The 72,089-nt window shown below is 33.6% G+C and overlaps 2 protein-coding genes and 1 pseudogene across 3 annotated transcripts; 2 read left to right on the forward strand and 1 right to left on the reverse strand.

The window, feature by feature from the left end:
- The first annotated feature begins 10,662 nt into the window (after nt 1-10,662).
- On the forward strand, nt 10,663-14,774 carry LOC129319296 (dirigent protein 16-like). 2 transcript variants are annotated; one of them, XM_054964315.1, is made up of 2 exons: nt 10,663-11,050; nt 14,172-14,774. In XM_054964315.1, exons 1-2 carry the CDS (start codon nt 10,714-10,716, stop codon nt 14,585-14,587), a joined length of 753 nt encoding a protein of 250 aa, XP_054820290.1. In that variant the 5' UTR covers nt 10,663-10,713; the 3' UTR covers nt 14,588-14,774. The 2 variants fall into 2 exon arrangements, with proteins under 2 accessions (XP_054820290.1, XP_054820291.1); XM_054964316.1 differs by having other exon boundaries at nt 14,283-14,774.
- Nucleotides 14,775-35,565: 20,791 nt separating this feature from the next.
- On the forward strand, nt 35,566-36,204 carry LOC129320397 (uncharacterized). The gene has a single exon (XM_054965824.1). The coding sequence runs from the start codon at nt 35,566-35,568 to the stop codon at nt 36,202-36,204; it is 639 nt and encodes a 212-aa protein (XP_054821799.1).
- A 26,640-nt stretch (nt 36,205-62,844) lies between these two features.
- LOC129320556 (dnaJ protein ERDJ2A-like) lies at nt 62,845-68,934 on the reverse strand (annotated as a pseudogene).
- Nucleotides 68,935-72,089: the final 3,155 nt, after the last annotated feature.

Consider the following 72,089-nt stretch of genomic DNA (forward strand, 5'->3'; position numbering starts at 1 on the left):
CAAAGCGTTAATCAAGGCTAGCCCAACCTTTCTACTCCGATTGTGTCTACTACTGGTGACTAGAGCATCCTTGCAACGAGAGACCAGAGCATGCCTAGTAACCAATCTGCACGAACAAGGAGACCTAGAAGTGGCACATGATTAAGAGAGGTGGCTCTGAGTTGAAGTAAAGGTGAAAAGATTCTGATTCAGTTTGATAACAATTGGAAGCCAATCGGGCCTAATGCGACCAAGTATACCAGTTTTGCAGCCCTCCAAGCCCGCAGCAAGAACAGATTTGGGAAGCCATCAATGTATAAAAAGTTCATTTTCATCTCTTGTCACTAATTATTATTACTATGTCATTAACAATTAGTAATGCACGTATTGTAGCTCACCTACGAAGTCCCTACTAGTGCAGACTTTAAGCGAAGGTTGATGATCTGGGCTTCTGAATGTTGGAGGATTTTCAAGACATCACTAGCTCATAGATATGTGCATGTTGAGGTGCCAGAAGGATAGCCTTGGCCTGATCCTTGCATGCAGTATACATTTCTGGATCCAGCTACTTTTGAAGAATTCTTTAGGCTTCGGACTACACCAGAGGCTTTGGTGAGTAGGTTTATTTTAATTTATTTTCTATTAGTTCATTTAATTTAATGTGTTTTGTTAATTTTAATTCACAGGAGAGAAGGAGAAGGGCACAAGAGATTAGGAGAATGAATAATTATCCCTAAACAATGTCTTGTGGAGGTTATGCTTTGGCCAATAAAGTCTTGATGAAGGCCAAGAGGATTAAGAGAGAAGAAGAAGCTTGATCTGATCCTTCAATTCTACTATCTCCACATCTCCAGTACATCATGATGAGAGATGGATCCACACTCATCAAAAGAAGGACGGGTCCTTTTCAAGCGAGTATGCTTGTGATATTGCTGCCAAAATTGTAAGTATTGCAATTTGCTTCTGTGTATTTTTTTAAACATAAAATATTACTAATTGTTTGTTTTTGTTATTTGTATGTTACAAAGTGAGCTTAAACAAAAACAATCTGATGGATCATTCATTCCAGAGGGAAGGAATGACATCTTGACTGTAGCTATAGGGAAACCAAAGCATCCTGGATGTGTTAGGGGAGTCAGATCAGGGGTGAGTATAAAGGATGTATTTGGACCACCTTGTCAAACACCATTCTTCAGGACTTGGGACAAGGGAAGATATGACTATGATACTAGCCCAAGCAAGAGCAGAAGCAAGGGCAGAGTGTAACACTTGCCTCGAGTGTTATCCAAAAATTACATAATTCAAATAAACTATGTGTGGTTAAGGAGTGGATCCTCTAACCAACTTACGAAATAAATCATTTAAAAACTTAAATAAAATTATAGGTTCTACCTATAGCGCACAGAAGCAAGCTAGACGAAAGTAGAATAAAAAGATGCTGTCATGATAGCATTAAATTGCTGTCATGACAACCCTCCCGGGCCAACTTCCAGGAGGCACCATTTCGCTATTTGACCTCTGATCGAAGTGATTTTAAAGCTCACACGTCACATTCAAAGGATACTATAAGTGTACTAAATTTCAATAAGATCCAATGATCAGATTAAAAATTAAACATGTTAAAAGATTGATCATTTTTGCTATCATGACAGCTAAAAAGCTGTCACGATAGCACCTCCGGACTAACTTTCGGGGTGCACCATTTCATCATCGACTCCGATCGGAGCGATTTCAAAGCTCACATGTCACTTTTAAATAGTACTATTAGTATACCAAATTTTGGAAAGATCCAATGGACGGATTGAATTTTGTGTATATTACAACATTATCAATTATTGCTGTCATGACAGCACTTTGCTGTCATGACAGCTCCTCCGGACCAAATTCCAGAGTGCATCGTTTCTCTGTCTGATAACCGATTAACGTGATTCTAAAGTCCACATGAAGCTTATAAAAGGTTTTACTTGTGACCTAAATTTTAGAGGAATCCAATGGTCGAATTAAGATTTGGACACTCGGATGCAAAAGTGTAGGTTTTTAGTAAAAACTATTTTCAAAATTGTCCAAATCTCATCCTAATGGTCACAAACTTGTGGAAACACGTTGGACACATCAAATAGGATTAAAAACACCAGATACAATATTTAAATGATAGAAAACCCCTTTATACTAAAATTTGACAACCCAGATGCCATTTCTCAAAATGGACCCTAAGCCCCCAAAATGTACAAATCATACAAGAGTGGTCAAAAACTATTCCAAATATCATATACACATATGAATACACACGCTAAACATTTTCACTTGGCTCAAAGATATCTGTGGGGCCCACGCACCCACTCTCTCTATCCAAGGTATATGTTTGCCCATAACACACCATTTGCAATACAACCACTTTACATTTGCTTGTGGAATCACATATATGCCAAAATAAATATTTGCTTATAGTGGAAACTTAGTCTACTAAATAAATCCATCAAAATCACACACTATAGACAAGTTTCCTAGCCATAAGTCTACAAGCAAACAAAAATTCATACACAAGCCATACAATCCACACATACTCACAGACATATACATAATCATATCCTATTGGCACCCTAATCTTAAATACATTACAATAGATTTGCTCAAAAAAAAGGGGTTGCAGTTCTTTATAATTCACAAACAACCCCTAGCTCTGCTCCTTTCCCCATCTTCCCCTGGTTCCTTCGCTTGGACCTAGAAATATTAAAAAGAAAGGGGTAAGATAACCATAGTCTCAGTAACAGAGAAATCTACATTGATTATTACAAAGCAAGCCATAATCGAATAAACGAATAATAAATTCAACATAGTATATAATTTAGCCATTTAAAATGCATGAATGCATGACCTAGGCCTGTATGGCCTTTCATGACCAACAGAATGCCCCCTGACACTCTTTAACTCGCAAGTAAACCTTATACCTACTTGTACCTCCATAGGCACAAAACATAATTTAAGGCATGATCTAATCCACCGAACTGCCTATGCTCTTTCGACGTGAATCCTTAGCAGTCAAAGCTAACTCCCTCCTAGAGCCAGCCCGACTTACTCTCTATGTGAGGGCTACCTTGGCCTAGGCACTCAACCTCACACTTCATATGTTGGATTCCCTCCCCCACTGAGAGGTGTCGAACACTCAATACACTAACTACTTTAGTGCACTGAGCCCACAATATGTAAGGCAACACTGAGTACTGGTAGTGTGCCATAGAATATCAAAAGTCCACACCTTCTCATTGGTGAACTCCTACTGAGATCATGCCTTTTATTTGTGTCTACCTTTTCGAGTATTGACCACTTCAACACTCTAAGGTAGTATAACATTTATAAACCTCCCTTAAATGGTTCCTTAGCCTATCTAAGGTACCTTATTTAGTTACACTTCCTTAAGTGCAACTTCTATTCTTTATGATTACAATACATGCAACAAATCTCGTTTCCATAAAAATATTGTTGTTAAACAATTAGAAAATATATTTGCACTATAATCAAAGTAGTACCCCATAACCCCTTATAAAGCACATTTAATCTTTTCAAACATGTCATGCATGATAGCTAGTAATATTTATTCAAAAATAGCTAAAACAAAGTAATAAAAAAATATAAATTCCCCTGTTACCTCAACCCTTTGGTACCAAAAGGGTTTCTCTTGTACAAAATAGGGTTCGGCTTGTTCCTTAACTTCCAAACAAATTCCACCAACAATTCTTACAACATATAAGTGATCTACATTACTTATCATGTCAAATAGCATTAATGAAGACTATAACTCATACCACACAACTTGCATCACTTATCATGTCAAATAGCATTAATGAAGACTATAACTCATACCACACAACTTGGGTCTATGAGCCACAATCCATCCCAAGGTTCATATATTAAACTAAACATTCATATTGTATCACTTAACCACCAAAACCATTTATTAGCTATCACTAGGCTAATTTTTAATTTATATAATTTTTAATCAATTAAAAACCCTAACTTAGTGTCACCAACTTTCACTATTAGCCCTTATAATGAAAACCAAACCTTAATTTAAATCTTATTGGGCTCAAATAGTAAAATTATAACTAAATCAATAGGTTTAAACCATTGAGGAGCAAAATCCAATCTCTCAGGGTTTAATTTGTGTCTAAAACACCTCTTTTCATCCAATTATTTACTCAAAATATTAGATCACTATATAAAAACTCAAAACATCCTCCTTAGGACCTAAAGAAACAAAAGCTTACAAAAATAAAGCCTTTGGGATCGAAATCTAAAAATTTCCTCTTCCAAAAATTGAAGAAAATCAAGAGGAAGAGAAGAGGATTGAAGTAGGGAGTTTACCTATCGTGTAGCCGAGCTCGCAACAGTCGCAAAGCCTCCTAGATCTAAGCCTTACTCCCTCTCTTTCTCTTCTCTTCTTCCTCTCTCACATTCGTTTCTTTCCTTTTTCTTTCTCTGCATTTCTACGTGCATTTGGCTCTTTAAATTGCTGATATTAGACTTTGGGGAAAATTACAATCAAGGGCCTAACATTTTTTATTATAACACAAAAGCCCGGGTCAACTTTGGTAATTTTTCCCATAGTTAAAAATCAAATAAAACTAAACTTTTGCTAAGAAAAATTCAAACTCTGGACCTCTATCAAATTATTCTAAATTTTAATTTAATTATAGATATTTTATGTTATTTTTTTAAAATAAATCTGAGTCTTAAAATTTTTAGGATGTTACACAGAGGCTGAGATTACCCTTAAAGCTAAATTGCAAACAATAAAGGAGGAAATGTTAATTATGATGAGCTCATAGAAGGAGTCGAGTGCCCCACATACCCACTCTCCTGGTTGTCATCCAAGCACTAAAGGAAGTAACATCGTTCCACTTCCTTCAGAGGATGACCCAGCTCCTGACATTGAGCTATGCTTCTTATATGTGAAAGATCCAAAGAAACACTTAGTAGCACGCGATCTCATCCATAAGGGGTTGAAATGCCACTTCTAAAAAGTCAAAGAAGATGTTGTCAAGGTCAATATTGAAGAGGTCCAAATCGATGATGCTCATGTCCCGTTCCCTACTAATGAGATTAAGACAGTAAAAGATGCTAAGGGCACTTTACTTTATGGCTAAAGAGACTTGTTAGGATGCCTCATGATCTGGTAATAGAATTAATTAATTGTCATGCATTCCTTAAATTTAAGCACATTTTACTAAATTTTTTTAATTTAACAGGAGACTCCATCATTTGATAAAATGGGTTGAAAGACACAGTTATGCAAGTCGAGTTCGTGGGACCAATTTATCCTATTGGCATATGGTGGATCATTTCCTTCCAGAGTTTTTAAAGCAGTTCCTGATATTTTTGGCATTAACAACTACCAAGTTTTTATTGAGAATGAGGATCTAGGCCGGATTCTCATTGATGGTGACCAAACTATGACGAACATTCAAATTAGAATGATGTAAGTATCTTATTCTAAGTGTAAATTTAAATGAAATTGAACAATTGAGCTCTTGGAATTAACTTGTTTGCACTATTATAGGTTTTTGCATCAAATGTTAGTTTCCTTGGGCAAAGACAAACAATACGGATTTCTTTGCCCATGTTGTACTAATGATAAAGAGACCACTAAAGAGACAAAACAGGAATACATGAATCAGAGGCTCAGTGAAGGCGACAAAGAGTGTTACTTTTCCTTGTTTCTCTATCTATAAGTAAACATATTTGAATTTATTTGTAATAGTATTGAATATTTGCTTTAATCACTTTTTTTTGGCAATACACATTGGCAATTGATAGTGTTTTTGACGAAGAGCAATTCTATCCTTTTTTTATGTTCTCTACATCGTAAACTCAATTCGGGAATGAAGAAGTCTTGTGAATAGTAAGTGTGTTTCCGTGATACATTATTTTATTTGATTAAGTTACTAACTATGTGATTTTGATGATAGGGCTATGAGGATTGGCCAGCAAGTTCAGTTAGGCAAGGCCCCACATGATGTCAAGGATCCTATATGGATAACACCAAAGGTAATTAATATCTATCATCATAATTTTTTTGGAGAGCTTTCTTTGAATTTAAACTTGACAATGTTGTGTTATTCTATAAAGTCGTCGTCAACCCCCTACTAATTTGTGTGGCTTTTATGTGTTGAGACACGTGTACAACATCATCACGGCCGGCTTGATAGAGTTTATTGAGGAGGTAAATTTAATTTTAGAGATCTAATATATATTTTATTCACTTGGAATTGCTAACTTAAATTCCTTCTCCTTGATTTTTTAGATGTTTAATGATTCATCTCCATTTCCACAATCAGAGATCTAAGAAATTAGAAGACATTAGGAACTATTTATGTTAGAGCTTCACAACAATAATCCACTTAATGAGTGAGTTTAGGATAGGTGTAATTGAATTAGGAAAAATTATTGCATTTATTTGGATATTGAATATTAAATGAAATTGTAAATATTTTTAAATTAATTTGATTGAATTGGGTTGTATTCTAGGTGGTTGGATTTATATATTCCTTTTAATTTGCAAGTTTGTGTCCTATCATTGGTGGGTTAAGTGAAAAAATAAAATGGTTTTTTTTAGCAAAGCAATGTTTCTAAACATATCTAAACCGGTTGTGATATCATAACCGGTTTAGAAGTGTATTTTTAAAATGTGACAAAAAAAATCTTTTTATTTACCTTTTATCTAAACCATTTTAAAACTAGTTTAGAATATCCCTTTTTCTAAACCGGTTGTATAATTGGTCTAGATATCCTTCACATATCTAAATGGGTCTTATCTAAATCGGTTGTAGAACCAGTTTAAATAAATAATTATAACCGGTTTAGTTAAGCATTTATATGCTAGTGAGATTTCAAATCAGTAAAAGAAAAAGCTTTTCACAATAATTACTCTGTAAAAGAGTAACTGTAATAAAAATAAAAGTTTATAAACCTTTATAGTAGTTTTACAAAGTTAAAAAAATGTAGGTAAGAAATCAATACACAACACTTAATTCTCAATGAATATATTACCCACTCACTTTAATGGAGTTTTATTTATAGTTTATCACTAAAAGGGAATGGATTATAGCCGTTGAAGATGTATGTAAGTGAAGTTTACTAGAAAAATCAGTTTTTTTGTGTTCAGAATCAAATGCATGTCAGAGTACAAAGCACACGTGGTTTGGAAGGGTGTCATGCTTGGATTGGGATTTTAGCACAAGGATTTGATTTACTTCAATCTAAATCAAATGTGAGGCTATAATCAATCAGGCATGTTTTAGAGAACAAAAGCACCATGTTTCTCTATAAGTTGAAATACGTGTGGGTAAGAATAGGATCAAGCATGAATTTGATAGTGTACTCACTATAAAGTAAAACATGTTTGACTCACTTTTGGATCAAGCTTGATTTGGCTTTTTAGGCTTAAGGCTCTTTAAGTTAGACTTGAACAATTTCTAAGTGTTAGAACCCATTTAAGCATGAATCTATCATGAGTCACATGTGGATTATATCTTAAACACACTTCAAGTTGATACTAAGGGACAATTCAAGCATGGACATTTAAGTTACTCAAACATGAATTAGATCAAAGAAGCATGTATAAGACACTTGCCTACACTATTAGCCAAAACATGTGAGAACCCTATTTGAATCAAGTGGGAATTGAATCATAATGTTGGGCATCACTTTTAGAGTCTAACTCAAGCAAGTTTCTATTTTGACTCAAACTTGAATTAGATCCTCTAAGTCCTAAGATGCATGAAAGGTAGCCAAAACACGTATAAGTCCATTCCAAAACTTATGAAGGTTAATAAATATGCATTCTAAGAGTTTGACACTTAAGTTCAATGGACTTGTGAGCCTAAGGTAGGTTCTAATGTGATGCTTTCTTACCAATTTCAAAAGATGTGATATAGCTCTCATTAGTTTTTACTATTGAATCTAAGAGAAGAACAAAATATATAAAACTATGGTTCCATGTCTCCTCTTAATCTTCATGCTCTTAGATATTTTGTCACTTTTGTAATATGTGTATGATATGTACAAGTAACAAACACCTTCTTCTCAGTTTTGTTGTCATCAAAACACATGATTCAACAATTTTGTTATGCATTCAATTGTTTATTGTTGGTATTAATTAAAAAAAAAAACAAAGTTTTCTACTCTCAAGATAGCTAGACTATTATTAGTTCAAAATATAAGATCTCTTATTGAGAGTTTTAATAAAAATTCTTAGTTGTTTATTTTCATAATTTGTCTAGATGCTGACAGAGAGGATTGTTACCAATATCAACTAGATAGGGATCATCATGCCAGATTATGGACTAGCTTGGGTGATAGTTGACAATAACACCTACTTTGAGACTGTTTGAGATCCACCTCTACTATCCACCCCATTACAGATAGTTCCACACTCACCCTTATCTCCATCACATCACTCATTCTCCTCCACTGTTGGTACCTTCATTGACACTAACCTTGTCCACCCTATCACTAGGTATGCCACCATTGCCACCACTCTTCATGCCATCACCACCACCATCTTTCATATGCAACCTCAGCCAACCTAATAGGCATATTTAGATATCTTAGTAAATTAGGAATGTATATTTGTACATGTGGGATGCTTTTTGATGTAGTATATTAGGGGTTATTTTGACATACATTTGGTTTAGTATCAAATCCTCTCTTCCCACACTCATGCTAACAAGTTGTATTTTCACATACCTGAAAAATATAATCTTAATGAAATATGGGTGGATGTAATTCCATATGACTTCTTGTGTAATTTAATTTTTTTCTTCCAAATGTGGTATTAAAGGAAAGAAAAACACATGGTTTCCTTTAACTCTTAAATAAATATAAACAATAATAATCATAATAGATACATAAAAAAATAATTTTACAAACATTTTTACCAAACTAAACTATCTTAGTGCGGAAGGTTACAATAAGTTTCCTAGACTTAGGTTTTCTCTTTTGATTTATAACTTAGCTTACTTTGCTTTAGTGCGATTTTCCATAATCTTGCTTGTCTCAAAACTTGAACAAACTTTGCTTCTAACAAGATAAACTATTAAATAATTAACTGGAGATTTCATTAAAACTTTTGATAGCATCTCCCCTTAAATGGCTACGCAAAATTACAACAATGCTTGAAAATCAAGCTTTAATTTCCAACAACAACCAATAACGGGCTTGAGTCCAAGTGTTGCAGTGACTTATCTCTGTTTGTTTTTGCTTAAGCGCTAGCTCTTTCTCACTTCTACTTTCAGTAATGCTGTAGCATTAGAACATCCTGTAAGAGCAGGAGCTCTGAAATAACCTATTACTTATTGACTAGATCTGAGCTTTCATCGCCAGCAAGGTACTAAGAATATCAAACACGTATGATCTCATCAACTAAATCATAACCTAAAAAAAATCAAACTTCAAAAAGTGTCTTTCAAATCTGGACAGAAACTAAACTCATCAAGAAATCCATTCCGAGTTGCGAAAATCACAAGAATGAAAGTATTTTAGCTTAAATATCTCCTTTAGCCCTTTCCTCACTAGGCTGGGACTTCTTCCCTTTACGATGAATTTCATAAATTTTTTCTTTTTCTTAAAAAAATATTTTATATTTCATAAAAAATAATAAAATATATATGGGGCGAATACAAAAAAAGAAAAAACGAAAAAGAAAACTTTACACAAATTCATGAATCTCAATTTTAAATGGTTTACATTGCTCGCACACAATGTCACTCATTACTTCATAGAAAAATATTTTTATGGTATCCATTTTATTTGTCCAACCCATAATCATCCCTGGTCAAATTTCAGGAGGCAGCTTAGTGATATTATCTTTCAATTAATTTATCTCTATAAAAAGTTTTGATTACATAGATTAGGCCCTTAGAGTGTTGACCATGGAGTAGTTGACTATGAATTGCACTTTCTTTTGCCATCAAGGATTTTGTTTTAGTTCCTACCTGCCTCACGTGTCATAACTACACTTGCTCCCACTCTCATGGAACTTTAATATATATGCTATATATATATATATATTGATCACAACCAAAACAATATTTACTAATTTAGTGGTTCTGAGACAACAATCCTACAAGCTCTCATTCAACTTCTCCAAACTTTTTTTACCATTCGACACAATTGATGAGAAAAACAATATTTCTTTTAAAGAAACCCCATTAGTCATAATTTTGACAGTAAAAATAATAAAAAAAATTAAATCTCCCCTAAAAATTATTTCCTCCATGATGATAAAGCACTTTTAGATAAAATCATACATATCAATAAACTTTATTAAACATAATTTACAATTTTATTTTTTAAAATAAAAATATAAACTTTCAAAAATATTCTTAATTTAATAGTACTTAATTTGTGAAAGAATGTTAAAGAAAAAGAATATAATAGGAAAGGTAATATTAGAAAAATATAATTAATAAAATTTTATTTTTATTAAAGTATCTTATATTTTGAAAAGTTAAATTTTTCCTAAAAATATTTTATAATTTTGGAACAAGAGAACAAGAGAGTATTATATATAGTTTAAATTACATGCATATGCAACAACTCCATAACTCTTATTACATTCCTGCCCTTAATTATATATAACTCCAACACTGGATCGAATTCCACGCATACCAGTTCATCCAAACACGTACGATACGAATATCACAAACACACACTTACACTTTGATAAAAACAATCATGTCTTCAAAGTCCTTGGCGGTGTTATTGTGGTTGTTGCTGGCTTCTGTTCTGGTGACGCGGATGGCGGCGGCCATGGGAGGAGGCGGAGATGAGAGAGAGAGCGTGATCGAGATGTACCTTCATGACATCATAGGGGTCAGCAACCCAACGGCTCGTCCGACAACAGGGTTGTTGGGAAGCATTTACAGTGGGCAAGTGCCATTTGCGACGCCTGTGGGCTTCAAAACCCCTCAAGGAGGAATCCCTATTCCTAATTCCAATGGTGCTCTTCCCACTGTCAATGGAGTCACTGGCATTCCATTGGGCTCTGGCCTCTCTGGTACTACTTTCGCAGGTAAGAATCTTCTGTTGAAAATATCTCAAGAGTAGAGTTTAATCAACAGACCTCGAGAGCACACATTAGACCTGTTATACAGGGCCCGTGGGAGTTCATAGGCAAGTAAGACAATTGCCAAGATCCCCAAAAGAGCCTTGAATATCCCTAGTAATGTATAGATTAAACAGATGCATTGGTATTGTTATGTAATAAATACCAAATGAAAAAAAGTAAACCCCCAATTCTTTTTCATTAAAAACTTTTTAACATTTTCAAAATAATATTTAATTATTGAATTGGCCTGGCCTTTATATTATTTATTCACTTTCTATAATTCTCATTTTGGCATTATCATCTCTAGCTCTCTCTCACTTTTCATCTTCACTCCTCCACTTTCTCCCTTTTCTCGTTTCTATTCTTTTTTTTTTTTGGATAAACTTCTTGTTTCTATTCTAAAGCTTGAAAAAAATATCAATCATCAGACATATTTTTTGCTATAATCTTTTTTTAATATATTTTGGATCCAACCAAAGCATTGGAACATACATCATTGAGTGGGGACTTTATGTTTCCATCTCTGTATTGCTATCATGTGTGTTTGTTCCTTTTTAATCCATGCTTTATTTTTTAAATATAAAAATACTGAGTTTTTAATTTTTTTTATTATTTCTAGTGGTAAAAAATAAGTATGAGGATTGATAAATTATTATATGTTAGGCCCTCTTTATACATTTTGCTTAGGCTTCAAAATCCCTTGACACGGCCTTGCGCTTATAGCCTCTCCGAAGGGTATAGAGAAAATGAGAGAATGTGGAAGATGGTGAAGTGTTTAATCTTGTAATGACTAGGGTTATCTTCACTTATAAATATACTAGGGTTATCTTCACTTATATATATATATATATATATATATATAATTAAATATTTTAACTCTCTCAACTCTTAACTTAGTTAAAAGATACGAAAAAAATTGGCAGTTAAAGGGTTTTAGATAGTGGTTGACATTGCTCTTGTTGAACGTAGGCAAGTGTCTTTGCTCAACTACATGAAAAAATTTACTAGGACTAGGTGATATTTTTGAAAATTTGTCCCCATTGTTCCAATGGTTTTGAACCCACTAGATCCAAACTCATATACATTTGAGTTCAAAAAATTTTGAATCTTTAACATTCCACTTAATCTCAATAAATTTTAAATTTTGAATACATTATATTAAATTTAGATTATTTATATAAAGATATCATTTTAAATTTTCTTCTAGTGTTATCAATATAATACTTTGTGAGTTCTCGTATAATATTTTTAGCCTTTTGATGGATGCAGTTGTAAAATCACTTTTAATACGGATTTTAAATTTTCAGATGTAAAATCACTTTTAATATGATTCTAAATCTATATTAAAATCACTTTTAGTATCGATTTTAGCCTTTTGATCGATGCAGTTGTAAAATAACTTTTACGTTCCACTTTATCACAATAGATTTTAAATTTTCAATACATTATATTAAATTTAGATTTTTCATATAAAAATATCATTTTAATTTTTCTTCTAGTGCTATCAATATAATTTTGTGACTTCTCCTATAATATTTTTAGCCCTTTGATTGATGCTGTTGTAAAATCACTTTTCAGAGTTTTACAATAACACTTCACTCTGTTGTCATGTGCGGAGGGAGAGGTCTGTCTTGATTCACAAATCATTGGTAATTAGTGTGAAATACTTAATGTGTTCTAGGAATTTAAGCAAAATTATTGGAGGAAAAAAAAAACTAATGTGATCAACGTACATGCATACATTCATGCATGCATATAGCTTGTGAGTTCTCATGTGATATTTTTAGATTTTTGGGTCGCAAATTCATTTTTAAAAATTTTATAATCAAGCAATTTAAACATTTGAGTTAAAAAAATTTTTAGCTACTACTTTTGCAGGTAAGAACAGTTAACACAATTTCTGAATATTTTGGAGTGTCAAGCGAAATTATTGGAGTCTAGTGTGATATAACTCATGAAGGGAATTCATATAATATTTTCATCTTTTTTTAATCGAATATTTTTTTATCTTTTTGATGTGTTGAAAAATCACATTTCAATTTTCACAAATGAATGGTCAGTAAATGCAGAAATAATTAGTGTGAAATAATCAATGTTTACTACGACTTTTGCATCAATTTCGTTCATTGATTTGTGATGTGCGCACAGCGTGCAAGTTATATTTGATCAAATTATATTATATAAACTTTTGCAAGTCAAAACTGATTGTCTGATACTGACATGTCTTGAATTTTGTAAAAACCATGCATTTGCTTTTGTTTTCAAAATATATACTGTACAAATTTTCTGTTCGAACGGAAATATATAAATATTTTGTTTTAAAAATAAAAGCATGTGATATAACAGCGAAACATGGTATGTACTTTGCCTTTTGTTTTCATGTTGCGGGATATGTCTTATTTTAACAAAATTGAGAGAAGATCATGTCATCTACTTTTGATTTGTTTTAGGAAGAGGTTACGTTACAGTAAAGTTAGCAAAATTTAGAAAGATATATATATATATATAGAGAAAGAATTATAGTTAGATTCCAGCATATTAAATTAATGATACCCAACCAATGATGAATCTAGAGTCTAGTAATTGGTGGGGACTAAAAATAAAATAAAGAATGGAGAGCGAAAGTCTAATTTAGACTATCGTACAAATAAAAAGGTAACTTCTACCAAAGCCATATGATGTCATGCGAGGGCATTCTTGCCCCCCCGGATCTATCATTGTGCCTGTCAAAAAATTCTATAAAGTAAGTTAAAAATATTAATTCAGATAATTATAAATTTAAAAATTTTAATTATAAATAAATATTTAAATATAAAATATAACTTTTAAATTGTAATATAAAATTTTCATTGTAATTATTTGAATTAATATTTACAATTTATTTTTTTTTTAAATTATCAGGGACCTAAATATTATTAATTTAGATAATCTTTTAAAACTTAATTGTTATTTTACCTCCAAAAATATGATAGAATGAACTTATTTTTGAATTTTGCTAAAATTATATAGCTTTTTTCTGTAATTACACTCAGAAAACTTAAATCACTTAAGAATCCCCATGTTATTAAATCTTTTCCACTTGTAGGTAACAACGAGAACAACCAAAACAATCTACAGAGCCAATTAGCAGCTGATGGACTAGGGTTAGGGTTTGGAACAATAACAGTGATCGATGATATTCTCACATCTCAACCAGATTTAGGGTCACAAGCAATTGGAAGAGCTCAAGGAATTTACATGGCAAGTTCATCCGACGGAAGCAGACAAATGATGGTGTTCACTGCCATGTTTGAAGGTGGTGAATACGGCGATAGCTTGAACTTTTACGGCGTCTACAAGATCAGAAGGACCATGTCGCGTCTATCGGTGACCGGAGGAACTGGTAAGTTCAAGAATGCAAGGGGGTTTGCAGAAGTTAGGTCTCTTATTCCTCCCGGACAGATCGCCGTTGATGGTGCAGAAACATTGTTGAGAATCACTATTCATTTGAATCACCATTGAAATCATGCTACGTGTTGCATGATTGTGGCTTTTTTTTTTAACTTTTATTTTTGTTGAAATTTGATTGTGTTTTTGTCAGAGTGATAGGAGAATGTACTTAAAAATCTTAGTATATTCTCCACACATATTGTAGTTGTTTATTTCTATCTTTCTTTTTCGTTATGAAATTTAGGATTTTGACTGTTTACTAATTATCACAAGGGCTTGTGAAATATTGCGAGTCAAAATCTTAACACTTTATGAGGACTAAAATTATCAATTGATTATTATGCTGAGAACATGATGCCCTAAATAAAAAAATCAACTGTGAAAGTTTGACGGTAAGCATAACGTGGTGAAAATTAAACAAATAGTACCAAGATCTTTTATTAATAATGAACCCTTGCTTATGGTGGGAGGAACACCATGGTTTTAAAATAGTTTCTCTTACACGGGATTTCTTGATTATTTCGAGTATAAGTAAATTCACAACCTACTAAGCCCCTGTAGTTTATGAGAGTACAGAAAGATGATGAAGAGAAAAGAGAAGAGGCATTGGGTTAGTTATTGATTGATCATATCTAATTATATCATATATTATTCTCTAATTTAAAATAAAAAATAATTTGGTGGGTGGAACACCATGGTTTTAAAATAGTTTCTCTTACACAGGATTTCTTGATTATTTTGAGTATAAGTAAATTTACAACTTACTAGGTCCCTATAGTTTACAAGAGTACAAAGAGATAACGGAGAGAAAAGAGAAGAGATATTGGGTTAGTTATTGACTAATCATATCTAATTATATCATATATTATTCTCTAATTTAAAATAAAAAATAATTATATCTTAAAATAGATACATAATCATATCAATAACCACCTTAACAATTAATTAATTAACTATGTCTCTCAATATCTTTGTACTACTGTAAGAAGGAATTTTTACATTGGTTGTTTGAGACTTGTTATGTCAATTTTTAGGGGGAAGCGAAAAGGACTGAAGTAGAAAGTAGACTTTCCATATCAATTACATGTTAGTTTTTTTAAATAACCATTGTGGAAAGTAGACTTTCCACATTAGTTTTCTTCTTAAAACCAATGCTGGAGGTGTTTTTAACATCAATTTTCTTAATAATTGGTGTTAAAAGTTTATAATTTCTTTTATACTTTGTTGGTTTTCCTATACGTCGATAACTAAAACCTGTGAACTGTATAAAATATATAGCAAGAAAAAACAACCAGCCAATAGAATCAAGGGAAAATGACAATAAAATCTATCTAAAATATATAAATGACAATTTGGTCCTTTGAAATGCCATAACTTTCCTAAAGTCTCTAGGAATTTTTCTGTCATTAATGAATTTATATAAATAACCAAATTTTCCTTGTTGAAAATAAATTATTCACAACTTTCCTTCTTATATTCACAACTTTTCTTCTTATATCCGCAACAATACAATAACAAATAAGGAATTTAACATGCGGAGTTGTAATTTGCTGTTGCATTATTACAAATATAAGAAGAAAAGTTGTGAATCATTCATTTTTAATAAGGAAAATTTATATAAATTCATTAATGATAGATAAGTTTTCAGAGACTTCAGGGAAATTATGGCATTTCAAGGGACCAAATTATCATTGATATATTTCAGAGAGATTTTATTATCATTTTTCCTAAAATCAATGAGTATACAACAAATTTAAATTATACTAAATATATATTTCTAAAATGAACTAACAATATCTCTCCATTGTCTCTGCAAAAAAAAAATTGCCTTTTACTAACAGTTTCTTTAGTCCTTTAGTAGCGGTTTTGACCGCTACTAGTGCAGTTGGTAGCAGTTTTTGACAAGCCATCTTGGATTCAACTATCCATCTTTTTAACAGATGATTATTTGAGTATAAAACTAGTGCTATTAGATAGAGGGCTCGAAGAGCTTCGTGTGGACACTTGAACCACTCAAATCGGATATCAAATGGCAAAATGGCATACTCCGAAAGTTTAGAGCATTGTCATGATAACAATCTACTGTCATGATAGTAGGTGTGCCCCACGACGTATGGTAGTTGCACTGTGGTGGAAGTGCCTTCTAAGGGACTCTTCCATCTGTGCCATCCACCGCAGCGTGTGTGGCTTGTGCTATGGCGGATGGGCTAGATTGTTTGCAAGTGCTGTTTGATTTCCATGCTTTTGTTATCATATTGAATTGATTTTGAACTATAGTTTAAGCTCAAACAATATATTTTAAAAAGGGTTTCTTAGGATCCCATTGTTTTAACTAATTACCTTTTAAACCCTTGCATTGTAATAACTTTTTCTTGGGATTTTATCTAATCCAAGTTATCATAATGGCGTGTAAGAGTGTTGTCCTGATAATATCAAGACAAACATTACAGCAATGATCTTCATGAATCAACACCAACTTGCCAAGCCTTTAAATGAGCATTTCTAAACCCTTACCTTTTTAAATTTAAGTTATATGCATTCATTAAGGGGGAGCATTACATGAATGACAAGTTTTGATGATGAAAACTATCTTTAACATCTTCATGCCTTGCAATAAGCTCTATTTGCTTTTAGAAAACTATCTTTTTTGCATCATTTTTAGCTAAATTAGTCTCTTTTATACATTAAGACTCAGCTTAGTACATTTAAGCTTACAAGAGATGTCATTCTATCTTGCTGTGATTTATAAAAGTTGAATCTTCTCGAATTGCATAATCACTTGTGATTCTACATGGTCACTCATGAGATTTAGTATGTTAGGCATACTAACTGATGTTTCTCGCAACAACCCAGAATTAATTTACATATGATTTGTCACCTATGTTATGTGATGCCTTAAACTTTTCTTGTGTGTGCAAAATCACATGAATTAGCCACTGGTCTCTATGTACGTTTTAGCAGTTGTGTTTCATTACTATGTATCATAAGCCATTTCATGCATGAGAGCTAATGGTAGCCACTCGTGATTTGTCATTTGTTACTCAAGCACATATTGCTAAATTAAGTCTTAAGTTATCTCAAGCCAAGTTCAATTTGCTCAATTGTATGATATGTGATTCACACATATATATCTCTTGATCATGCAAAAGCTTGCTTGAGTGCATTGCATTTTCATGCGTGATATGTACCTAGACTAGTTTAGTCTTATTGCTTGCCATTTCACATGTGAGTCATGCTATATTGCACGCGTGATTTATCCTCTCGAATGGACTAAGTCTGGAGCTAGTCATTTCACGTGTGATAGTTCTTTGCTTCCACGCGAGTTTTGTTCACAAGAATTGGCTTTGGCATTCTACCAGCCATTTCACGTGTGAGAGCATGTTGGTTCCATATGTGATCTATCACATAAAATTGTATTTAGCTTTTGGCCATCCAATTCACGTGTGAGAACATGTGAGTCACACACAGGATATGTCACACAGATTTGAATGTGGCATTCTGCTAGCCAAATCATATGTAAGAACAAGAGGGTCACACGAGAGTTCTAGCACATAGAATGATTTTCACATTCATATTTGATATCTATGTGTGATAAGCATATCTTGATATATTTATATCATGACACTATATTTGATAATTGATTTCTTCATGTCATTAGTATTCAATTCATTCACAGAGAAGAATCAACATTCATTAACAAGCAAATTCTCCAACTCCTATACAAAAGTAAAATTAATCATTTGAGGATAAAGCAACAAACTAGTGCACTAATTACTTCATCAACCTATTATAAAATGGTGTCACTAAGGGGAAGAAATCATCTTCAAGGAGTACTTCTCAGATCAAGAACATCAAGAAGCCTCATGCTCATATTTCTCAAATGAAAGGGAGAAAATTCTGAAACAAGGCCAACTTGATACAATCATATAGGGGAAAAATCAAAACTCATATTTCAAAATTCTCCACATGACAAATAGAAGAAGTCATATTCAAAGGGGAACTATAAACCTTATCTTTTTCTTGTATTCCCTTGCATTTACTTCAAAGCCTTTTTGTTAATGACAAATATAGGGAGAACAATCAAGAAAAATATAAATTTCTAAACACTTATTTTTGATCATATAAGCATATTTTTCACAGGTGATTTGTCATCATCAAAAAGGGGGAGATTGTTGGACATAATGATTTGTGACATTATATGTTAGCTTAAGTTTTAATGATGATAAATATAGATGAGTTAACTATACTCATGGCTAATTGTTTTCAAATATATAAAATTTAACTATGTCTATAGAACAAGTGCTTTAAAGTGTTTTTACTTATGTTATTCCATATTACTTTAGATTTGGAAAAATGATTTGTGTACATCAAAGTTATTTTATACTATCATATTTTTCCTTATCTTGATTCTATATCCTAGAAGTATTCATATTATTATCTTTCATAACTTGAATTTATGCATATTGATACTTGGACTAACCATTTTATTCATGATATATTATTTAAGGTTGTCCAAAATAAAGATGAGAGTAAGTATGAAGAGAAACAAAGATGAAGTCATCATTTGCATGCTACACTCATGATTGAAGAACATAAAGATAAAGACAAGGATAATTCAAGAAGAGTTTAAGAAGAATGAAGACATTCATACAAGCTTGGATGCACCTTGCAAGCCTTCGACTTGATAGGTATAATATCATTAAGCTAGAAGTCTTTATGTTAAAATCATTGATTTAGATATGAAGTATTGGCTTAATATATCTTAAATCAAAACATGCATTTTAGTTATTAAGAGAAAGAGTGAGATATAGTTTTCTATAATCATGGTTTTCATCTTTGGTCACATATATCTTACAAGCTTTTAAATATTTTGATTACTAACTCCATAAAGCTTTCAAAATTACTCCATTCACTTAAAATAGAGTTAAGTTGGAAAATTCATGAACACTTGAAGTCTAAGCATTGAAAAGGAAATTGTGTAGAAAATCTATTTTGACCTTTGGTAATATTTCATGTCATATCTCTCATTACAAAGACCATCTTAATGTGAAATATATCATTTGAAAAAAGACTCCAATATATTTTCAATGATAGTTTATTTATTCAAAATGGAGTTCTATTGAGAAAGATATAAACTTTATAAATTGAGTGTTGAGATATTAATTTTGCACAGCATTTAGTCTTGACCTTCATCTACTCTTTTGAACATATATCAAAATATACGTTTAATGTGAGTGTAAAAATTGTTTTTTTGAAAACGAGACTTCAAGAGATTTCTAATAATATATAATTTGTCAAATTTGGAGTTATATTGAGTGAGTTACGAAATTATTAAAATATGTTCATTGAAGCTGCAAAATCACATGTGAGAGTAGCAGTCATGCATGAGTGATTTAGCACCAGTGTCAAATCTCATGTGAGAGCACCTTGTGTTCATGGGTGAAAATGCACCCAAAAGCCTATTTTCTCACTAAATAGCCTCTGAATGCTAAATCACACATGAAACAACCTATACCCACATAAGAAATGACCTCTAAAAGCCTTGTTTCTCATTTTATAACTTTCATGGTCCAAATCACATGTGAAGACTATAACATCCTAAAACTTTAAATCTAGAAAAATGGATTAATTAAGGGATAAATTAGTTAAAAATATGATTAATTTATTTGATTATGTTTTTAGGTGGCTAATTGGATTTTTGGGTCATATTTGGCTCTAAATTGAGATAGAAGGAAAGTTAGATCAAGTCGGGAGGCATCGGGGGGAGCAAAATCAAGTTGTTGCTTGCTGCGCCATGAGCCACGATTTGCGTGGCGTGCGCTGTGGTGCACAGTACAGTAGGCAACTTAAATTTTTGGGAATCATCAGAAATAGACAGTTTTTAGGGTGGAAAACTTAAAGCACGAAGGGGGCAACTTTGGGCACTGCTAGGGCATCAATTTAAAAGGATTTTAAAGATCATTTGAGCCTTCAAACTCTTGGGTAAGTTTTCTACCCTTCTCCTCTACCTTTTCATCTCATTTTCCATAGGATTTGGAAGAGTGAGAATTTGGTCTGATTTGATTAAGCCATGAGTCAATGTTTTGAAGGTTTCTATTGACTCTAAAGGTTTAATTTAGGTTTATTGATCTTGGATATGTGGTAATAGGAAGCTACTTTCTTGTTTGGTGAATTTTGGATCAAGCCCCAACTTGATCATAGGGTGTTGAAGTGTGATAAGTTGAGATATTGAGTTTTATGTTGTGATAGAGTTAGAAAGTGACTTGAAGGGATGATGTGAACAAATTTTAATCTTGACAAGTCTATTTGTTGAGAATTTGAGTAAGGAGTGGGAGAATTTGGAGGTTATTATTAGCTAATAGTGCTTATGTTAATTGAAAATTAACATATAGTACTTGTTCTTGTAGATTATGGTGTGGGAAGACTTACCTTGACACAAGAAGAAATTTAGTACCACAGGTAACCCTTTTAGTAACAAAAGGGTTGAGGTAATTAGATAATTTGCATTGTTTATTACCTTGTATAAGTTATTCTCAAGTTGCTTTTCTATGATTTGTTGAGTATATATGCATAAATTCCTTAAAGGTTAACTATTTTAGAAAATGAGTGGAGTATTGCTTTGTAAAATTCTATATTTTTGAAGTAAATGGTAAGGTTTTGTTATATTTGTTTAGAAAGTTGTTTATGCATGGTCAAATGGAGATATGTAGTGAAATGTGGCATATTAGAGGGTGGGAGGTCACCCTAGTGGAGATAGTAAAGATTAAGTCTATATGGCATTGTTGGCACCTCGGGATGCCAGGTGCAGCATTTACTCTCCTTAATGCTTGAAAATGGGTGCGGTGTTGGAGACTTACTCTCCTCAGTACCCAAATGGGTGCGGAGTTAGAGACTATGCTCCTTAGCATCCATAGGATGCGGTGTTGGAGTAACGACACCCCAATTACTTGTAATAGGGGGAAATAGTAGTCCAGAAGTGGTTTAGGACACCTTGGCTGGGTAGTTCTACCATGGATGGTGAGCTTGGAGACCATACATATGGTTTGGTTTTGTGAAATAGCCTACTGGTTTGGTCGGGAGTATTGGAGGACCGGATAGTTAGGGATCATGCATGCAAACTTGTGGTGATATTATATGATGTAATTATGTCACTTATTTTAATCTTGTTTATAACTTGGCTTGTTAATCAATAATGTAGATTATCTTAGTCACTGAGATTTTTTTCTCACCCTGTGAATTATCATTTTATAGGTGCTACCAGTGAGACTGAGCTAGGAAGGGAATCGGGCAGGGGCTAGCATATCTGCTACACTCTTTATAAAGCCCGATTTTGGTTTGAGTGGTGTACATAAACTTGTTATATGATATTATATGTTGCCAACTAGGAATACATATCATTTCGATTGGTTGCACTTGTTTCATACTATGTTGTTTTGTATTTTAGCCCAATATGGTATGTGATGTGAATATGTGGGAATTTTTATGGTGATAGGCTAAAATACTAATACAAGTGCAAGGAATGTTTTATCTAAGTGGTGATAATGTATTGGTAGTGTATTATGTGGCAATAGAGGCCAAATAGTGCTTGTAGTGCTAATTTTGCATTTTGGCCATATTGGGAAAAATGGCCATTGAGTAGTCAAATTTTGTGTTTGGTATGTTTTTGTGTGTTTGATTGGTCATTCAAGTGTATTTTGGTCTATTGGACTTGGTTCAAGCCTCACAATGGGTTAATGGTATAAGTGATGAGTTTTGGGTACTTGGATAGTTGAAAATTTCTTTAAAAAACTGACTTTTGCATCCGAGTGTCTAAAATTCTCATATGGTGTCAGATCATAACAAAGTACCATTAGTTAGCTTATTGAATAAGCTTTGCGTGGGCGCTTGAATCACTCCAAGCGGACATCGGATGTAAAAATGGCGCGCATTCGAAGTTCATCTAGAAAAGTTGTCATGACAGCATTGCTCTCATGGACAGGTGTGTCGTAGTGCATTTTGTGCAAGCCGTGGCACACGGTACAGTGAGGAAACTTGGCTTTCTATACCACATGCCGCGGCGCACGGACCACGAGCCGCGACGCATGGATCAAAACACTCAAAAATGACATTTTTGGCCCTGTTTTGAAGTAGTTTATTTCCAAAAACTTTTCCATGCTTCCAATGCCTATTTAAAACATTAAGTTTGAGCTCAAATTATCAATTTAAAGGGTTTTTATGGATCCCAATTATTCCTCAATTATTTTTAAAAGATTATTAGTTTTAACCCTTATATATAATGTGAGATTAGGAGCAAATCCTTGCTCCTAATTATGATTGGTTGTTGTGATTGTGTGGTGATTTTTGGTAATGTCAAGGTAGACATTACAAAGACACCTTGCTTCCTTATGTGATTTGTCTTATAGGCTTTACAACATGCATTTTCTTGCGTGATTCAGCAGGTCACTCACAAGATATTGCACCTGTACATATAAAATTTCTAAAATATGCGTGAATTAGCACTTGTTGCTCATAAGATTTTGCACCAACCGCTATAATCACTATGCAACAATTATAAATGATCATTTAATGTATCTAACACTTATTTCACTCTAAGAGCTATAATTTTAACAATTAAAACTGATCTTAAGAAAGATTAACCTCAAAATCATTGAGCTATGAAATTTACGATCTTAATACTCCTATTATACAAAAATTATTGTTCTTGAGCCAATATCATCTATATCTTTATCATTTGAGTATTAGAGCTTCATTATACTCATAATTACTTAGAGAGATTTTCAATTGAGTGATTCACAAACTCAAAACCTTTGTAAAGGTGAGGAAGTGATTTTTTTTGGAATCAAGAGCGGTTGTTCTCTTGGGAAAAGAAGCTCACTGGTAAAGTGAATTATTGTGAAGGCTCACAAGTGCATAAACTAAACTTGTGGATGTACTAAGATGGCAAGCACCCAATCAAGCTTGTCTTATAGTGAAAAAATCTCAAGTAGTTCTTGGGGACTAGATATAGACTCAAGAGGTAGAGCTAAACCAGGATAAACTATTGTTTGTAATCTCTCTTCCCTTAATTCTTCTTTACATTTCTGGAAACCTTGGCATATGCTATGTTTTAGTGTTTGAAATATAATTTGATATATTTACATACTCTTACTCAAACTTGCACTTAGAGATTGTGAACACTATATTTTGTCGGAACATTTTTTTAAAAAAATTTAATAAAAATAATAATAAATAACCAAAAATATATAAAAATACAAAAATGAAAATTAATCCTTTTTAGGATTATATTTTCAAAAGAAAAAACTAATTTAATTGATAGGGTGTAATTTTATTGGTTAAGATTTTATTTCTTTTAGTTCATTGAAATAATGAAAAAATATAAAAATACAAAAACAAAATTTAATCCTTTTTAGGATTATATTTTTAAAAAAATTATGCTTAAATCTTGAAAAAATCTCTCCCAAATTATCTCAACCATTTAAAAAAAATTATTAGGAATTAACTTCTGAGAGTTAACTTTTTAAATCTTATTTGTTTTTCATAAAGTAATAGTAATAATAATAAATATATTTTAAAATTAGATCCCCTTCTCTCTCTTAATTTAATTAACAAAAAAATAAATAATAAAAAAAGGGGCAGGTGAAATGATGAATTGCCTACTCCTAAATTGCCTTTCATGGCAATAAAATCAGAGGAAAAGTGTGGAAAACATAGAGAAATAGAGGACGCACAGGCCAAAAAAGCATTCGGCCACATAACAAAAAGAAAACATAGAAGATATATAGAGACAGACGTCAAAAACACCAGAAAAAGAGATGAAGAAAGAGAGATGGAGAATGAGAGAGAGAAGGAAAGCAAACATAGAGTAGAAGAAAAAGGGAAAAGAGAACACACAAAACTAGAGTCACAAAGGCAGAGAAGAGATGAAACAAGCTAGAGACGAGAGAGCTTTCAGCACACACACAAAAAATGCAGTGGAAGAGAAGGAAAAAAGCAAGAAGCATAACTCGGTGAGTAATTTCCCTTCCTTTCGATTCTCTATAAAAGCCAGAGAAAGAGATCGAGAGGGGGAGATAGAAGAGACTGAGATCAGAAAAAAAAAGAGTTATGAAAAAAGAGAGAAGTGAGAGTAAGGGAGAAGAGACCAAGATATAGAGTTTTTTCTAAAAAAAGGGAGACTGAGAGGAAGAAGAGACCGAGATCAAGGGGAGAAATTGGCTAAAAAAAGAGACATAGGAGGCCGAGATCAGACAAGATTTTTTTAGAAAAAAAGAGAACTCGGACTAAAGGATTGAGGATTTCTAGAGGAGATTGAGGAATTTTTGGAGAGGGCCGAGAGCTTGAAAGAAGAACCGATTGAAGATATCCACAACTACTCTATGTAATAGGTTTGAACTTAATTTCTATTCCTTTTGTTCTTGATTTTGAGATTGCATATAGTCCTTCTATATAAGAATTTTAATTAGTTTTTGAATACACCAATACGGAGCATTGGGCATTTGATTAACATAAAGAATGCCTCTGTTTTGTCCATAGAATTTTTTGTTTGGGCATGTGATTCAAATGTTGAAACAACTCCATTAACGTCCTTGAAAATTTTTAGCTGTAGGTGTGATGATTGCTTGAATGAGGATATTGTGTTTATAGCCCATTCATAGATTGAAGCAAAGATGAAAAAAATATGATGGCATAGAAAGATTGATTTGAGAAATCTGATCATTTTTAGTTTTAAATATTGTGAGTTTTGATTCATATTGCAATTTGTGGCTAGATACTATACATGGAGAAATCCTTAAGGGAAATTTTGCTTATTGTCTTAACTGGCCTAGTATGATTTTGGCATAATCTCATTACAGTGATGTTTCCAACGATGAAAAATTAGTGTGATTATTAGACACAATTTTTGAATTAAACTTTAAATATGTTTTTAGCATGAAAGGGCATATTAATATGTAGGGGCATGATTTTTCATCTCTATATTAGTCCTAAGGTCCTTTACTTGTCTATAATATTGTTGCACTCATGCCGTATGGCACTTTCAATCATGATTACATGTATGATTTTAATTATTATGACGAGCCTATTTTATAAAAGGTTGAGGAGAGAGAATTTGATTCTTATCTAATTAAAAAAATAAAATGAATAAGAGAAGATTTCTTTCTAATTATTTACTTATTGTTGAGATTTTAAAAATTTTCACAGGCATTTAAAATGATCATCTACCGTGTAATCAATAAGATTTCACAAGTATGCAGATTCAATTTATATATAGTAAATAAGGGTTTCAATGACCCACCGTTAAAGTTAACTATCCTTTTATAATTTGAATAATTTATTTAAGTTTCATGTGAGATTTCAAGAATCTTCATAGCGACTTAAATTAATCACATCATCGTGTGGGATAATAAGTCCTCATAGATATAGTGATTCTCAATTTTTATAATAAATAAATAATTTTTGTAAATAATGATACAACATACAATATAGAAAAAGAAATTAATCAAATTAATGTGTTTATATTTACTAATTATATCTTTTAGTCATATGAGATTTTTGAATCTCTATAAACTTCTAAGATAATCATATTATCGTATGAGTCAATAAGACTTTGCAGATATAACGATTAAGTTTTTATATATATATATATATATATAAATTATATATTAAATTAATTAAAATAAAAATGTATTTAAATAAATTTAATTCTTTTATCATGTGAGATTTTAAAATCTTCACAGATATCTAGGATAATCATAGTACTGTATAGGTTAATAAAGCTTTGCAGATATGATGATTAAAATTCTTTAAAAACATATATATACATACTTAAACAAATTATTACAATACTCAAAAATATAAAGAAATTAAATTGCTAAATTCTTTTATTGTGTGAGATTTCAGAATCCCTACAAATATTTAAAACAATTGCATTACTGTATGAATCAACAAGGTTCTACAGGTATAGTGATTAAATTTTCAATCCTATAAAAATAGTAATTTAAAACCCTTTTCTTTTCTTTGTTTCAAAAATTCAAAAATTGAGAAAACAATTAAAATTAAATTACTTTTTGCAATTTAAAACACACATATCAAATTTTAGAAACTGTTTTATTTGTAAAATGGTGAATTATTTCTAATTAATTTCTCTTCAAAAAAAATATTTTCACCAACAACTTTCAAGCCCGAACTACGTGGACTTTGATCCCCATCACAGGTAGGTAGGCCTCAGAGTCAGATTTTAAGTCAAGTTCTCCTTTGTAAATAAATAAATATTTCTCACTTAAGTCTTATCATTCTTATATCAAACACATGAATATAACAAGGATAATTAAAATAATTTTAAAACCATATTAATATAGCACAACAAACTTCAGGTAACCGTTCCGACGAGCAAGTGTTATGGGGTGCCTAACACCTTCCCCACACTCAATCAACTCCTGAACCTATTTTCTAATTTTGCAGACCATCCTTATTCTCCTTTAATTGGTTTCCCAAGATTTTCCTCAAAATTTTGGTGGCGACTCTCGTTCCATCCGATTCCCGCCCTGAAGGCCAGAACCTTTGCTCGCGCGTCATCCGCGTTCCATTTTTTGGGTGCGACAGTTGGCGACTCCACTGGGGACTATTTCTTTGAGAGTCAAGCCTATAAGTTTGTTGTGCTCAAAATATAATATGGTTTTTCTTTTTATTATCCCTTTAAGTTTGTGTATACCTTGTTTCCTCTTCTCTTTCCTTTTGTATTTTATAATAGAATACTTTTATTTGTACATATATATTTGTCTCTTTGTTTGATCTGATTAACAAATAAAGGTTGGGAGCATATAGGAATAAGATGACTGGCTTGCATGCTCTCATCACACACTGTACACTTACATAATTCGACACATACATATTTTAGGCCCTATACCTGAGTCTGTAAGTGCCATAGGTTAGTAGTAGTTTCCCTATGGAGTTTTTGAACTCTTGGAGGTCACCATGAATACCTCACCCAAGCTATTACTTGCTCAATAAATTTGTTACCTGTAAAGCTTATGTTCTCGGAGGGTCAAAATTATTAAGATCTTCACCTTCGGGTGAGGGTATCTTGGGAGCCTTTTATCTATTAGGAATATACATCTACCCTTGAGTTATACATTTTAGATGAAGGCTAGTAGCTAATCATTCTAGCTAATGCCGGTTATGAACTTAAGTTTCCTTGAATAGGACACAGAATGAAAGTATTGATCTTTTATTGCATCATTTTCATAACATGTCATAAATGTCATCATAAAGTATTCACATTTGTTTTTTAAAAAAAATTAAATAATTTCTCTTGTTAGTAGATGACTGAGTTATTTTGCTTTTAAAGTTGGGACTTTAGCCATGTATTAGTTTTAGCTATACATAGGCTAATTTATCCTTTTCTCCCTATAGGCAATAAGCACATTAAGGAGAGGAGGGATTTTCTCCCGACATATCTATGACTAAAATTATTTTTTTATTTATTTTTTCAAAAACAAAATTATAAGGCTAAACCTTTCAACGTTAATCATGTAAGGGATTTAAATCTCTCATCGATTAATTGTTTACTCCATCTCCCTATGATTCAATAAGTGTCTGGAGGAGTGGATTTTTTTTTTTAAAAAGGAGCCAAATAGCTTGCTAAAATTATGAGAATTGCATATTATTTACCTTTGTTTTGCTTAACAAGAATAGTGAGCTTTTTAGAATCTTTATGAAATTAGCATAAGGGGTAAATGGCACTCAAAGGTAGTACAAATCTAAATCACACTAGAAAGTTATACCAGGGAAAAGGGATCAAATTATCCATAAAAGTCAAGCTGCTGGAAACCTTAATTGGGTTAAGCCATCATATCAGAGGGAAGATCATACAAGATTTTAAAAGGAAGTATGAAAATATCTTAGATCTTCTGTCAGTCATAATACATAATGATGCAGTAATGGAATTCAGCTAATATTGGGATGCCTCGTTAAGGTGTTTCACATTTCAGGATTTCCAAATGGCACCAACTTTGGAAGAATACGGAGAAATTTTAAGAATGCCCCTTAAGGAGAATATGGCAGTATATCTTTATCTAGGTATTTGTTAACTCGAGGTACGATAGCAAAAATTTTAGGAATTCCTAAGGAAAAAGTATGAATAGTTTGCCCAGGACAAATAGAGGGAATCTCAAGAGCTGACGTAGAAGCCCACTTAATGTTTTGGCAGAAAAAGAGGATTGGGTTATGTTTTACAAGGTCTTTGCCTTGTGCATATATGGAATAATCTTGTTTCCATCATCAATTGGCATAATTGATTTATGAGCCATTTGTGTATTCTAAATGGTAGAGTATCATAATGTGAATCCAGTATCAGTGATCTTGGCAGAAACATACTTGACCTTAACTTAATGTCATAATAAAAGGAAAGGAAAGGTTAATTGTTGTACCGCACTACTAGATATATGGATGTTGGGCTGCCTTTATGGAAAGACGCTTCCTTTCAGAAAGAAGAATGACTTAGATAGTAATCCACTTATGTCTTTTAAGGGTCAATTTGTGATTAAAGAAATGAGCTACATGGATTGGAAAAGAACCTTCACAAAACTCAAAGAAAATTCCATCCTATGGAAACTAGACTGGTGGTGGGAAGAGGAGATTATTTACCATTATGGTGACATCCCGAATGTGCCTTTAATGGACCCAAGGTTGTATCAACTATAACCCTTCCTTAACGTTAAGGCAACTAGCTTATAAGCAAAATGTCCCTTCTAAGGAAGAGGTGTAAGAGTTATACTTTCTACATAAGGAGGATAGAATGAAGTTGTCAAGCTAGAATGTCAAAGAAGCATGGCAAAAGATAGGGTACAAAGGAAAGATTGAACTGAGGATATGTGTAGTAAACCCAAGTTTAGAATACACAACTGGGTTGAAGAGTATAATTCAAGGAGCAAAACCTTCATTCCCTCCTCAAAATCCTTTATTAGGCAATGACTTGAAAGAGATTAATGGGTAGCTGATTGAATGTTTGAAAATGAAGGAAAATGAGCTACAAAAGCTTGCTAGCTCGGAGTCCAAGAATAAAGAAGAACTGGAAAAATGCCAAAATGAATGCCTTGAGTTACAGAGGAAGCTAGCGTAGAAAAGAGAAAGACATAACCTTGAAGAAATACCTGAGACTAAGAAATTGAAAAAGGAAAATGCCAAACTAAAAAGAGAGATGCAAAGTAGTGATGACAAGGTGTAAGGTACTAAAGTGAGTCTTGTCAAAATAGTCAAGAAAATTGATGCATTGAAGAAGGAATTACATGACTTCAGGCCTATCAAGGGGATGCAGCAAGAAATCAATACGCTCACATGACAATTAGAGAGGAAGGTGAATGAACTAGCCATGATAAGAGGAAGTGCAGCTGAGACAGCACAGAACTTTGTTCAGAGGCTTAACCAACAGAATGAAGTCTTAGAGGAATGGAAATCACTTTGCCTTGATCAGACAGAAGAAACCAAAGAATAGATGTCAAAATGTTGATAGATAATCGATTTGGCTAATGACAAAATTCTAGAACTTGCAAGAGCATTCAAGCAAGCTAAAGGCATGGTTCTTCCCAGCGGAACTCTATTGGAGATTGTTAAATTCTTCCATTTATGCTAGGAAATTGTAAAAGAACTCAATAGAATGGCAAAGTTTTAAATTTGTATTAACATTTGAATCATTGCATGAGAATCTATATGATGCTTTGTGAAATTGTTGATTAGTTTGTACCACCGTCGTTCGCTTAAAACCTTCAATTTTGATGAGATCCAATGTCCTTCTAATTCAAAAGTCAACTTTAAATTCCCTATGAAATAATAAATTTTTGGAGGAATTTAAAGGGTGTCGATGTTGTGAAACCCTTATGCCTACACAATGCTGAATATCTTACGAAATAAACGTAAAAGGTAAAACTTATTAAAATTAATTATTCTGTGAAATAGGTAAGCCAACATTGCACCTTAAAAGAAAAACTTGTTTGACTAAATTCCCACCACTCAAACATACAGCACACAATCGCGTAGTCGTGCCATGGAAAGTTTAAACATAAATGAGTCAACGGCATTAAATGATTAGATGTCTGCAGTGGAATCCAAAATGGCAGAAATAAGTGACATGATAAAGCTATTAACAAAGACTCTAAAAGGGAAGAGTGATGATAATCCACCACAGAATACCGTAATGAATGAGAATAACAGAGCAGCTAATGGAATAATTGAGCCAAACAGAGGATTAGATCCTAAAATACCCATGCCAGAGAAACAAGATTTTGGGATAGGGGTCTTTAACATACCAGATGGTCCTGGGGAAGAGTATGCTTACATGTTCCAAATTCCACAAGCGTTGCATAAAGAGAAGGAGTTGAAAGAAGAACTCAGAGAAATGAATGATCAATTAAAGGTTCTTCAATGATCAAACACGTGGGTTTCCTTACACTTGAAGGAATTATGTTTAACCCCATAAATTGATATTCTAAAGAAATTCAAGATGCCAAGCTTTGATAAATATGATGGTACAAGTAACCTAATTAATCATTTGAGGGCTTATTGCATGAAGATGTCTATATGGTCACAAGATGATAAGTTTTTGATAAACTTCTTTCCCGAAAGCTTAACTGGAGCTACATTGACTTGGTACATGCAACTAGACCAAATAAAGATTAGAAGATGGAATGACCTTATAGATGCTATCATGAGACAATATAAGTTCAATCTTGATACTGATCCAACCAGAGAACAATTGAAAACAATAACCAGAAATCATCAGAATCATTAAAAGAATATGCTCAAAGATGGAGAATAGTGGCTTCACAACTGTAACCTGTAATGTGAACTCCAAACTTTGCTTGTACTTCATTCGTGTGTTACCTAAGCCATTTTACCAATACATGATAGGAACACATGTCACTGATTTTGCTGATTTAATGGTAATTGGAGAAAGGATTGACACAGACATACTAAAGGGGAAAATAGCCACTTCTCAAGCTGAAAGTAGTTCACGAAAGAATTATGACCAAAAAAAATTAAAGAAGGGAATGTGAATTATATTCAACCTGTGAGACAAGCTCCTGCCAGTCCCTAAGTTCGTTATCAAATGGAAGAAAGGAATCAAAGACAGCCACAATTTGAGTTCAAGCCTAACAAGCACGGGTAGGATGGAGAGAGGAGAAATATCCAATCTAAGGATAATCGCCCATGGCCCAATTTTGGATTAACAAACACTAAATTGTACCATAAACTTCTGGTAGCCCAATTATTAGGTCCATAACCTTATAAGCTTCTTAGTCCACCTTACCCAGCATGGTATAATCTAAATGTTATTTGTAGATACCATATGAGTGCACCTAGACACTCAATAGAAGATTACGTGACATTCAAAAGGAATGTGCTAGACCTAGTTGATTCTAATCATATCCAACTTAAAGAAGAAGGAAGCTCTACCATTACTACTAATCTACTTCCAAACCATGAAAAGTTAGTCAACACTATTGAAGAAGAAGATACATTTTTAAGAAGCTCTACAAGGATTGAGATGCCTATAAATGAGCTTTATGCTTATTTAAAGGAGTATGGCTATATGCAAGAAATCCTCATAGATAATGTCGATGATCAAAGGCCATGATATAGAAAGTTGCGAATAGTTTAAAGAAATTAATAGAAAAATGATGGTGCTAGGGGTTATGTCCCTAATGAAGGGAGATATAAAGGTTTGTATGGTAGAGAAAAAGGTGTATCAAGCTTCTCATTAAAAATCCAAGCCCAAAAGAGCAAGTCCAAATAGTCTCTTTTATGATCAATAAAACTTCTGTAGATCTTGCACCTCATGCTAGACAACTAATGTTGACCATAAGCACACCTTATCCCTTTCCCTATGAAAGTGATTGAGTAGTCCCGTGGAGATATCAAAGCATTGTGGAGAACCATAAAAACTCAATGTTGATTACTGGACCAAGCAATGAAATAGCAAACCCAGGAGGTGTTACTTGAAGTAAAAAGCCATACTTACCATCTTACATTAGGAAGATGGTAAAAGAGAAAAATGTGAATGTTAATAGGCCAAAGGAAGATAATCCTAAAGAAATAGAAAAATTTAAAGATGAGTTTCTGTTGATTATGAAGCAAAGTGATTATAGCATTGTGGATCAATTGAAGAGAAATCCAGCATGTATCTCAATACTTTCTTTGATTTTGAATTCTGAAGCACACCACAAAGCATTGCAAGAAGTTTTGAATCAAGCCTTCATGCAGCTTAATATAACCCTTGAGAAGGTAGCAAATGTAATGAATCTTGTAAAAGCCTCCTCTACCATTTCCTTTTCAGAAGTAGAAGTTATAGAAACTACTATCCACCAAACTAAAGCTTTGCACATCACTTTGAAATGTGAAGGGTTCATAATAGTAAGAGTATTGATTGATGGAGGATCAACAATAAATGTGTTGCCGCTCTCCACATTTAATTTATTGTCACTAGAAGCTTTAAGTGTACATAAAAGCAACATTATGGTGAGAGCATTTGATGGATCATAACAGGATGTATTAGGATCTGTTTGTCTCTTTCTAGAGATAAGACTAAGCATGTTTAAAGTGGATTTCCAACTTATGAACATAGATTCAAGCTACACAATGCTACTAGGAAGACCATGGATTTATTCTACTGGGGCTGTTCCTTCTACCCTATACCAAAAGGTTAAGTTCATTAGTAATAGGGGAATTATAGTAGTTAAAGGAGAGGAGAAAATCATGGTGAGCAAACTATGCTCACTCCCTTATATTGAGGCTACAGAAAATGATCATGGAATTTCATTTCAAAGCCTGAAAGTTGAGGGTATTTGTGACAATACTCATAACATCAATTTCGTTGTTACTAAAATCATGACGAAGAGTAGGTTTATGCCAGGGAAAGGTTTAGGCCCCTATCTACAAGGAATTACATGTCTAATTAAGGTTTTGGATAATTATAATCGCCAAAGGTTAGGGAATGAGCCTACCTTAGAAAATTAGATGAAGGAAAAAGCAAGTTTGGCAAAAGGTAAAAAAGCTAGTAAATTGGTGATTCCACACATCAAAGAAACCTTCCCAGGCCCATCTGAGGTGATATGTAAACCAACTATCTCAATGATCTCTTCTAACAAAGATGTAGCATGTGGAACAAGTGCCTCAATTGCAATCGATGATTCCAACAAAGTCCTGGTGAATTGGGAGTTTGAAGAGGCCAATGATATTGTTAGCTTAGAGTAATTGTTTCAATTATGTTGTTCCTATTTTGTTATCCACTTTTTGAGCCTAGGTTTAGGTAATAGATCTTGGGTATTCTCTAATACAAACTTTTGATGCACATAATTTATGAAAATGAATTTCAGTCACATTCAAGTCCATCTCCTTATTCCACCCTATCTACTTTAGTTTATTTTTTCCCCTTTCCTTTCTTTTCCTTATTTTTATTTCATTTTATATTCATTTTTTATCATCTAAGGATCTTGTTTCTTCTGATTCCATCTTCCATCCAGAGGTTAATAAACCCTGTGAAGATGATTCACTTATTGCTACCGATATGCATGATTGTGAGTCTAATGATAAAGATGTAATCCAAACTTTTTCTAAGATGCTTAAATTACGTGATAAGGGAATATGCCCATATGAAAAAGTGATTGAGATAATTAATTTGTAAACTAAGGAGGATCAAAAAATGCTCAAAATAGTAGATAATCCTGAAAGGGAAGAAATGATTGAGTTGCTCAAAAATACATAGATGTGTTTGTATGGTCCTATAAATATATGCTTAGGTTAGACTCAACCATTGCTTCTGATAAAATACCATTGCTTCCTAAGGTTAAGCCTAAGAAACAAAAGTTAAGAAGAATGAATACAAGGGTGTGCTTACAAATAAAAGAAGAAGTAATGAAGTAGCTAGAAGCAGGATTCTTAGAGGTAGTAACCTACCTACAATGGGTGGCCAATATTGTTCTCATTCCTAAAAAAGATACTCAGATTCAAATGTGTGTTGATTATTGTAATTTAAATAATGCGAGCCCAAAAGATGATTTTCCACAACCCCATGTTAATGTATTGGTTGATAATACTACTCGAAGCTACTGCTATTCCTTTATGGATGGTTATTCAAGGTACAATCAAATCCCTATGCATGAGGGAGATAAAGAGAAAACAACCTTTACAACCTAATGGGAAACTTATTATTATCGGGTGATGCATTTTGGTTTGAAAAATGCTGGGGCAACTTACCAATGAGCTATGGTAGCACTATTTCATGACATGATGCATAAAGAAATTGAAGTATATGTAGATGATATGGTAGCTAAATCAGTAGAGAATGAGAGTCATGTTGAAGTCCTTAGAAAGCTATTTACGAGATTGTGCGAATACCGGCTAAGATTGAATCCTAATAAATGCATCTTTGGAGCTCTTTATGGGAAGTTATTGGGGTTCATTATAAGTTGTAAAAGGATAGAAATAGATCCAGAAAAAGTGAGAGCAATTCAAGAAATGCCACCTTCCTAAACAGAGAAAGAAATTCAAAGTTTCTTGGGACGATTGAATTACATTGCTAGATTCATTGCCAATCTAACAACTACTTGTGAACTGATGTTTAAGCTTTTAAACAAAAATTGTAAGGAGACATGGGATGATAATTGTCAAGAGGGCTTTGATAAAATCAAAGATTATTTATTAAATCCCTCAATTTTGGTTCCTCCGTCTCCAGAACATCCCTTAATCCTCTACTTGGCAACTTTACCTCGCCCAATGAGAGCAATGCTAGGTCAACGTGATGATTCTAGAAAGAAAGAAAGAGTAATTTACTTCTTGAACAAGAAATTTAATGATTGTGAAGTTCGTTATCTGATGATTGAGCGAACTTATTGTGGACTAGTATGGGCAACTAGAAGGCTAAGGCAATACATGCTTTACTACACTACCTGGCTAATCTCATGAGTGGACCCACTCAAGTACATTTTGAGAGCCCGCACATTGCAGGTAGAGTACTAAAATGACAAGTTGTACTATCTAAATATGATATAAAGCATGTGATGCAAAAATCAGTCAAAGGTAGTGCGATAGTGGATCACTTCGCCAATAATCCTTTAAGGGATGACCAATTATTAGATTTTAAATTTCCTGATGAAGGCATATGCACTGCAGAAGAAGATTGTGATGAAGGAAATGATGAAAAGCAAGAATGGGAAATGTATTTTGATGGAGCCGCCAACATGCATGGAAATGGGGTAGGAGCGGTGATTGTTTCACTAGAGGGGAAACAATTTCCAGTGGCCATTAAATTAGAATTTGATTGCACTAATAACATAGTAGAATATGAAGCTTGTGTTAATGGTCTTCGAGCAGTTACTACCCTTGGCATACGATGTTTGAAGGTGTTTGGTGATTCAATTCTCATTATTCATCAAGTAACGAGAGAATGGAGAATAAAGGATGTAAAATTGATTCCCTATCAAGAACTCTTAACAGATTTGATTAAGCAATTTGAGGTTGTTAGCTTTCATCACTTGACTCAAAATAAAAATCATTTTGCTAATGCTTTGGCCACTTTAATAGAAATGATTCAACTTGATTATGGAGTCCATGTCCAACCCATTCGAGTAGAAGTTAGAAGCTTTCCAGCATATTGTCTGAATGTTGAACAAGATCAAGAAGAACATCCTTGGTTCTAGGATATTAAGGACTATATCACTAAGAGATCATACCTAATTGAAATGACTGAGAATGAAAAGAAAACCCTTCGTCGTTTGGCTATGACATTCTTTATAAGCAAAGATGTTCTGTACAAGAGGGGTTATGATGGTACCTTACTTCACTATGTGAGTTCAGAAGAAGCAAAGAAAATCATGGTTGAGGTACATGAAGGCATATGTAGTACATATGTGAATGGTCACACTATGGCCAAATAGATTCAAAGATGTGGCTACTTTTGGTTAACAATAGAGAAAAATTGCTTTGAGCATGTCAAGAAATGCCACAAATGTCATATCTATGCTAACAAGATAAATGATCCTTCAATTCCATTGCATAGTTTGTATCACCTTGGCCATTCTCAATATGGGAATTGACTTTATTGGCCCAATTAATCGAAAAGCTTCAAATGGACATCGCTTCATCCTTATCGCGATTGACTATTTCACTAAATGGTAGAGGTAAATTCATTTGCTAGCATCATGCAAAAAATGTTCCTTAAATTTATGAAGACAAATATTTTGTGCTGATATGGGATCCCTAAAAGGATTGTTACAGATAATGGTCCCAATCTCAATGGAACGGATGTCAAAAACTTTTGCGAGAAGTTTCAAATTAAGCATCGTAATTCAATCCCATATAAACCTCAAATGAATGGAGCGATTAAAGAAGCCAATAAAAATATTAAAAAGATTATTGGGAAAATGATAGTAACTTATAAGGATTGGCATGAGATACTTCCCTATGCTTTATATGGTTATCATACTATTGTACGCACATCTATAGGGGTAACCCCATACTCCCTTGTTTACGGAATGGAAGCTGTCACACTCATTAAGATAAAAATTCCATCCTTGAGAGTATTGGCTAAGGTAGATTTAGAAGAAAATGAATGGATACAAACTCGATTTGAGCAACTCAACATGATTGAAGAGAAAAGGCTTACTGCAATATGTCATAGACAACTATACCAAAAGAGAATGGCAAGAGCTTTTGACAAAAAACTTCACCCACAGGAATTCAGTGCTGGTGATCTTGTACTCAAGAAAATATTGCCTAACTAAGAAGATAATAGATGAAAATGGACTCTAACTTGTGAGGGACCTTATGTTGTCAAACATGCCTTTTCTGGAGGAGCGCTAATCCTAACTGACATAGACGGTCAAGAGTTAGCAAAGCCCATTAATGCAGATGCTGTCAAGCATTACTTTGCTTAAACTGAAAATGAAAAAGAAAGAAGCACTCACTAGGTTGAAAGCCTGTAAGGGCAACCTAGGCAAAAGTTAGAGCTAATAGAAAATGAAAGAGAAAGAATAACTCATTGGGAAGAACTTGTTGGGTTTTAAAAAGCTACAGGAGGGAGATGTGATTAAGTGGATTCACACATCCCATTTGCGCTCAAGCCATTTGTACTCACAAACCTAGATATTCTCATTTCTCTATGAACTTTTGCATTAGAGCATGAATTTTTCCACCCTTTTTCCTTTAAGATCATCTTTCTTCTCTTTTTGTGTTATCATATTCGAATTCATATCATATATTATAGTAAGTTCACATTTAAGGAACAATATTTATTGATACATTTGCTTGACGTAGAATGTTGGTATCTTTATTCTTACTTTTTGCCTTTGAGGTATCAAGATCATCAAGTAGGTGTAAAGTGACAACGAGGGCATGTGTGCTATCAGTATTCGATCATAAAATTTGACCACATTAGCTTAAAAGCAAGATCAAGTGATAAGAATTTGGTTGTTTGAATTTTCTAAAGAGGAGCAATGGCATACTGTGATACTACACCTATTAATGAATAAAGGTTTAATAATTGACTTAGAGGTATTACCTTGTGTTCAAAATGATTTATTCGATATGCACGAAAATTTTCAAAAAAAAAGGAATATATATTAAAATAGTTTTCAACATCAAACTTTTCAATAAAAATTTTTGCAACACATTTGCATTATCCATACATTTGCATTAGGGAAAATAAGCACGTCTTACCCTTTGCATTTATCACCAAAAAAAAAGAAGTCTCATAAATTGAGATAAACAAAGGTTCAAACTTTTTGCATTGCAAATCATCCATCCATGATATATTGTACATATCTTTAGCACCCATTTTAATTAAGGGCAAATAGAAAAATGAAAAAAATCATACATTGCACATTCCTGCATTGCATTCTTTGTCATAGAAATAAGCCTCATTTGGATTGAGGCAAAGCAAAAATAATATTAAAAACAAAAACCTGAGGAAGTAAGGAAAGAAATGACAAATTTCACAAGCTTTTCATATTTTCCATGTGAGATGAAACCTATTCTCACACCCCTCAAAGCCCAGTACCGACTAGCACAATTCTTTAAAGCCCTGTAACAGCAGGTACCCTCAAATCCCAGTACTGGCTAGCATAATTCTTTAAAGCCCTGTAATGGTAGGCACCCTCAAAGCCCAGTACCGGCTGGCATGATTCTTTAAAGCCCTGTAATGGTAAGTACCCTTAAAGCCCTGTAATGGCAAGCACCTTCAAAGCCCAGTACCGACTAGCATAATTCTTTAAAGCCCTGTAACGGCAGGCACCCTTAAAGCCTAATACTAGCTAGCATGATTCTTTAAAGCCCTGTAATGGTAGGCACCCTTAAAGCCTAGTACTACCTAGCACAATTCTTTAAAGCCTTGTAATGGTAGGCACCCTCAAAGCCCACTACCGACTGGCACAATTCTTTAAAGCCCTATAACAGCAAGCACCCTTAAAGCCCTATAACGGCAGGCACTCTTAAAGCCTAATATCTGCTGGTACAATTCTTTAAAGCCCTATAATGGCAGGCACCCTCAAAGCCCAATACCAGCTAGCATAATTCTTTAAAGCCTTGTAAAAGTAAACATCCACTAGGTCCTTTGGAACCTAGGCAATTCATCTATTGAGGTTTTGTTTTGTTCCAAAATAAAATCTTCTAATCTAAGCTTTTTTAGTTGCATAAGAGTCTCGCCCCTCCAAACAAAATACATGTTTCTTTCTTTATTCATTGCTAAGATAAGAATATCATCTCCTGGAATTCTCACTTAGAAATCAAATGAAGAGGTATCTAGTCAACATATATTTTGTTCAGATCGTTTGTCATTTATTGACAACATTTTTCTTTTATTTTATTATTTCCATTTGCATCACATTGCTAAAACAAAAAAAAAACATGTCATTGTGTTTGTTATGCAATAGTCTTGCATTTAATCATATCTTGTTATGTCAGGGGCAATTAGGTCTTTTTATAGGTAATGCATGGCCGACCAAAATACCTATTCTATCTTTATATGTCACTTATGTAAGAACTATAAAACACACATTTTCACATACTTACATAAGAAACAAGTAAAGAGGGGCAACTTTACATGTCACTGTATTTTGTCCAAGCATTTTTTTAAAAAATTTAATAAAAATAATAATAAATAACTAAAAATATATAAAAATAAAAAATAAAATTTAATCCTTTTAGGATTATATTTTCAAAACAAAAAAAATTAATTTAATTGATAGGGTGTAATTTTGTTGGTTAAGACTTTATTTCTTTTAGTTCATTAAAATAATCAAAAAATATAAAAATACAAAAATAAAATTTAATCCTTTTTAGGATTATATTTTCAAAAAAAATCAAGCTTAAGTCTTGAAAAAATCTCTCCCAAATTATCTCAACCATTCAAAAAAAATATTGGGAATCAACAGCTGGGAGTTAACTTTTAAAATCTTATTGTTTTTCATAAAAAAATTAATAATAATAAATATATTTTAAAATCAGATCCCTCTTTCTCTCTCTCTTAATTTAATTAACAAAAAAATAAATAATAAAAAGGGCGGGTAAAATGATGAATCACCCACCCCTAAATTGCCTTTCACGGCAATAAAATCAGAGGAAAAGCATAGAAAACACAGAAATAGAGGACACACACGCAGAAAAAGCATTCAGCCACACAGCAAAAAGAAAGCACGTAAGAGAAACAGAGACAGACGTTAAAAACTAGAAAGAGAGATGAAGAAAGAGAGATGGAGACGAGAGAGCTAGAGAAGGAGAAGAGAACACATGAAACTAGAGTCACAGAGGCAGAGAAGAGACGGAACAAGCTAGAGACGAGAGAGCTTTCTGTGTACACATAAAAAATGTAGTGGAAGAGAAGGAAAAAAGGAAGAAGCAAAAATCAATGAGTAATTGCCCTTCCTTTCGATTCTCTATAAAAGCCAGAGAAGGAGATAGAGAGGGGAGACAGAAGAGACTGAGATTAGAAAAAAAAAAGTTCTGAAAAAAGAGAGAATTGAGACCAAGGGAGAAGAGATCGAGAGACGGAAGTTTTTCCTAAAAGAAACAGAGAGACTAAGGGGAAGAATAGACTAAGATCAGACGGGATTTTTCTAAAAAAAAAGAGAACTCTGACCAAAGGATTGAGGATTTCTAGAGTAGATTGAGGAATTTCTAGAGAGGACCCAGAGCTTGGAAGAAGAACCGATTGAAGATACCCACAACTACTCTCTGTAACAGGTTTAAAGCTAATTTTTGTTCCTTTTGTTCCTGACTATGAGATTGCATACAGCCCTTCTATATAAGAATTTTAATTAGTTTCTAAATACACCAATACGGAGCATTGGGCATGTGATTAAAACAAAGAATGCCTCTGTTTTGTCCATAAAATTTTTGGTTTGGGTATGTGATTCAAATGTTGAAACAACTCCATTAACATCCTTCAAAATTTTTAGTCGTGGGTGTGATGATTGCTTGAATAAGGATATTGTGTTTATAGCCCATTCATAGATTAAAGCAAAGATGAAAATATATGATGGCATGGAATGATTAATCTGAGAAATTTGATTATTTTTTAGATTTAAATGTTGTGAGCTTTGATTCTTATTGCAGTATGTGACTAGATACTATACATGGAGAAATCCTTAAGAGACATTTTGCTTATTGTCTTAACTGGCCTGGTATGATTTTTGCATAATCTCATTATAGTGATGTTTCCAATGATGAAAAATTAGTGTGATTATTAGACACGATTTTTGAATTAAACTTTAAATATGTTTTTAGCATGAAAGGGCATATTAATACGAAGGGGCATGATTTTTCATCTTTGTATTAGTCCTAAGGTCCTTTACTTGTCTATAATATTGTTACACTCATTCCGTATGGCACTTTCAATCATGATTACATGTACGATTTCAATTATTATGACGAACCTATTTTATAAAAGGTTGAGGGGAGAGAATTTGATTCTTATCTAATTAGAAAAAAATTAAATGAATAAGAGAAGATTTCTTTCTAAGTATTTACTTGTTGTGTGAGATTTTAAGAATTTCTGTAGGCATTTAAAATGATCATCTACTGTGTAATCAATAAGATTTTACAACTATAAAGATTCAATTTATATATAGTAAATAAGGGTTTCAATGACCCATCGTTGAAATTAACTATCTTTTTATAATCTGAATAATTTATTTAAGTTCTACATGAGATTTTAAGAATTTTTATAGGGACTTAAATTAATCACATCACCATGTGAGATGATAAGTCCTCATAGATATAGTGATTCTCAATTTTTATAGTAAATAAATAATTTTTGTAAATAATGATATAATATACAATATAGAAAAATCAATTAATCAAATTAATGTGTTCATATTTACCGATTATATCTTTTAGTTATGTGAGATTTTTGAATCTTCATATATTTCTAAGATAATCATATTATCGTATGAGTCAATAAGACTCTGCAGATATAACTATTAAGTTTTAAAAATATATATATGTATAAATTATATATTAAATTAATTAAATTAAAAATGTATTTAAATAAATTTAATTCTTTTACCGCATGAGATTTTGGAATCTCCACAGATATTTAAGATAATCATATTACTGTATAAGTCAATAAGGCTTTGCAGGTATGATGATTAAAATTCTTTAAAAACATATATATACATACTTAAACAAATTATTACTAACACTTAAAAATATAAAGAAATTAAATTGCTAAATTCTTTTATTGTGTGAGATTTCAAAATCTCTACAGATATTTAGAACAACTGCATTACCATATAAACCAATAAGGTTTTCCAGGTATAGTGGTTAAATTCCTAATCATATAAAAAAATATTTTAAAACCCTTTTCTTTTTTATTTCAAAAATTAAAAAATTGAGAAAATAATTAAAATTAAATTACTTTTTGAAATTTAAAAAACACATCAAAATTTTAGAAATTATTTTATTTTCAAAATGGTGAATTATTTCTAATTAATTTCTCTTCAAAAAAATATTTTCACTAACAACTTTCAAGCCCGAACTACGTGGACTTTGATCCCCATCACAAGGTACATAGGCCTCATAGTCAGATTCTGAGTCAAGTCCTCGCTTGTAAATAAATAAATATTTCTCATTTAATTCTTATCATTCTTATATCAAACATATGAATATAAAAGGAATAATTAAAATAATTTTAAAACTATATTAATATAACACAACAAACTTCAGGTAAACGTTCTGACGAGCGGGTGTTGTGGGGTGCCTAACACCTTCTCCACACTCAATCAACTCCCGAACCTATTTTCTAATTTTGCAGACCATCCTTATTCTCCTTTAATTGGTTTCCCAAGATTTCCCTCAAAATTTTGGTTGTAACTCTCATTCCATCCGATTCCTGCCTCGAAGGCCAAAACCTCTGCTCGCGTGCTGTCTGCGTCGCATTTTTTGGATGTGACAGAGATTGTTTCTAAACACTCTTACACATATTAAGCTTGTGAAAGCAACTTTGGCATTCTTACACACAAAGTTTAGAAATAAAGTTTGCTTAAACCTTCCTTTAAACACAGTTTTGCTAAAGTTTTAAAAAAACTAAAATTTCTTCAAACACCCAATTCACCCCCCTCTTAGGTGTGTTTCCATATCTAATACCTCTTAGACTGTTAAGTCTTTCATCAAGAGTCCAACCTCTGATACCAAATGGTAGATAGGATAGTATCCAAGAGGGGGTGTATTGGGTGACACTTAATTTTTCTAGAGAACTTAGAAGTGAGGAAGATAGATGCAAGGAGTTAAGAGATTTGACATGAGAGATTTATCCTAGTTCAGCCTAAATCTTAGTCTACATCTAGTCTTGAATATCACTCTTGAGATTTTTGACAAAACTTATAAGTTTAAGTGGGTGTTTGCCACCTCAATACAACTCACAAGACTTAACTAGTATTGTATCAATAATCCTACCTTGCTACAACCAGCAAGTTATTACAACTCACTTGAAAAATTCCTTTTCAAGATTTTAGTTTTTGTTTACAAAGTAAAGATCTCTCAAAGATAAACTCTCTGGAAAGAGTAGATTGAGTACAAATAAAAGCTTAAGAACTTATGAGAGCTTTTTCATAAAATTTATCAAGAATGATGAACGAATGAATGCAAGACTTTGATGCACAATTTGAAAGCTTTTAAGAATGATGAGTAGTTCACTTAAAGATCAAAATACTCGTTCTAGACATGAATTGTATCACATATATAGTTTTGGCAGTTAACAGATACTTGGAACAGTAATGTAGCCATTGGTGACATTTCTTGTGTGCCACCATGTGATTCATATGTGAAAAGGAGCTAGGCAAGTTCTATGAATTAGCCTTTAGATGGGTTTGATGAATTGAGTTGGGGGCCGCATTGAACCTAAAAAGCTTAATTGGTATCCCTGGTATTCCTAGCTTGTGCAGAGCTATCTGGCTTGTAAAGCTACCCAGTATGAACACACTTTCGGTCAGTCCTATAGCATAGAGAAGAGGTCCTTAAAGAATAAGGAAGTGAGACTTTTGACAAGAAGAATAACGGAAGACTCAACAAGTTGAAACCAAGAATGGATTTCAAAGGGAAGGCCTGGAAGATAGATTTCACTCCTTTCTCTCAATGAGAGCCTCTCGCTTTGCTCAACCAATTCCATACCTCTCCCTAGCAATCTTCACTCCTCTTACTTTGCCTTTATCTGATAGAGTCGTCACCTTATTAATCTAGGGGCCTGTGCTACAAAGTGGATGCACGTTAGACACGTATAGGAATAAGCAACAGATTGAGCTAACATAAAAGCTATTGTGAACAATCAACAGATTGAGCTAGTATGAAAGCCCTAGTCTTAAGGAACAAGCAACGGCCTTAGAGGAGTAGGGGCATACTAGCGTGAAAGCCGTTGCATGATAGACATGCATAGGAACAAGCAACGGATTGATCTAGCATGAAAGCCATTGTGCATTAGACACGCACATCCATTTTCTTGCTTGCTAGTAAATATACTTCCCCCTGCTATGATCAATTTTCTCATTGCATACTAGTTTGAAGACTAGAAGCATTAGTTTGATCATCCAATTCTTGCTTCTTTTATTCTCATTTGGTTCTTTCTTTGAGATAGTTTGCTCTCTTTACTGCTTATTAGTTCACTTCCCTGCCCTCGGGATAGCTACCTTTATTCATTAAGGCTATGGAGTTTTCTTGGTTTCCTAAGGCTGAATATCTCTCTGACCTTGGCGTATGGTTGAATCTATCCTGACTTTCAAGTAGTGCTTGATTGAGGGATGAACCTGAATCCATACTTTTTGGTATTTTTCCTACTCCCTTTTCCTCTTTCAAGTGGGTTAAACTCTTTATAAGGCAAAAGGTGAGAACAGACAGTTCTTCTATTGAACATAAAAAAAAACTAGGAATGCAAACCTTACTCTCGAGGCCCATTTAAAGTTGAAGACCTTTGTAGATTGCACTTAGGAAGGTTTTTCTCAATCCATCTTCCCGACTGACTGAATTGAATGCTTCAAAGTTTCATTGGTGCTTAATAGCCTGTAACAGAGTTGAATTACGATATCACTTTTTTTTCAAAATTTAGCTTTTAGGACTTGCTCTAAATCATAAATTAGCCTAAAAGTCCTAAAATTCAATTCCAAATTGGGTCCCCAAAAGGGCTTCATGTATGGGTTTGAGTTTGGATGGCATGGCTCGAGGCTAGTCCCTATTCTTTTCCCTGAAAAAAAAGGAGTACAAAGAGATTAGACTCTTAAATGAGACTAAGTAGCCACCAACCATTCCAATGAGGCCCTGACCTATTTTTATTAAGACTGAAAACCTATAAAAATGCAATCAATAAATTACTGTAGAGCGATGCTTGAAATCAATCATGTTGGTTTTGCCCAGTAGCCATTCTCAGTAGAAGTACAAATATGGTAAATAGAAGAAGCTGGCTATCAACTATTATCCAGCTCTCAATAATAGAAGGTGGCCAACTAGGGGGAAGTCCCTCAGGTTAACCCCTTGATAAGAACCTGAGAATGACAAGAATGATTTCTGGCCCCCCTATTATCTCACAAAACCAATGGTTGACTGTGGAGCAAGTAAAGTTCAATATGTTTTCCATAAGTGGAGGGTAATCTTGCAATTGTTCCATAAATGACTAGAGGACAGGAGTGAGCATGAAAAAAACAAGAGTTTTAGGAGGATCACATATCAAATTTGAATCCACTTTTCATTAGCTTTGTCTCTACTATTAGACGATAAGAGGAGTTCTTCCCTTATCATCTATGCTCAGGTAAGAGAGATGACTAAGATGGAAAGAAGGAGAGTTGGAAAAATGCTATTCTTGTGCTAACGGCTTGATAGCCTCTCCGTCCCTCACTTGTGAGTGAATTCATGCTTTCTAAGGTAAAGCCTAGAATGGTATATAGTCCTACCCTCTTCCTCTCCTTTTGGGTAGACCCTATGACAACTACTAATGTTAGGTCCAACAACTCTAGTTATCTTTCATTTTCTTTTCCAGCTTAGTTCAATTCATGGAGAGAGTTGTCCCTCAGCTCGCGCTATCTTGCCTTGATCTACGCACCAAAGCCTAAAATGATTTTGATCACCTTTAGAATTGTGCTAGCCTCTATATCACAGGAAAGGGTAGAAGAGAGATGGGGCAATTACCTTTGGGACCCTACCCAACCTAGATAGACTAACACCCCCTAAACAGTTAATTTGGAATAGTAATAGCTCTCTTAGGCTTTACTGAAATATGAATTCAGCCTGGGAAGGCTTGCATTAGGCTCCACAGCCAACCGCTTCGATTCCATCTTCCAATCTGATATATGGCAAACATAACTCGAGGGCCAACTATCTATGCAGGGACATTCCTGGATCGTAAGTGCTTTTCTAGCTAGGTGCCCTTAACACTGGGGTAGAGCTTCTTATCTCTTAGTAATACAAATTGGAATGTGAAGGTTAACTGATCCTATCCCTACCAGAAGCAGCCCCTATCTCTAAAAGGGGCCCTTCCCTATAATCCGTTGAAAAATAGATCACCACCTTCTTCCCTATGGTTTACAGAAGCTTTCATGCTACCAAAGACTTCAGGTACCCATTGGACTGATTGATCATATCTTCAGGAGCTAAACTACCCCATTTGGTGGAATTTCCCTGTACTCCTCTTCATGCTTGGGACCAATACTTTAAGATTTATCTTTCTCAAGGCTTTTTTGTCCAGACGCTATTTTTAGGGAGGATAATATAAAAGTTTCAAAAGGACCAATTAATTCAACCTAAATCCCAAATACTAAACTCCAAAAATTTATAAGTTTGACTCTCAATTTGCAACTTTGTTGTAATAAATTTACAACTTGTTTTTCAAATTTTAATATGGTCAAAGAATAAATAAATTTATTTTCCCTGTTAAAATTTAGAACATAAGTTATAAATTTATCATAATGGAGTTGTAAAATTGAGAACTGAACTTTAAAATTCTTAAAGTTTGGTACTTGGAGCCTAAATTAAATTAATTGGTTCTTTTGACACCTCTCTATCATTCTCTCTTATTTTTATTTTTTTTGTTTGCCAAAAAAAAACTATTTTTGTTTATGAGAATTATGGTTCAAGACTAAATAATAAATTATTTAAAGGTAAAGATCTTATATTTTTAAATTATTTTGCTGAATAAGAACATAATAACTGAAATGTTTAAGATAGATAACTTATACTATTTAATAGTTATAAGTAAATAAAATAAATAAAAGGTAAAAATACTCAGAAACTCTTTTACCAGGAATATCTAGTGCCTTCGAATCTAACCAAAGGTGTAGGAGAATCAAAAATAAAAATTTAAGGGTACTAGAGACTTCTAGTGAAAATATTATTGAGTAATTTTGTTTGTTAATTCAAAATAAAAATTTAATATTCACACTCACACACCAATTGACTTCTTAAAAAAAATTCTATAGGGAACCATAATTTTTTTGTATTGATACTAAATTATATGTGTAGTTTATTAAAGTTCATGTGTAACCATTAAGGGAGTAATTATCTGTCTCCAGAACAATTCGATTATTATACATCATAATCATTTCAAGCGAAAAAAAAACATTTAATAAAAAATACCGAAATATATAAATGACAATTAGATCCCTTAAAATATTATAATTCCTCTAAAATCCTTAGGTACCTTTTTAACATTAATGATTTTAGGTTAAAACTAAATTTTCCCTTGTTTAAAATAAAAACTAATGGATCTAGCTTTATTTTTTCAATCACAACTTTTATATTGTGAATCGCAAAAATTAAACAAGAAATCACAACTTCCCACCTGAAATTTCTTTTATGATTAATAAATAAGTTTTGAAAATAATCGATCCCAATTACAAATTTTGCTTAAGCAATCACAATTTTGATTCTGTCAATTGCAAAAATTGAATAAGAAATCACAACTTCTCACATGAAATTTCTTATATTATTGAAGCCAAAGTTCTAAAAATAACTAACCACAACTTTTGTTTAAACAATCACAACTTTTATCATGTAAATCATATAATGTCTGCCTTGACATTGCTAATAATCACCACATAATCACAACATACAATGATAATTACAAGCTGTAAATCACTTCAAAGCTTACCGTAAGCAAAGAAAGGTTAAAACTATTAAACATTTAAAAATAATTTAAAACTCATTTGGAATCCCATAAAAACCCTTCAATAAGAAGGTTGAACTCAAACTTGATGGTTTTTAAACATATGGGAAGCTTGAAAAAAATTTGGAAAGCAAAACACCTGAAAATATGGCCAAAATGTCATTTTAGCACATTTTGACACATGACAGGGCACATGGTCCATCTGTCGTGGCATGTGCTATAGAGACAGCAATTTGGCCGCTACACCATGTGCCGCAGCTTGTGCACTACATGTCAAGGCTCACATGACCTTGTCATGACAGATTTTTAGGATAAACTTTGGAAGTGTGCCATTTTCACATCCGATATTCGATTGGAATGATTCAAGTGCCCACATAAAGCTTATTCGATAAATCTAACTAATGGTACACATTTCATTATGATTCAATACTATATGAGAAATTTGGACACCTAAATGCAAAAAAAAAATCATATTTTTAACTAATATGGGTCATCCAAGTGCTCAAATCTCAAAAGTTATACTATTCAACTCAATTTAGGACTTAAATCAAATCCAATTGACCAATATACACTTGATTGAGATTTTGAATATATGATAACATACCAAACACAAAATTTGGCCACTTAATGGCCAGTTTCACCTAACATGGCAAAAATCAAAAAATCATAAATAAACACTACTTGGCCTCATTATTACAACATAACATACTAAATTTACACTATCACCACATATATACAATATCCCTTGCATTTGTACTAGTATTTTAGCCTCCACCACAAAAATAATCAAATATTCACAACATATACAGCATTGGACTATAATACAATATAGCGTGATACAACATAAATACAAACAATAAAATATCATTCATTCCTAGTTGGCAACTTATATTATCATATATTTAAGTTTATGTACACAGTTCAAAACAAAATCAGGCATTACAATTATATCTTAGCAAATATGCTAGTCCTCACTCAATTCTTTCCCTTGCTCCAACTCAACAGTAGAACCTATAAAATCATAATCACAAGGTGAGATAAAAACCTCAATAATTGAAATAATCTATATTATTAATTAACATGCCAAGTTATCAACAGGCTTTAAAATTTGCATAGTAAGCACACACGTATATGCAAATACTATCAAAATGATACAATACAAGATACTTATTCATTTGATCCTCTAATATTCCTAACCGAATCGATAGGCAATTTCACATAACCAAAATGTAAAGGGTGTCCTAAATTAGAACTTAATCATCAGACTAACTATATTAAATCAAGGACTAACCCAAAAGGATTATCCTATGAGAGATTAACCTAAATAAATTTTTAACATGTATTTTCACAAACGATTCAATATAAAGGAATCTCAAATCTTTAAAATATTTCAAGAACTCATATCATTCAATTAAACATATGCAGAAGCATGATAAAGGAAACACATCAACATGGGAGAAAAGCTTCCCCCCTTTATTTTCTCTCTATGCCTTACTCCATAATACATATATACATATTTACAACATGACACTTGGCCACTCAAACCCTTCCATAATTGGCAGCGGGGGGCCAAGGTCTCAATCACATTTATCATAATGACTATTACCTAATCATCATACTCTATATATCATCTATTCATTAATAGCCTATCATATGCATGAATTTTTCTTTTCATTCACATATAATTAATATCAACTGCTCACCCTTGGACATGAAAAACATAAGGGGAGACTATAACAACATTCAAGCTCTCAAATTAAGTAAATAATAACTATTTCTACTTGCACAAATATTTTGACCCATTAATATAGCACAAGCATCAAACTACATTCCCCAGGGCCCAAAATACATTTCTCCCAACACAAAACTCATAATGCAAGTGGATCAAGAATATATTATCCTAGTTGGCAATATCATAAACTAAATACACATATCAAAATAAAAAGAGAAAAGCCTACAGAAGCGATTACTATCACATGGCCTAATGCTCCTTTCCTCTGTTCTTTTGAGATGAGCTAACTCCTGTAATATGTTAAAAGTGAGAGGTGAGTACAACCACTCAGTAACCAAGGTATATCTAAGTTATACAAATGTATGATAATTATTCATGAATGCAAGTAGCCAATAAATTTATCGAGGTGACCATGCAAACAATCACATTAATAACATGTTAATTACATTAACATTTAACTCATGTGAATAATTTCAAGAATAAAGTCAAGTACAGAATTTACACAAATAGCCACGTATACATTATTCGCATAATTACTGCATGTTCTCATTTCTACAATTATAATTATATTCTCAACATAGCCATCAATCACTCAAATGGCATGATAATATTAATATGTATGATCAATCTCTTCCTTATATCCCTCCTTATTTCCTCTGACATGAAATCCGTAGGCCAATAACTAAAAGGGATCATCCATGTGGTGAGACTACCTAAGGCCTTAATCATATCGTGAGGGGCTACCGGGCCAGGGTTACCTTACTCACTTATGAACACTGTTTTCCCTAAATCACACACTATAGGTGTCATACCCAAAACTAGCTCTACCCAAAACTCCAGGCAGGCCAGTAGGGTCAAATCCCTTAATAGGAACAATGCTACAATACCTTACAAGATAAGTAGCGGCTATAACTCCTAGGATTATTGGTTAATAGCCAAGTACCATATGGATTTTGCATAACCGCTAACTCCTTCACTAAGGCAAACTCCTGCCATATGATCATGCTCATGAGAAAATACATTCCAAAAACTCATATATGTAATTCACAATTATCCCACATGCTCATCAACTTTATTGCTTAACAAACATCAAGAATCATCATATTTCAATCATGCCTCTTGCATCAATTTTTATATTATCATACAAAACCACATTAGCATCATATAAAACTCAACATACTCATATACAATTCATCACTTTGCATAATCCACAATTTATAATAAAGGATGTATACATCATCATCAATCATTAATCTCATTACTCACACCAAGTCACAATTAACTTGGTCATAAATCATAGAGTCTCAACCAAGCCATATGCATTCCAAACAACCATTTCAAAATTTAGATATATATATATATATATATGTATTCTTGTGTTTCACCAACACAATTAATTAATTAATATACAAATGTATAAAATAGATTTTTCCCAGTTACCTCAACTTTTGAGAGGTCAAAGGTTATCCCTCAAGTTACAGCACTTTCAAAGCTTTTCAAAGCTTGAATGGTGTCAAAAGAAAATTAATCTACAATTGATCATATCCCAATGTGTCAATAATATTATTAACACAATTTTCACTCATACTCTAACACCTAAGTATTTATTTTGTTTTATTTTATTTTTGTAAGACCTTAGTCTTAGCCTCTTGAGTTTTAAGATTTAATTTCATATGTTTGAACCTATCTACTTGGTTCAATAGTCTCATTCACAATAATTTCATTCAAATAATTTTTTAATATCAAAATTTCCCTTTTTATTCCAAAATATTCGCACATAAAAATATCTAAAAATTGCAAACTTGATTTCAAGCCTAGAATCATTATTCTATAGCCATAATAATTTATTTCTCATCTCAAATAATCATCTAAATATCAACAAATCAATTTATATTTTCAGATTTAACCAAAAATCTACCCATAGGGATCTAAGGATAAACTCAAATGCCTCAAATTCCAATTCTATCAACAAAATAATACTCTAGAATATTTATTACACTACCAACAACCTTAATAATTAGATTTACTCATCAAAAATTTATCCCTCTTTCAAATCCTAGGTTCTCCAAAATCTCAAGATCTACAATCTCAGGAAAAAAAATGACTAAGAAAATATTTAGAATACTTACCTAGTCTTAGAATACTTAAAATCTCATCTGAAGTATCCTATTATGGAGCTTCACCTTTTAAATCAGCTCTAGTGGCATCATGGCTCGCTCTCTCGCTCCCTCGCTCTCTATGTGGGAACGTTGAATGACAAGGAAGAGGGAGGAAATGAAAAGCCAAAACGGCTTTGTTGGCTTTTAAAAATCATGTGGTTCCCACGCTTATTCATACCTTTCTCTCTTTCTTTTGTCTTTTGTTAATACATTACACACGTTGAATTGTCTGCCCTATCTCTTCATTTCATGTTTTTTTTTTACATGATTTACACCTCAACACCCACACAAAAGCAAAAATTACTTCCTCCCCCCTTTTCAATTTTTTTTAATGTTCCTTTTCCTTCTTCTTTCTTTCTTTTTCTTTTTTTAATAATATTATCATTACTATTTCTATTTACTATAAAATCATAACTTAGGATTTTAATCTAAATTAAATTCAATAATAATCTTCTAACTAAAATTATTTATATCTAAATATTCCTCCAAAATTACTCATTTTCTCTAAATTAACTTAATTAACATTAGGTTAATTTTTAGGATGTTACAACTCTCCCCTCCTAATAGGAATTTTGTCCCCAAAATTCGAATAATCATAGGAAACATACCTTGCTCAAACAAGTAAGGATAGGAATGTTTTATCTTCTCCTTAGTTTCTCAAGTTGCATTACCAGGGGCCATTCCTTTCCAGAATACCTTCACAAGGTAAATGGTCTTATTTCTCAATTGCTTCTCCCTTCAATTCTTTCTAATTCCACTCGATAGGTCATGTTCTTCCTTAGCTCAAACTCTTCAGGTTCTATTATATGAGACGGATCGGGTTGATATTTCTTTAATTGAGAGACATGAAATACATCATGAACTCTTGACAAATGAGGTGACAAGGCAATTCAATAGGCCAAAGTCCCAATTTTTTGTAGGATTTGAAAAGGAATTATGAATCTAGGAGTCAATTTCTTAGCTTTTATTGACCTCCCAATGCCTGTCATTGGTGATACTTTCCAAAACACATGGTCGCCTACCTCAAAAGTCAAAGGTCTACGCCGCTTAGTTACATAGCTCTTCTACCGACTTTAAGCAGTCAACAATTTTTGCTGGATTGTCTCAATCTTTTGAGTGGTTTGGTCAACAATGTCTGGACCTATAATGCTTCTTTCACTCAACTCAGTCCAACAAAGTGGAGATCTACACTTTCTACCATACAATGCCTCATATAGAGCCATCTAAATGCTCAAATGATAACTGTTATTGTAGGCAAATTCTGCCAATGGTAGGTGCTTGTCCTAACTTCCTGTTTACTCAAGTGTACATGCACGTAACATATCTTCAAGTGTTTGATTTGTTCTTTCAGTTTGACCATCAGTTTGTGGATGATATGTTGCACTGAACTTCAATTGAGTACCCATAGCATCATTCATCGCCTTCTAAAAGTTTGAGGTGAACCTTGGATCAAGATCTGAAATCACATCCTTAGGTACTCCATGTAATTGCACAATCTCCTGGATATACAGTTCTGCGAACTTATCCATGGTATAGCCTTCTTTAATAGGTAGAAAATGGGCTGACTTCGTCAATCTATCAACAATGACCTATATTGCATCGTACCCTGCCTGTGTTCTAGGCAAACCCATAATAAAGTCCATAGAAATGCTTTCCCACTTTCAGGTCGAAATTTCCAACGACTGCAATAAACTGCCAGGCCTTTGATGCTCTATTTTCACCCTCTGACAAGTCAGACACTTGCTCACATACTCCGTCACATCACATTTTAGACCATGCCACCACCAGTACCGCTTCATGTCTTGATACATCTTGGTTGCTTCAGGGTGGATGGTGAATTTGCTTTTATAAGCTTCAGTAAGAATTGTGTCCTTCAACTATTTCACATCAGGAACACAAACCCTCTCATTGTAGACTGCAAGACCATTATAATCAAAAGTGAAATTTGTGATAGTCATCTTCTCATCTAAGTTCTTTCAAACTTCTAACAAGTATGGATCTTCAAACTAAGTTGCTCGCAACTTATCTTGAAATTTCAATTGTAAGCACCGTAGTATTCAAATTGAACATAGCATAATCTAGGATATTTTGTGGAAAACTAGAGAAATCTTCCAATAACTTTTGTTCATGAATCATCATACAAGCTACATGCACAGTCTTCCTGCTCAAGGCATCAATCACTACATTGGCCTTCCTCAGATGGTACCTCAATTCGAACTCATAGTCTTTTAGGAATTCCATCCATCTTCTTTTCCTCATATTCAGCTCCTTCTGGTCTACCAAATGTTTAAAAATTTTATGATCGCTAAACACTTCAAATCGTGCACCATAGAGGTAATGTCTCCAGATCTTAAGAGCGAAGACAATAGCTGCTAGCTCTAGATCGTGAGTGGGGTAGTTCATTTCGTAAGGCCTCAATTGTCTCAATGCGTAGTGTACAACTTTGCCATCTTGCATAAGAACACATCCAAGACCCTTAAGCGATGCATTTATATAAACATCAAATGATTGCTTAGGATCAAGGATAGTTAAGACGAGTGTAGTCGTCAACTTCTTTCTCAAGGTGATAAAAGCCTCTTCACACTCTTTGGTCCACAAAAAAAGGTTTGTCTTTATTGGTCAATTTAGTCAACGCCAATGCTATTTGAGAAAACCCTTAATAAACCTCCTGTAATAGCCAGCCAACCCCAAGAAACTTTTGATTTCTGATATTGAGGTCGGTCGTTCCCATTTCAACACCGCATTGACCTTGTGAGGATCAGCTGCAATACCTTCCTCAGAAACAACATGCCCTAGAAACTTCACTTTATTAAGCCAAAACTCACATTTACTCAACTTGGCATAAAGTTGCCTCCCTTTCAGAATCTGTAGCACTAATCTCAAATGCTCTTCATGCTCTGTTTCACTCTTAGAGTAGATCAAAACATCATCAATAAAGACAACAACAAACTTATCTAAGTAAGGCCTACAGATTCTATTCATATAGTCTATGAATATCGTTGGTACATTTGTTAGCCCAAATGGCATAACTAGGAATTCATAGTGCCCATACCTTATTCTGAAAGTCATCTTAGGTACATCCTCTACCTTTACCCTCAACTGATGATAACTAGACCTCAAGTCAATCTTTGAGAATACCACCACTCCAGCCAACTGGTCTAAGAGATCATCAATCCGTGGCAATGGATATTTATTTTTGATTGTCACCTTGTTAAGCTGGCGGTAGTCGATACACAATCGCATACTCCCATCTTTCCTTTTCATAAAGAGAACTGGTGATCCCCATGGTGATACACTCAATCTTATGAAGCCCTTAGCTAACAAGTCTTCTAGTTGCTTCTTCAACTCTTCTAATTCTGTAAGGGCCATTCAATATAGAGCCTTTGAGATTGGCTCGGTACCTAGAGCTAAATCAATTAAGAATTTGACTTCTCTCTCTGGTGGCAAACCGTTCACATCTTCTGCAAAAACCTCTAAAAATTCTTTCACTACTTTTATCTAATCAATCTTTTGTTCTTTATCTCTTGGCACTAAACAGAACACCATGAACATTTGGCATCCTTCTTGATCTGACTTCTTGACTTCCATAGCAGACAAGAACTAAGGCATTTCTGTGTCCACCATAATGGTATGCACAAACTTTTCAGGGACTACAGAAGTAGCAGTATCCACTGGCAATAGGACTGGCTTCTTGTTATAGTCTAAAGTCACTCCATTAACTGATAGCTAGTCCATTCCCACAATCACATCAATGCCTGACAAAGGCAAACAAATTAAGTCAATAATTGTAACCCTATTACCAAACTTCAAATTAACATTAGAGCACACACGACTGGTCCTGGCAAAGGCCCCAGTCGGTATAGAAACATTCATAACAACATCCATTTCACACACAAACATTTTAAGTCTAGTCATACAATCTAGTGCAATGAAAGAATGCGTAGCACCTGAATTAAATAATGCTTCTACTTGTTTGTCATTAAGGACAATCATACCTTTGATCAATTTTGGAGAAGCTTCTGCTTCCTCTTTAGACATCACGAAGACACGAGCAGGAATAACAAATCTCCCATCAGTCACAGCCTTTGGGCAGTTACGAGCGATATGACCCATCTTGTTACATTCGTAGTATGCCCAACAGTCTTCGATGTGAAATCTTCTACACTTATCACAATGCGGTCGTACCACTAGTGGTCCCATAATAGATGGAGTTGAGTCTTGCCTTGAAGCTTGGCTCCAACCTCTGAAGCTCTTGGAATGGAAGCTCTTGGATTAGGATCCTTTAGATTGTGATCTCTTAGAGAAATTCTTCTTACTGCTTCCTCCACCTCTACTATAACCCTTAGAGAATCCTGAGCTATAAGTTGACTTCTTGCTCACACCCCCAGTGGGGCCCATAAAAGAGGAATATCGACCTTTGGCCATCTCGTCAGTTTTTGGCTTCTTCTAGCAACAGCCCTGAACTTGTCACACATGACTTTAAATGAATCAATATCATGAGCTGCCAGTTGCCTGCCATACTCAGGCCTTATCTTATTAAGGAATTATTTACACTTCCATTCTTCATCAGCATTACTCTTCAAGTACAAGGAATATTTAAAGAGCTCATTAAATTTGGCTATGAACTCCTCAGCATCCATATTGCCTTGTCTCAAGTTGTGGAACTCAGCTTCTTTTGCTGCCCTTACAGTTGGCAAGAAGTAGTGAGCAAAGAACCTCTTCTTAAATTGATCCCAGGTCAATTCAAATCCATTAATAGGCTTAACACTTTCCCACCATTGTTTTGCCGCATCTTTAAGCTTGAAAGTAGCCAATCGAACCCATTGTTAAGTAATGTAGGTCATCATAGAGAAAATGGACTCTAATTCATCAATCCATTTCTCGCCAGCTCGGTCTACCATAGAACCCTCAAATGATGGCTGGCTCAATCTAGCAAACCTCCTGAATGCATAGTCAATGGTAACCTCTTCCACTTTCTCTTTGCCTTTATTTTTCCTTTTTCTCTACCTCACAGAGTTGCTTTGATCACTCTGTTCAAAATCCTTAAAGGACTCTTCCTCTTGTTGATTGTTGACTTCTAAATTTACTTCCTTTTGCTTCTCCTCAAGGTTACCAGTAGCTTTCACAACGACTTTGTTATTTCCCTCAGCAGCCTTCCCTAATATAACTTGGTCATAAACATCCATCCTCTTCTGGATGTCCATCAATATTGAAGTAAGGATGGCTATATCGTTGTTATTACCAGTCGCAGGAATAGCTTGAACTAGAGCTTGGGTAGAAGGTCCTGCTTGAGTCAAGACTTAAACTTGCTCAGTCAAGATTAGTAACTCTAACACCACCTATCCTTATTGGACTTGAGCTGGTGCTGTTTCATCTTCCACCACCACTTGATCCTCTAGTCTTGGTGGAATTTCTAAATTATTAGCGGCAGTATTCCTGGTTAGCACCATGTTCTCCCCTCCTAAGGATGGAAGTTATACCACAAATGAAAAAATAGTTAGTGCTAGCTCACAGAGGAAAAGAATATGTGTATAATGATAATTGCCAACTCTACATGCAAATGTAGGCACAACATAAGTATACAATCATATAATAACTCACACACCAACCAAAGTCGAGTTCTCGAAACTCGAGAACCTGATACCAATTTGTAAAGGGTATCCTAAATTAGGACTTAATCATCAGACTAACTATATTAAATCAAGGACTAACCGAAAAGGATTATCCTATAAGAGATTAACCTAAATAAATTTTTAACATGTATTTTCACAAACGATTCAATATAAAGGGATCCTAAATCTTTAAAATATTTTAAGAACTCATATCATTTAATTAAACATATGCAAAAGCATGATAAAGGAAACACATCAATATGGGAGAAAAGCTTCCCCCCTTTATTTTCTCTCTATGCCTTACTCCATAATACATATATACATATTTACAACATAACACTTGGTCACTCAAACGCTTCTATAACTGGCAGCAGGAGGCTAAAGTCTCAATCACATTTATCACAATGACTATTACCTAATCATCATACTCTATATATCATCTATTCATCAATAGCCTATCATATGCATGAATTTCCCTTTTCATTCACATATAATTAATATCAACAGCTCACCCTTGGACATTAAAAACACAAGGGAAGACAATAACAACATTCAAGTTCTCAAATTAAGTAGATAATAACTATTTCCACTTGCACAAATATTTTGGCCCGTTAATATAGCACAAGCATCAAACTACATTTCCCAGGGCCCAAAATATATTTCCCCCAACACAAACCCATAATGCAAGTGGATCATGAATATATTATCCTCATTGGCAATATTATAAACTAAATACACATATCAAAATAAAAAGAGAAAGGCCTACAGAAGTGATTACTATCACTTAGCCTAATGTTCCTTTCCTCTGTTCTTATGAGATGAGCTAGCTCCTATAATATATTAAAAGTGAGAGGTGAGTACAACTACTCAGTAACCAAGGTACATCTAAGTTATACAAATGTATGATAATTATTCATGAATGCAAGTGGCCAATAAATTTATCAAGGTGACCATGCAAACAATCACATTAATAACATGTTAATCACATTAACATTCAACTCATGTAAATAATTTCAAGAATAAAGTCAAGTATAGAATTTATACAAATAGCTACATATACATTATTCGCATAATTACTGCATGTTTTCATTTCTACAATTATAATCATATTCTTAATATAGCCATCAATCACTCAAATGGCATGATAATAATAATGCGCATGATCAATCTCTTCCACATATCTCCCCTTATTTCCTCTGACATGAAATTTATGGGCCAACAACAGGAAGGGATCGTCCATGTGGTGAGACTACCCAAGGCCTTAATCATATCATAAGGGGCTACTGGGCCAGGGTTACCTTACTCATTTATGAAAACGATTTCTCCCAAATCATACACTATATGGTGTCATACCCAAATATCCAGGCAGGTCAGTAGGGTCAAGTCCCTTAATAGGACCAATGCTACAGTACCTTACAAGGTAAGTAGTGGCTATAACCCTCAAGATTATTGGTTAATAGCCAAGTACCATAAGGATTTTGCATAACCGCTAACTCCTTCACTAAGGCAAACTCTCGCCATATGATCATGCTCATGAGAAAATACATTTCAAAAACTCATATATATAATTCACAATTATCCCACATGCTCATCAACTTTCTTGCTTAACAAATATCAAGAATCATCATATTTCAATCATGCCTTTTGCATCAATTTTTATATTATCATACAAAACTACATTAGCATCATATAAAACTCAACATGCTCATATACAATTCATCACTATGCATAATCCACAATATATAATAAAGGATGCATACATCATCATCAACCATCAATCTCATTACTCGCACCAAGTCACAATTAACTTGGTCATAAATCAGAGTCTCAACCAAGCCATATGCATTACAAACAACCATTTCAAAATTTAGATATGTGTGTGTGTGTGTGTGTGTGTGTATTCTTTTGTTTCACCAACGTAATTAATTAATTAATATATAAATGTATAAAATAGATTTTTCCCGGTTACCTCAACCTTTGAGAGGTCAAAAGTTACCCCTCAAATTACAACACTTTCAAAGCTTTCCAAAGCTTGAATGGTGTCAAAAAAAAATTAATCTACAATTGATCATATTCCAATGTGTCAATAATATTATTAACACAATTTTCACTCATACTCTAAAACCTAAGTATTTATTTTGTTTTATTTTATTTTTGTAAGACCTTAGTCTTAGCCTCTTGAGTTCTAAAATTTAATTTCATGTATTTGAACCTATCTACTTGGTTCAATAGTCTCCTTCACAATAATTTCATTCAAATAATTTTCTAATATCAAAATTTCCCTTTTTATTTCAAAAAATTCGCACATAAAAATACCCAAATATTGCAAACTTGATTTCAAGCCTAGAATCATTATTCTATAGCCATAATAATTTATTTCTCATATCAAATAATCATCTAAATATTAACAAATCAATTTATATTTTCAGATTTAACCAAAAATCTACCCATAGGGATCTAGGGATAAACCCAAATGCCTCAAATTCAAATTCTATCAACAAAATAATACTCTAGAATATTTATTACACTACCAACAACCTCAATAATTAGATTTACTCATCAAAAATTCATCCCGCTTTCAAACCCTAGGCTCTCCAAAATCTCAAGATCTACAATCTCAGGAAAAAAATGACTAAAAAAATATTTAAAACACTTACCTAGTCTTAAAATACTTAAAATTTCATCTGAAGTATCCTATTTTGGAGCTTCACCTTTTAAATCAGCTCCAGTCACGTCATGGCTTGCTCACTTTCTATGCACGGACGCTAAACGAAAAGGAAGAGGAAGGAAATGAAAAGCCAAAAAGGCTTTGTTGGCTTTTAAAAATCATATGGGTCCCACACTTATTCATGCCTCTCTCTCTTTCTTTTGTCTTTGGTTAATACATTACACACGTTGAATTGTCTGCCCCATCTCTTCATTTCATGTTTCTTTTTTTTTTTGTATTATTTACACGTCAACACCTACACAAAAGCAAAAATTACTTCCTCCCCTCTCTTCAATTTTTTTTAATGTTCCTTTTCCTTCTTCTTTCTTTCTTTTTTCTTTTTTTTAATAATATTATTATTACTATTTCTGTTTACTATAAAATCATAACTTAAGATTTTAATCTAAATTAAATTCAATAATAATCTTCTAACTGAAATTATCTATATCTAAATATTCCTCCAAAATTACTCATTTGCTCTAAATTAACTTAATTAACCTTAGGTTAATTTTTGTGATGTTACACAAAATCACATATCTGGTCCCCAAACGCACCATCCATGGTAGGACCACCCAGCCAAAGCATCCTAAACCACTTTTGGACTACAAGTTTCCCCTATTACATGTAATTGGAGTGTCATTACTCTCAACACCGCATCCTATGGATGTTAAGGAGCGTAGTTTCTAACTTCGTACCCTTTCAAGTACTAAGGAGAGTAATTCTCCAACACGGCACTCTTTTAGGCACTAATGAGAATTATAAGTTGCACCTGGCATCTTGAGGTGTCAACAATGCCATATGAATTTTCTCCACTATTTGCACTAGGATGAACTCCTACTCACTAACGTGCCATATTTCACTACATATCTCTACTAAGCCATGCATATCAAATTTCTAAATAAGTATAATGAACACCCTTGCCACTTATTTCAAAAGTATGAAATTTCAAAAATCACTAATCTACCTTTTTTTCCCCTAGAATACTTGGCTTTAACAAAATATGCATATATATATATATATATATCTTTAATCATACAAAATCAACTTGTGAATAACTTTTACAAGCTACTAAATAATATAAATTATTTTGTTATCACAACCCTTTTCTTACTAAAAGGGTTACCTATGATACTAAATCTTCTCTATTACCACTTGAACCTTTGACGAAATTCCACGCACTTCAATATATAATAATATGTATCATATCTTAACTTTTTAACTTAACATAAATAATTTTTAACTTAATTTAGTTACTCACAACTTGTAACTTTTATCGTTAAGCTAGTAATAGTTCAAACTTACCCTTAATAATTTTATATAGCATCTTAAGAGCTATTCCACACTTTAACACAGCTGAAAACAACTCCAACAAATCCCAAATTCACTTAGGGTTTATCCAAAACCAAGGTTCTAATACTCAAGCTTCAAATTAACACTTATCTAAGGTTGAGAAACTTAAATCAACTTTTAGAGTCACAAGAAACCTTTAAAACATTGGTTTATAGCTTCATCAATTCAAATCAAATCTACCCACTTCTAAATTACATGAAAAATGAGATGGAAAGGTAGAAGAGGGAAATGGAAAGTTTACCTAAGAGTTTGAAGGTCTAATTTAACTTTCAAAATTGTCCAAATTGAAGCCCTAGCAAAGGTTAAATCCTTCTCCTTTGAGTTCTATGTTTTTTCCAAACAAATTCTGATTTTTCTAATGATTTTTGCATTTTCATGCTATCTAGCATGTCACGACACACAATACAAAGAGCAAAATCACTCCTCTCAATCTAACTTCCAACATAGTCCAATCTAGAACCATATATAATCCAAAAAGTTAATTAACAATCAAAAAACATGATTAAATAAATTAATCATTTTTTAACTATTTTTTTTAATTAACAATTAATTCTAGATAAAAAATTTTGAAGGTTACAAATCACAACAATTTAACAATACATGACAACTTCCCAAGTAAAATTTCATTTATCATTTGATGTTTAACTCTTAAAAATAACCAATTACAACTTTTATTTAAATAATTATAACTTCTATTTTGTGAATCACAATAATGAAACAAAAAACTATTACTTCTCACATGAATCCATTATTATTATTTATTTAAAACAAGAGACAATTTAATCAATTAATTTTAAATTACTAATGTCAAAAACATACCTCCAAAAGAATTGATACTCCAAAAACCTGATTGTCAGTTATATATTTTTGGATAAAATTTTAATCATTTTTCCAAAATTTAATCTTGCATCATAATTTGAAAGTGTAAATATTTTGTCATCTTGATCATTTTGCATAATTTTGCCTTCATATTTTGTTTCGATTTAAAATGAGAAGCTAAAAACCGTGAAGTACAACTTACAAGTAGAATTAAAAAATTGACATCGCACTTGCACTAAGATTGACATGAAACGTGACCGTCCATTGCCCTGCATCGAGTGCCGATAAATCAACCACTTTCACCATTTCACGTGGACTTCTGTGATTACCATCGATATCAAAACGTTTTTATTTTTTTTCTCGTTGATCTTAAAATTAAGACCACCATTTTTAAAGCTGGACTCGGAAAATAATACAAGTCCAGGTATCAAAACTTGCCAATAGATTATTACCGTGTTGATTGTTCCTCTAACAATCAGGAGCATGAACGACATAAACCTGATTTCTCATTCTCCATCGGTGTCTGATTTATTTGCAGTTGCATGCTTATTTTGTGTGTTTCGATTATTTGCAGTTGCATGCTTATTTTGTGTTTCGATCATTTTTTTCATCTTCACTGTACTCACTCTCATAATCATCACATTCTCCATCCTGGCCCTCCACATCCTCCTCAACCCCATCCTCCACAGTAGGCCCTTCATCCATTACGGCCACACCCCTGGTGCCGGCCCGAGTTCGTTTCAAAATTGCCCTAGTAGTCTCCTTCACGTTTGCTCCTGAACCATTGATTCCTCAATTGCCTTGGATGCAGCAGTAATGGCAGCAGCTTCATCCATAAAACTGACCCTCTGTCAAAACCAAACATTATTTGAAACAGAATCTGCAACGAAAAACCAGAAGCTTTCCTCCTTGTGGAATGGGTAGTAAGGGGCATGTGGGAAAGCACCAACCAGACCGTTACCCCGTTTAATATTTACCCACGCATGGCTTGTAACAATGTCACCCTCTTGTATACCCTCTTCGCCTTCAGTCTCATAAGTTACCTCAACAGTTAACTATGGCATCATGTCCAGCACCACCTCAATGTCTTGTAATTCAGCAGAAGACAACCCAGCTAACTGAATAAGCAGGTCAGCTCGCTCCTGTGAGTTCATGTCTCGAAGTTCCTGAAATGTCCTCACCTTCTGCAGGTCAAAAAGGAAAACGTTTAGGAAAAGATTATTGGAGACAAATGGGAAATTTACTGAAGTTACACGAATATTTCCAGAACAAAAGACAGTTCTGTTGGTGGAGGCACATGTTCCTGTAATTTCATGAGATTGATCACTCTACTAAACAACTACTCCCTCCAATCTAAAATATAAACATCTTTTTTCATCTAATCTTGGTTCAAAAAATATATAACCTAGTACATGCAAATCAATTTTTTCCATTTTAAGCCTTGTATTTATTAACCTAGATCATTGTGTAAATTATCTCTCACTCATCATGTAGTGCATTGGTAATTAGGAATAAGGGTAAAAAAAAAAAAAAACACTTTTTATGAGAATAAGGACCATATTGGTATCCGTATTTTCTTAAAAACTGCTTACATTTTGAATCAGGAGTAAAACCCTATACAGTACTGACGAGCTAGACAAACCCATGTAAATAATTACCATTTACCACCCAGGAAAATTGGCAGAATTTTGAAAGACATTGAATACGAATAATGAAAATTGGCAATTGCATTTGGCTGAAAAGGCATGCAGAATATTTTGACTAACCTTGCGGACTACCTTCTTAATAACAGCCTCACTGATATGTGGCAGTTGCAGAAACGGTGCCATTCCTTCAGGAAATCCACCAGTAGCCTTTCTTGCGCTGAGGGGAACAGCCTGCATAAGAGATCACAAGGCAACAAGAATTATTTATTTCAATGGCCTTTTAAATATACAAAGGAGAAGAAAAACAATAATTGGGGATATCAGCATTGAAATGATACATCAAACAAGGAAAACAAATAAAAGCATAAACAATAACAATAACAAGCACAATTTTATTTTATTCCATATATCAAAAGTTTAAACCACTGAGCCATCCACATGGATGTATCAATACGCACAAGTTTTTGTCAAGAAAAAACTAGAAAGCTTTTCACTGCCTTCTCTTTAAAGAGAAGCCATTACACCAATAGGCATCAGCATAAGTGAGTCCAAAGCTGAGTTCAGTAATCCAAGATCCATGATAACAGACGACAGAGAAGTTCAGTTTACACATTCTGAGAAATTCGATAGATGAACATCCACCAGAAACTCGAAATAATATCACCAACAGGGACTAATGAAATATGACGATGTGTACAGGTTGTTCAGAAGAGGTAATAAGTTTGTCAGCATGCGATAGAGATTATAAAGTTACATCCAGAGAACAATAGAATTTAAATCTAAGAATAACCCACACAATGAGCCAGAGTGAGACTAATCTGTGTCAGGCTAGCAGAGAAAATATGCTGGCATTATAGTAATTACTAATAACTTGAACTTAGATTTATCACCTGAATAATACTCTGAGAAAGCTCAACACCACCAATTGCAGGCCTCAGCCATCCATGCCCTTGAGCATTGCGTGGTATAATTGCCATCTTTTACAGAAAGTAGAACATAGAGGAAATTAGTGTTAAATGAAAAGATCACAAGTATGAAAAAAATAACAGCAACATGCCATCACATCCCTCATACAAGAATGCCCACAGGCAATAGAAACTTTAAACTCATGTCTAGCACAAGTTACACAACTTACAAGTATGATATGAATTGCTCCATCTTTTATTAAAAGGCATTATCTTATATTGTAAATATCTAAGACCCTCTTGTCTTAGTTCTGTAAAATCTTTGTATTGCAATTCTACATCAATCAAATATTAGCTGCAAGTTAACTTGAATTTATCAGTATCAACATCAAGCATCCAGGAAATCCACTTCGCAAGTTCAGTTTTTAATTACAATTTGGCTCACATAAAATTTAACTTTTTTCCATGGCTGTATATTCTTCCCGAATTTACACACAGGAAACATGTCTAGAGTCCACATCTAGTTCATAGGAAAAGCTGGGCGCTTATATGGTCTATGGTCTGTAAGACAGGTCGTCTCATATTTTCCATTTTAAACAAGGCACAAGTGCTCAAGTTTGACGTGAGCCTTTGACTTAACAAAGATATAAAAGAAACCTCCATTGGACACAAGGCACAGGCATATGCAAGCAGAAAATCTTGTTTCACCATGTAAGAATTAAGGATTTAATGTTTCCACAATTCTTAGTGACAAAACTATTGGATAATGATTAATGACGAAAGCTCAGACTTAAAGTGAAAAGCATATTAAATAAAGCAAGAGATCTCTAGGTCTGCTCAAACACTAAAATTAGCAGGCAAAGTCACCTTCATTAACTCTTCAAGAAGGCGAGGTGCCATTTCTAAATTCTCTTGAAATCACCTTGCAAAGATGGAGACAAAGTTGCAAATTCACGAGTCAACTGAGCTTGAATCAACAGCGCTGTCTGCAAAAGAAAAAAAATGGCCTAGTTGTGAACACAAAAGGAATTAGAATAGGATGCTTTAACTAGTTGGCACACAAGTAACACCTTAACCAATGCAGGACGCTGCTTCCAAAACTTAGCCTGCTCCTGCTTAATGTTCTTTAGGTCAAGATTCAACTCACTCCTTACCAACATAAAAAGCTTCTGAAGCGGTTTGTCGTCAGCCCTACGAACTGGAATTTCCATATATTCAGCAGCCTTTATGAAGACATCCATGACTTTGCTGTATAATATAGAAGCCACAAGAATTTGTATCTGACTTATTGCCCTATACATTATGGCACCCCTAATACAGCCATTTTCACCAGTAATCTATAAGATCTATAAAATAATAAGATAACTAATTATTTACCTCATTCTTCAACATCCAACAAGAAAATTTTAAAATCCCAAGAACTTTGACATCACATACAATCTTAAGGCAGAATCAAGTGTATAGGATGCAAGAGGGTATAAAATCTCATTTTGAGATACATAAACCCCAATTTTCCTGAATATCACATGGAAACTTTTCTCATTGAAGTTCAAATTGAGACAACCAAATTAAACATCAACCAATATTCAAAGCTTTTAAATTGTGATATCTTCAGGACGACTGAAAGCATTTTGGTTCTTTACACATCCTCATTGAATTACCATGGAAAGGATAGAGATTCAGAAAAAGCTCAGCTAGAACAAAGATAAATCATCATACCTGGGAGCCAAAGAAGGCTTCATAAGATAATAATAAGTGGACATTGTTTGATGCACTACATAGTTTCCAGTATATTTTGATGATCTAGAGAGGTATATAACTGCAATAACCAAAGGCAAGAGGATGCAAACACCAACAATCCAAAGTAGAAGTATTCCACCAGATGCCCCATCAATATTTAGCAGGAACTGAGGGAGAGCTATACCCATTTGAAATCCCTGCAACAAAATTATCATCCATATTTCCAGGACATGGTTACAAACTTATTATATTCCACCAAGGAAACAAACAATGCAGAACAGTAAGCATTTCACCCCTAACATCTGGTTTCGTTACCTGTCTGCCATCAGGATGGCCATATTTTTCATAATTTTCACGCGCTATGGGATCTGTCAAAGCTTGATAAGCCTTGGCAATGTACTCTACAAATACTCGTGCGCCTCTGAAATAAAAGGAGTACAGTACAAATATCAGTGGTAATAATTACAAAAAGCACATTATCTAACATTGAAGTCTAAAACAAGAAGCATATATTATACAACTGAAACACCTTCAACCTGGATCCGGATTTTTATCTGGGTGATACTGAATAGAAAGCCTCCTATACTTTTTCTTTATTTCAGACTCTAGGGCTCCAGGCTCTAATCCAAGAATGCTAAATGGATCAAAAACTTGAATCTGCACGAAAACAAACACAAAAAACACAGGAGAATTTCAGGGTGTGCAACGTTTGAGCACTCAATCAGTAGCTAAAATGCTATAAGCCAAAAGTAATAACCATTAATATTAATATTAAGCGTTTACCTCTTGACTTATGCTTTTTATGTAATAAACCAGAACAATCATGACCACCCAGAGCAGTAGTAATGTCAGGTTACTACATGTTGACACATTTGAAATCTGCAAAAGTAAAGGGTAAAGAAAATAAAAGTAACAAGGATAAATGTCAAGATCACCGTTGAAACCACTAGAAATTATGCAATCATAAAGGCTAAGATATATTTTGACAGTGATCCCACCCTCTTAGATATTGATTTTCTGTATTTCCCAGCCCGTGAGCACTTAGAACACTGACAGTGGATACTTTTTGATTTCTTATTAGCAGCACGACATAACTTTGTAATTGTATATGGCACTATGGGAAGGGCCATTATTGTCAATATGAATATTGGGAACAATGCACTATTCTCCTCTGATGCCGCCATTTTGACCTTCTGAGTTCAACAACTCGTACACAGTTATCAAGCCTGCAACGAATACTCTTGTTAGAAGGTAGTGTTTTAAATTTGACTTTTGTCATCGGCTTGAACGATCAAATGCTTTGACATTTAGAGTAGGATAATAACATAAAGAAATGCAAGGATTAGAATAATCATGCGCCTATAGATGGTGGCAATAGGAATTGGAAGAACTTGAATTATATTCCTTTTCTCATTGCGGGAGTTACGTATGGATGTTTAATCTGCGTTCATCATGGGAAAGGGAAAACAGCTTCCCTGTGAACATATAAAAAATATCATAAAAGAGAAGAGAAAATCATCAAATTTAAATCAAAATGTCACCACCTATTCCCTCTGCCATATGGTTCAGAAAGTCAACCGTGGAATTTCATTGACTTGTGCATGAAGATTTCATGAAAATATTGACCTTGCCTGTTAACCTTCGAGAAAATTTCATGAAAATATACAAAGAACGGCAAATACAACACAATCTGAACCCCATAGTCACTTTTAGAACATAAAATTCAAAAAAAAAAAAGTTCAAAAAAATTAATGAAACCCGGAAAAGGGATCCATGACGGAAACGTCCCAGAGGAACTCCTCAAGCACACTTGCGAAATACTACCAGTAGCAGGTTTATAATCCAGTAGAAATGGAGACTGAGAAGGACCAACCTGAGCACGAACAGGACAACTGGACGAGGACAGCGACCGACGGTGAGCACTCGCGGAAAGTCTGAAGGAGAGCTAAGCGACAGGCGGACGACTGAGCAGAGCAAGACTTGGCTGAGTTTGGGCGCCGCGAAGAAGATGAAGGAGAAGGTCTGAGCTCGACTGATTCGGCGACAGAGGAGAGCACGTCACCTAGGGTCGACTAATCGAAGAGCGCCTCGGTGAGGGTGAGACTGAGGCGAAGCGCCGGTGGATTGGATGAAAACAGGGCACGAATGAAATTAAAGTTAAAATCCCTGGTAAAATGATAATTGCATAATAAAAATTACACATTAAGGAACTACAAGAAAATTATTTAAAAACAATTATCAATAATAAGTCTGGGAAAAACTAAAAAGGAAATCACAATAAAATCTTTTCAAAATTAAATAAATAATAATTTGATATCTCAAATGTAAAAATGTCATTATAAGTCATGCAATACTAGAAATAGATAATAATTTGATATCTCAAATGTAAAAATGTCACTATAGGTCATGCAATGCTAGATTGAGAAGGTACGACCCTCATTTTGTAAGCGAGGCGACATAGAGTCAAGCTTGAAAAACTTGCTTCTCCATGTGAAAGATTATTTTTGAAGTGTTCATAGAAACAAGCCTTTTCAATTTATAGGTGCTTAAGTTCTTCATGATAATTTTAGTCAAATGGTATGCTGAAAGTGGAAAAATATAACATGGAGTGAGAATATAGAACAATTTGCTATTGCATACTCAAAAGGGAACAGAGAAGTCTTCAGTGAGAGACTAGGAAAAGGAAACTTCTTCAAAGACTAGAAGGTGCTACTCAGGCCATGAATAATGGTGAAGATTGAAGTAGGTTTGGCAAAAATACAATCTATCTTAAGGCTTGTGTTAGAATAGGTATTGCTCCAAGAGATTATGATTTGGGCCCAAAAAGCTACAAAAAAATGATAATAAAATCCCTCTAAAATATATAAATAACAATTTGGTCTCTTGAAATGCCATAATTTCCTTAAAGTTTCTAGAGACTTTTCTGTCATTAATGAATTTATATAAATTACCAATACTAAATTGCCCTTGTTGAATATAAATGATTCACAAGTTTTGTTTAAATATTCAAACTTTTCTTCTTATATTAACCCAGGGCACAAAATACATTAGTTATACATAAAATCATGCAACTAGTACATAAATCATGTCAAATAATCCTAATTGGCAATTACATTAACAAATACACATGAAAGTAACAAAAGAGAGGCATATAAAGGATTACTCCGCAATCCTAGGCCTCTGTATGTTTTTCCTGACTCGGATTTGATGAGCTAGGTCTTGAAAATATTTAGAATTAAGAGGTGAGTACAACCACTCAGTAACCAAGTTTCACTTAACTCATGTAATTGCATATTAATTGTAAATAGATGCAATTAGGCAAATAAGCACAAATAACACATAACACTCGGCCACGGTTCACAAAACTAACAACCATGTGACCAAACTTACCACAAAATACTTTATCATGTTATTTAGCAAAAACATAACACAGGGTTGCAAAAATAACAATCATGCACCCTTAACACATGTCGGACCATAAAATTAACAATCATGTGGTTGGACTTATATGCATGATTATATACCAACCTTTATATCCTCCTGTTACCTTTAACACGAAACCGGTGGTTATCATGTGGTTACGTCTTTCACGGACTAACCTAACCTTTCACTCATGAGGAGCTACCAGGTCAGAGTAAACTCACTCACCTATATAATCTAGTTTCCCTTAATACTAACAACCATGGGGTATTGTACCCCTAATCTAGCCTACTCATGAACTAGTGGAGGCTAGTTAAGTTTGAGTCCCTCATACAATAAGTGGGACAGTCCTGAATCAATCATAGGACAAGGGCTACCTCCTGATTCCAACGGTTGGTGCCAAGGCTAGTTTCTAATTCCAATGGTCACCGCCAATACCACGTGGATTTCAACCAATCTACTCTTCTCCCTAGGTGAACTCCCACCAATAATCATGCTATGCATTCTCACATAATATGCATTTTAACAATCAATTCATAATACATGAACTCACATAACTCAATGCTCCACAATTCAACATATAATATATCACAATTCTCCACTCATAATAATAAATCATAATCAATTTTATAAAACACCAAGGGTGGCAAAATTAAGGTTTTCTTTCTAAAAACTATTTCAAAATCAAACACTTTGCCAATATGCATTATTAATTTAACTCATAATTCACATTTCACAAACACAGTTAACATTCAACTATAAAAATTAAGTTTTCCCCAGTTATCTCAAACCTTTGAGAGGTCAAAGGTTTACCCTCACTATACCAACTTCCCAAAGCTTCAACAAACTCAAATGGTGCCAAAAATGAACCTCTCTACATCTATACCACAAGAATTTCATCATTGTCTAACTCTTGAAGTTTTATCAACATCTAACTCTACACACTCTATTTTTATCAACTCATAATCACTATCCATTCATAGCCAATGGGCTTATTAAATTTCATTAATGCATATTATTATTAACAGTACCTCAAACTATCATTAATACACATTAACCTCTCCCAACTACCATATTTATGTTGATTTCCAGATAATAAATGCTTCTATGAACCAACTACTTCCAAAATCATCAATGTGATGTTCCAATACATTAAACAACTCCCATTATACTTATTTTAACTAATGAAATCAAACCCATACTCCTATGGACTAAAAATCTGTCTCTTAAGTCAAACCCTACCATAAATCATCATAAATGAGGGAGAGAAAGGAAGAAGAAGGCACTATAAACTTACCTTGGGTGTTTGGGAGCTTCAAAACACCAACAATGGAAGCCAATGAGTGTGCCCTAGCAAAGCTTCAACATTCTCTTCATTTTCTTCCTCTTTTCTCTTATGTTTTCTCGCACAAATGCGATCTGATTTATCAAAAATTTTGCCTGTGTATCACAGCGCATGCTACCCTCCACCGTGGCACATGGCACAGAGGAGCTCGTTATTTAAATTTGTCTCTGTGTGTTGCGGCAAACTAATCACGCATTGCGGCGTGTGGCACAGAGAATAATTCTTCACTTTTTCTTCCTCTTTCCTTACTCAAGTGGCTCGCCATCAATCCGAATCTACTTTTAGGGATGAAATCACAACAATTATGCCAAGTTAAGCCCTTCTAGCCACACACCTCATTAACTCACTAATCACCCTCATTAGGTTAATAAAACAAGGTTAAATTTTTCCAGATGTTACATTGTGTCTAATGGTGACTTACCACATATTGATCTTAACCATTTGATTAGTCTTGGATGTGAAGTTGAAGATGAGGAGATTTTGGCAACTATATGTAACATAGGTGCACTAAAAT

The sequence above is a fragment of the Prosopis cineraria genome, unplaced genomic scaffold (genome assembly GCF_029017545.1).
Source record: "Prosopis cineraria cultivar Desert tree isolate PC_DT_omini unplaced genomic scaffold, ASM2901754v1 PC9, whole genome shotgun sequence".
Classification (NCBI taxonomy): domain Eukaryota; kingdom Viridiplantae; phylum Streptophyta; class Magnoliopsida; order Fabales; family Fabaceae; genus Prosopis; species Prosopis cineraria.

Coding starts and splice junctions, on each gene's coding strand:
- LOC129319296 (XM_054964315.1), top strand. CDS start 10,714: ATGTCTTCAAAGTCCTTGGCGGTGTTATTGTGGTTGTTGCTGGCTTCT. Junction 11,051..14,171: donor CTCTGGTACTACTTTCGCAG/GTAAGAATCTTC, acceptor TTCCACTTGTAG/GTAACAACGAGAACAACCAA.
- LOC129320397 (XM_054965824.1), top strand. CDS start 35,566: ATGCAAAAATCAGTCAAAGGTAGTGCGATAGTGGATCACTTCGCCAAT.